Here is a 68,618-nt window from a genome sequence, read left to right as displayed (position 1 = left end):
ACCTCACACTAGTCAGAATGGCTATTATCAAAAAGTCTACAAATAATAAATGCAGGAAAGTGTGTAGAGAAAAGGGAACCCTCCTACGCTGTTGGTGGGAATGTAAATTGGTGCAGCCACTATGGAAAACAGTATGCAGGTTCCGTAAAAAACTAAAAATGGGCTTCCCTGGTGGCGCAGTGGTTGAGAGTCTGCCTGCCGATGCTAGGGGACATGGGTTCGTGCCCCAGTCCAGGAAGATCCCACATACCATGGAGCGGCTGGGCCCGTGAGCCATGCCACTGAGCCTGCGCGTCCGGAGCCTGTGCTCCACAATGGGAGAGGCCACAACAGTGAGAGGCCTGCGTACCACAAAAGAAAAAAAAAAACTAAAATAAAAATGGAGATATCATAAGATCCAGCAATCCCACTCCTGGGCATATATCTGGAAAAGACAAAACTTTTAATTCAAAAAGATACATGCACCCCAATGTTCATAGCAATACTATTTACAATAGCCAAGACATGGAAACAAACCAAGTGCCCATCAACAGATGACTGGCTTAAGAAGACATAGTACATATTTATAATGGAATATTACTCAGCCATAAAAAATAATGAAATATTGCCATTTGCAGCAACATGGATGGACCTAGAGAATATCATACTAAATGAAGTCAGACAGAGAAAGACAAATATTATATATCACTTATATGTGGAATGTAAAAAAATAATACAGATAAATTTATTGATGAAACAGAAACAGACTCACAAACACAGAAAACAAACTTATGGTTACCAAAGGGGAAAGGAAGAGAGGGATAAATTAGGAGTATGGGATTAACAGATACACACTACTATATATAAAATAGATAAACAACAAGGATTTACTGTATAGCACAGGGAACTATATTTAGTATCTTGTAATAACCTATAATAGAAAAGAATCTGAAAATATATACATATATATAACTTAATCACTTTGCTCTACAGCTAAAACCAACACAATATTGTAAATAAACTATACTTCAATTTTTAAAAACCTGCAAAATGTTGCTGAAAGAAATTAAAGACAGAAAGAAATGGAAAGACATCCTGTGTTCATGAATTGGAAGACTTAATATTGTTAAGATGGCAATACTGCCTGAAGTGACCTATAGATTCAAAGTAATTCCTATCAAAATCCCAATGGTATTTTTTGCAGAAATAGAAAAATCCATCCTAAAATTCATAATGGAATACCAAGGGACCCTGAAGAACCAAAACAATCTAGGAAAGGAATAACAAAGTTGGAGGTCTCAAACTCCCTGATTTCAAAGCTTACTACAAAACTACAATAATCAAAACAGTGTGGGAAATTCCCTGGCAGTCCAGTGGTTAGGACTCCATGCTTTCACTGCCAAGGGTGTGGGTTCAATCTCTGGTCCGGGAACTAAGATCCCACAAGCCGTGCAGCGCGGCCTAAAAAAAAAAAGTTTACAATAGAATATTATTCAGCCACAAAAAAAAGAAATATTGTCTTTTGCAACAACATGGATGGGCCTTGAGGGCATTATGCTAAGTAAAATAGGTCAGAGAAAGACAAACACTGTATGATCACACTTTTATATGGAATCTCAAAAAACCAAGCTCACAGTTATAAGGAACAGATTAGTGGTTGCCACAGGTGGTGGGTAGGAGGTGGGTGAAATGTGTGAAGGGAGTCAAAAGGTACAAACTTCCAGTTACAAAAAAAATTCTGTAACTATGTATGTTGACAGATGTTAACTAGACTTACTGTGGTGATCATTTCAAAATATATACAAATATCGAGTCATTACGTTGTACACTTGAAACTAAAATATAAAGTATGTTAATTATACCTCAGTAAAAACTCTTTCTTTGAGATTATTGTTTATCAAAAATGGGAGAACTACAGGGAAAATTTTTTCTTCAAAGGAAAATTATGTATAAAACCTTCTGGTTTATTTGATTCTCATTCTATGGGAGCTATTTATAACTGAGAGCTTTAGGCAACTTAGAGCAATGGAAATAACTCTTGTCTAGAAATATGCAAATAGACTTTGGCAAGACTGGGAAGGAAAGGCCATCCCCTCCTGGAGAAAAACCGCTGAAAAAAGAGGCCAGGAATTTTCAGTTGATCTGATTACCTGCAAACAATACCTGGAACAGTTTTGGTCTCAGAGCATTTTACAGATTTAAAAAATATGCAGTTTTAAATTTTTTATGTGGGTTATATCTGTCAACATCTACTGTATTAAATATTAACATGAAGAATTTTAATAGATTTATTTTTAATTCATTTAAAGCTTACAATAAAGTAACTATTACATCATATAAACTTAAATTATAAATTCTCACACAAAATGTATTTCCTAAAAGAGTCATGAGGAGATAGGAATTTTAAAAAATATATTTGAATACAACTCAATAACAATAAAACCCAACCAAAAAAATGGGCAGAAGACCTAAGTAGACATTTCTCCAGAGAAGACATACAGATGGCCAACAGGCACATAAAAAGATGCTCAACATCACTAATTATCAAAGAAATGCAAATCAAAACTACAATGAGGTATCACCTCACTCCAGTCAGAATGGCCATCAACAAAAAGTCTACAAATAATAAATGCTGGAGAGGGTGTGGAGAAAAGGGAACCCTCCTACACAGTTGGTGGGAATGTAAATTGGTGCAGCCACTATGGAAAACAGTATGGAAGTTCTTTAAAACAATAAAAATAGGGCTTCCCTGGTGGTGCAGTGGTTGAGAGTCCGCCTGCCAATGCAGGCGACACAGGTTCATGCCCCGGTCTGGGAAGATCTCACATGCCGCGGAGCAGCTGGGCCCGTGAGCCATGGCCGCTGAGCCTGTGCGTCCAGAGCCTCTGCTCTGCAATGGGAGAAGCCAAAGCAGTGAGAGGCCTGCATACCGCAAATAAATAAATAAATAAAAATAAAGTTACCATGTGATCCAGCAATCCCACTCCTCAGCATATAACTGGAGAAAACTCTAATGTGAAAAGATACATGCACCCCAATGTTCATAGCAGCACTATTTTACAATAGCCAAGACATGGAAGCAACCTAAATGCCCATTGACGCGAATGGATAAAGATGTGGAATACATACAATGGAATACTACTCAGCCATGAAAAAGAATAAAATAATGCCATTTACAGCAACTTGGATGGACCTAGAGATCATCATACTAAGTGAAGTAAGTCAAAGAAAGATGAATACCATATGATATCACTTATATGTGGAATCTAAAATATGATACAAATGTACTTGTTTACAAAACAAACAGACTCACAAACATAGAAAACACACTTATGGTTACCAAAGGGGAAAGGAGGGGGAAGGAGTAAATAAGAGTTTGGGATTAGCAGACACAAACTACTATGTATAAAACAGATAAACAACAAGGTCCTACTATATAGTACAGGGAACTATATTCAATATCTTGTAATAACTGTAATGAAAAAGAATATGAAAAAGATTATATATATGTATAACTGAATCACTTTGCTGTACACCAGAAACTAATACAACATTGTAAATCAACTATACTTCAATTTAAAAAAAGAAAAAGAAAATCTCCTTAATATCTGTTCTAATATGTCTGTTGAATTCTTATACATGTTCCTGCATTTAATTTGTTGTCATTATGGTACATAATGAATCTCTGGAAAATTTTGCCATACATTCATGAGAAAATGAGAGTGAAAAAGGTAAATAACTTTACCTTACAGACCCTGTGAAAGGTTGACCTAGAAAAATAAAAGAACTGACTCTTTAGTAAAGTGGTATAATGCAACATTATTGAACAAAACTCACTATTTCATTTTGAGCAAATTAGACCATAGGTATATTAAAATGTAGTTGATAATATTTAGTTCTTTGTAAAAAAGATGTTTAAAAATTAGCAGGATGCCACACTTTAAAAAATAAAGTAGATCAAACTTTATTAGAATACAGTTCTTATTAAGAAAACTGAGGTGGCTCTGAAAAGAGCCTTTGGTTTGCGATGCTCAGCTGGTCTGGAGGCAGCTCATTTGCGGGTGGTGTTTCTGATGACTACCTTGGTGGCCTCAGACACGACATGCTTTCCGATATTCCCAGGCAGCAGCAGGCACAAGGAGATGAGGATCTCTCTGGAGGTGATGATGGAGCACTTGGTGGAGCGGGCCAGGAGGGAGGCATAGTCTGAAATACTCCCAGTGATATTGTTAAGAAAATAATTCATGCTGTGCATGACATTTAATGAAATACCAATGTTAGAGTGGACCTGCTTCAGAGCCTTGTAGACAGGGGTGGAGTAATAGCTACTAGAGTATCTCTATCCATCTCCCCCTTCTCTGTTTTGGAAGTGGCTTTATTGAAGCCCTTCTTGGCAAAGATAGATTTAGAAGAATGCTCAGCCATGATGGACATAGTTTTCCAATACCTTAGAATGAAAGAGAAATGTGGTAGTGACCGCGAGCTATTTATATACCGTGTATGCAGATGAGGTATTGAGTACCGGCAACATCTGACTAGATGAAATGTAATGCAGCAAACCCTATCAATGAGCCCCCACGTGGTTAAATGTGATTGGGTAGTTCTACCTGGCAAAAGCCAATTAGAAGGCATCGAATAACCCGACTATCTAAAAGCTTTCTGTAGCCTCCACTGACAAACCGCTTTACAGGCGCCATCTACAGCACCTAAGTTGTAGAAAATTCAGCTTCAGGTCTTTGAGACTATGACTTCTGTAACCCAGGTACATAATGCCAGAGCAATGACGCTGGCCACGTTTGGGCCATTTGTCCACCAACCCAGAATCTGATATCCTGGGCTAAGCCACCCTGGCTTGAACAGGAACTCTCCAACTTAGGGGATGAGCTCCTGGAAAACAAGGGACCTGCCTGGAAAGCCACTGCTCCAATTCTGAACAAAAGTCTCAGTGAATTGCCAAAAAGGGAAAAATGGCAAAACCAGTCTCCAAATACAGAACACAAACAAAAATAAGTATATTTATGAAAAATGTAAAATATCCTTAAAAGTTAACCAAGATTAAAATTGTTTGTCTTTACTTTTTTTATTTTATTTATTTTTGGCTGCGTTGGGTCTTTTGCTGCATGCGGGCTTTCTCTAGTTGTGGCAAGCGGGGGCTACTCTTCGTTGCAGTGTGCGGGCTTCTTGTTGCAGTGGCTTCTCTGCTTGTGGAGCACAGGCTCTAGGTGCACGGGCTTCAGTAGTTGTAGCATGCAGGCTCAGTAGTTGCGACACACAGGCTCTAGAGCGCAGGCTCAGTAGTTGTGGCACACGAGATTAGTTGCTCTGCGGCATGTGGGATCTTCCTGGACCAGGGATAGAACTTATGTCCCCTGCATTAGCAGGCGGATTCTTAACCACTGCGCCACCAGGGATGTCCCAAAACTGTTTGTCTTGACAATACATAAATCCAAGAAAACCACCCTTAACCATATAGTTGGTGAATAAATATGAGAGCTGTTGCCTGGGGAAAAAAATAATAGATTACACATCTAAGTAACCTCCTTAGGGAAAAAAAGGAATAATATAGAAAATATTATTCTATGAAAAAGATAGCTCTTTCAAATATCTATGTGATACAATTGAAAATATTGATAAAATGTGTGGATTTGTGGAAAGTATAAATTACAGAAATTAAACCCCCCCCAAAAAAGACTTAAGGATTAAGAAAATGGAAGAAATTGGGGTCATCAAAGAGCTACCATCCCAAATGGCCAGGCTTCCAAAAGTACTTAATGTCAGACCATTAAGAAGAGGTATTTTTGTTGTTGTTGTTGTTAATGAAAACAATAGATTATGAAGAAAATTACATTTTTATTTAAAGGAAATATATGAAAGAGCATGCTAAAAAGAGTTGAGTGGTCATATTTATAAACAAGGATATAAAAATTCTATATAAATGATTAACAACTATATCTGGTATAGTAAAAGATGAACAAAAAAAGACATAGCAGACAAAATGTTTCAGATTGAGTAAAATACAAATATGTTTCACTTTATAATGTAAAGGGGAAAAAAACCTTCAATTAATCTCCATATATGCTTTAAATCCCTTTGCTAATATGATGTTTGTTTCATGGTGAAATAATAAAATTACCATCATTAGAGACAGGGTGCACAAAAGCTGAGCCTTCTCATCAGGACTATTATTTATCATTATCTGGTATATTAGAAAAATGTTATAAAAGGACTTGAAAAAGGATTTTATGGCAAAGACGTAGACAAACTATCACAAAATAACCTGCAAGTAAATCCCCTGTGGGGGAACAGAATGCCACATTATTGTCTTACACATCAAAATAAAATTTGGAGGTGGCGCAGTGGTTGGGAGTCCGCCTGCCGGCGCGGGGGACGCGGGTTCGTGCCCCGGTCCGGGAGGATCCCACGTGCTGCGGAGCGGCTGGGCCCGTGGGTCGTGGCCGCTGGGCCTGCGCGTCCGGGGCCTGTGCTCCGCGGCGGGAGAGGCCACGGCAGTGAGAGGCCCGCGTACCGCAAAAAATAAATAAATAAATAAAATTTGGGGAAAGCAAAGGTTCTTTTTAGAGTTGCGTGTTCAGAGAAAGCTGTGGACATGTTCAGAAAAAAAAAATTCACTAAGTCAATTATATCATGCTAATTGTTGTTGCTTCAAAACACCAGTGTTTGTCATTATACCATACAAATGTTTTTACCAAAGTTATTCTAGCACATTTGTCTCATACATATTGTATTGGAAGGCATTTTGATGTATTGAATCCATTAGGACAGTTGTGTGCTTTGGCTGTTTGGTACTTGTAAATTCAGAAAATAAACAGAAGGATTAATAAAAGAACATCTAAAATGCACCTATAGGACTTCCCTGTTGGCACAGAGGTTAAGAATCCGCCTGCCAATGCAGGGCACATGGGTTCGATCCCTGGTCCAGGAAGATCCCACATGCCATAGAGCAACAAAGTCCGTGCGCCACAAATACTGAAGCAGCCTGCGTGCCTAGAGCCTGTGCTCTGCAACAAGAGAAGCCACTGCAATGAGAAGCCCATGCACTGCAACCAAGAGTAGCCCCCTCTTGCTACTGCATGAAGACCCAATGCAGTCAAAAATAAAATAAAATAAAAATAAAAAATAAAATGCACTATAATTTGGCTGAGAGTGCAGGGGTGATTGAGACAGATGGATCTGGTAAGTAGAGAGAAAAACCTCGCTTGGTGTTAAAGACTAGAAGGGACAATGAGTACATCTGATTTTTTACCTGGTAGGCGAATGAGGAGAAATCATGCTCTAATGCTCTGTTTTTTGAAAAAGGCTAAATAAGGGAAATGGCTTTAAGTACAGTAAATAACATATTGTAAGCATGAATCAGGGAGAAAGAGTGTTAATAGAATAAAAATATCACAAACTTCTTTTGAATTGATTTTAATAAATAAAAGAAACAAACTAAAAGCCCAGAAGCAGATAAATGAAGGACCTGCCTCTTAATCATATTAAATGAACCATGGTATATATGACAAACCCACAGCCAACATCATCCTCAATGGTGAAAAACTGAAAGCATTTCCACTAAGATCAGGAACAAGACAAGGTTGCCCACTCTCACCACTATTATTCAACATAGTTTTGGAAGTTTTAGCCACAGCAATCAGAGAAGAAAAGGAAATTAAAGGAATCCAAATCGGAAAAGAAGAAGTAAAGCTGTCACTGTTTGCAGATGACGTGATACTATACATAGAGAATCCTAAAGATGATACCAGAAAACTACTAGAGCTAATCAATGAATTTGGTAAAGTTGCAGGATACAAAATTAATGCACAGAAATCTCTGGCATTCCTATACACTAATGATGAAAAATCTGAAAGTGAAATCAAGAAAACACTCCCATTTACCATTGCAACAAAAAGAATTAAATATCTAGGAATAAACCTACCTAAGGAGACAAAAGACCTGTATGCAGAAAATTATAAGACACTGATGAAAGAAATTAAAGATGATACAAATAGATGGAGAGATATACCATGTTCTTGGATTGGAAGAATCAACATTGTGAAAATGATTCTAACTACCCAAAGCAATCTACAGATTCAATGCAATCCCTATCAAACTACCAATGGCATTTTTCACAGAACTAGAATTTAAAATTTCTCAATTTGTATGGAAACACAAAAGACCCCGAATAGCCAAAGCAATCTTGAGAACGAAAAACGGAGCTGGAGGAATCAGGCTCCCTGACTTCAGGCTATACTACAAAGCTACAGTAATCAAGACAGTATGGTACTGGCACAAAAACAGAAAGATAGATCAATGGAACAGGATAGAAAGCCCAGAGATAAACCCACACACATATGGTCACCTTATCTTTGATAAAGGAGGCAGGAATGTACAGTGGAGAAAGGACAGCCTCTTCAATAAGTGGTGCTGGGAAAACTGGACAGGTACATGTAAAAGTATGAGATTAGAACACTCCCTAACAACATATACAAAAATAAGCTCAAAATGGATTAAAGACCTAAATGTAAGGCCAGAAACTATCAAACTCTTAGAGGAAAACATAGGCAGAACACTCTATGACATAAATCACAGCAAGATCCTTTTTGACCCACCTCCTAGAGAAATGGAAATAAAAACAAAAATGAACAAATGGGACCTAATGAAACTTCAAAGCTTTTGCACAGCAAAGGAAACCATAAACAAGACCAAAAGACAACCCTCAGAATGGGAGAAAGTATTTGCAAATGAAGCAACCGACAAAGGATTAATCTCCAAAATTTAAAAGCAGCTCATGCAGCTCATTATCAGAAAAACAAACAACCCACTCCAAAAATGGGCAGAAGACCTAAATAGACATTTCTCCAAAGATATACAGATTGCCAACAAACACGTGAAACAATGCTCAACATCATTAATCATTAGAGAAATGGAAATCAAAACTACAATGAGATATCATCTCACACCAGTCAGAATGGCCATCATCAAAAAATCTAGAAACCATAAATGCTGGAGAGGGTGTGGAGAAAAGGGAACACTCTTGCACTGCTGGTGGGAATGTGAATTGGTACAGCCACTATGGAGAACAGTATGGAGGTTCCTTAAAAAAATACAAATAGAATTACCATATGACCCAGCAATCGCACTACTGGGCATATACTCTGAGAAATCCATAATTCAAAAAGAGTCATGTACCAAAATGTTCATTGCAGCTCTATTTACAATAGCCAGGAGATGGAAACAACCTAAGTGTCCATCATTGGATGAATGGGTAAAGAAGATGTGGCACATATATACAATGGAATATTACTCAGCCATAAAAAGAAATGAAATTGAGTTATTTGTAGTGAGGTGGATAGACCTAGAGTCTGTCATACAGAGTGAAGTAAGTCAGAAAGAGAAAGACAAATACCGTGTGGTAACACATATATATGGAATCTAAGAAAAAAAATGTCATGAAGAACTTAGGAGTAAGACAGGAATATAGACACAGACCTACTAGAGAATGGACTTGAGGATATGGGGAGGGGGAAGGGTAAGCTGTGACAAAGTGAGAGAGTGGCATGGACATATATACACTACCAAACGTAAAATAGATAGCTAATGGGAAGCAGCCGCATAGCACAGGGAGATCAGCTGGGTGCTTTGTGACCACCTGTATGGGTGGGATAGGGAGAGTGGGACAGAGGGAGACGCAAGAGGGAGGAGATATGGGAACATATGTATATGTATAGCTGGTTCACTTTGTTATAAAGCAGAAACTAACACACCATTGTAAAGCAATTATACTCCAATAAAGATGTAAAAAAAAATGAACCATAGTAATAGATCAAGAGAAAACTGACTCTCCCCCACTATATTTTTCCTCAAGCTATCTGAATATTAAGTTGATTTTATTTTTTCACCTTCCAGCATATATGCCTGGCAAAATAAAACCCACCACATTAACTTGGCAGGATGAAAATCTCACTAAAATTTTCTCCAGGACAGGGGTCAACAAAATGGTGTTGGTCGTGATTCCTAACCCATCATTGCCCTCCTCCTCTTTGATTATGACTGGTTACTCCTGGATAAGAAGAGAATGGAATGAGTGTGGTGTTGGGGAGGAGGAAGTTTGAAAAAATGGCCATTTGTGCTTTCTCCTTAATATGAGGGAGTTTAAAAGCAAATCTAGGATTACTTGTGGGCATGAGTGGAGCGTGGGAGCTCTGTACTCCCCTCTAGCAGGTTGTCAGTCCAGTCCTTGCCATGTGTCCTAGCGTCCATCTGGGGGTTGTGACATGCTCAGTCCTGCCCCTCACTGATCTGCTGTTGCCCTAAAGTTCTTGTGAAATCCTGAAACCTGACCATGATGTCACTAAGTATTCCTTCAAAAGGTTCCTTATACAGAGGTACGTGTGAACAATGTCAGCTCTTGGGAGTTAAAGTTAGGTGGTGACCATATGACTTTGGGTGGACATGATGTTTGACCAGGTATTTTGTCGTACACCACTGGGAATTTTGTTTTAAGAAAGCGTAAGGTTCATAGTTATTGTTCTTGTTAAAATAATTGGACTGGCATAGTGAATTCTATCCCTTCTAGGAACACAGTGTCTTTTCCCAGATGGGATCTTCACAGAGAGGTGAAGGGCATTACCCAAGGTCACACAGCTATTGGGTCAGAACTGACACCAGGACCCAGGTGATCTCCTGAATCTCACTTTACTGTCTGGTCTATCAGACATGGTATTAGCCTTTGAGTGTTTGAACCTATTAGAAGTGTATAGAAACTGTGCTTCTCTGCATCAATCTGCTTGACAGGAAATACTTTAAAATAAAAGCTAATACAGTGTTAATTTGTTTGACCCATCTTAATCTCCATTTGGAGAATTAATTCAAATTAAAATTCATAAGCATAAAATGCATAATGTTTTTCCCTTAAACTCCAACAGCTGGGGATGTCAGACATCAGGTTGAGTTCTAGGGGCTGTTCTGCTTTTCCCTCTCCCTAAATTCTTTCTTGTGGCCTCAAATCTGCCCTCATTTGTGAGTCCACAGGTATGTATTTTTGTAGGGAGGAGAGAGATGGAGGGATTACAATGGAAGTATCAGTGTTATATTTGTGATATTTATCCCATGTTGTTGTTTGTGGTTGTAGTTTGTTCATTTTCATGTCTGTATTGTAATGCATTATAGGACTATAACACTCTTTTTCTGTTAATGGACATTTGCATTGCTTTAAGTTTTGAGCTTAATAATCAGTCTTGTTCATGTCTTTTGGTGTACACAAGGACATATTTCTGTTGAAATATACCAAGAGTGCAACTGCTGAGTCAAAACGTATTTGAGTGTTTGGCCTTAGTAGATATTGACAGTTTTCCAAAGTGGCTATCAATTTACACTTCCTAGAGTAGGTATGTGGGTTCCAGTTACTCTATATCCTTGCCAACACTCAATACTGTCAGTCTTTTGATAGTTATCCATTCTCCCGTTTCATAGATGGGCAAACCAACTGGGCCTAAAAGAGGTTAAATACTTTTTTTAAAGTGCAAAGTCTGAATTCTAGACTCTTTCCATTAGGCCATCAACTTTTACTTTATGGGTTTCCAGTACTCAAGAATTAGTTGTTTCAAAAATACACAGAATAATTTTTTGTAAGTTTAAAATTGTATTAAATAAAGTTACTCCCCTTAAAAGAATGAAATGTTACCTGTACCCTGATATGCATCTATATTAGTACTTACTCAGCATCATATCTTAATGATGATGGTTGTGGTGGTGGTGGAGGTTTAGTTGTTCCCTTTGGTCTAAGACATGGACTGACAAAATTTTCTGTAAAGGACCAGATAGTAAATATTTTACGCTATGTGCACTATCTATTATCATATTTGGTATTATCATATCCTTTCTTTAGGTTGTTCTGGTTACTATTCCTGCATAACAAATTACTCCAAAAATTAGCAGCTTAAAATGATCACTTATATTCAGGAAGTATTCAGCTGCTAGGTTCTTTATTATTATTATTATTACCACTATTTTCTTCCAGTTTTCTTGAGATATAATTGACATACAGCACTGTATAAATTTAAGGTGTACAGCATAATGATTTGATGATTTACATACATCATGAAATGATTATCACAATAAGTTTAGTGGACATCCATCATCTTATGTACATACAAAATTAAAGAAATAGAAAAAAAATTTTTTTGTGATGAGAACTGAGGATTTACTCTCTTTTTCATATATAACATACAGCAGTGTTAATTATATTTATGTTGTACATTACATCCCTAGTAATTATTTATCTTTTTTTAAAAATTATTTATCTTATATTTGGAACTTGTACCTTTTGTCTGCCTTCATCCAATTCCCCCCTCCCCCCACTCTAGCAACTACAAATCTGATCTCTTTTTCTATCAGTTTGCTTATTTGTTTTTGAAGTATAATTGACCTACAACACTAAGTTAGCTCCTGTTACACAACATAGTGATTTGGAATTTCTATACATTTCAAAATGATCACAACAATAAGTCAAGTCACAATATGTCACCATACCGATATATTATATCGCTATTGACTATATTCTGCACTGCACATTTCATACCTGTGACTCATTTATTTTGCAACAGGAAGTTTGTACCTCTTAATCTCTCTCATCTATTTCTTTCTTCCCCCCAACACCCTCCTCTCTGGCAACCACCTGTTTGTCCTCTGTATCTATAACTGTTTCTGTTTTGTTATATTTGTTTTGATTTTTAGAATCCACATATAAGTGAAATCATACAGTATTTGTCTTTGTCTGACATTTGATTTAGCATAATACCATCTAGGTTCATTCATGTTGTCATAAATGGCAATATTTCATTCTTTTTTATGGCTGAGTAGTATTCCATTATATATCACATCTTCTTTATCCATTCATCTATTGATGGGCACTTGGGTTGCTTCCATATCTGGGCTATTGTAAATAATGCTGCGGTGAACATAAGGGTACACATCTTTTGTAATTAGTGTTTTTGTTTTCTTCAGATGAATACCCAGGAGTGGAACTGCTGAATCATATGGTAGCTCTGTTTTTAGTTTTTTAAGGAAACTCCATACTGTTTTCCATAGTGGCTGCACCAATTTACATTCCCACCAACAGTGCATGAGGGCTCCCTTTTCTCCACATCCTCGCCAACACTTGTTATTTGTTGTCTTTTCAATAACAGCCATTCTGACAGGTGTGAGGTGATATCTCATTGTGGTTTTGATTTGCATTTCTCTGATGATTAGCGATGTTGAGCATTTTTTCATGTGCCTGTTGGCATGTATCAGCTCTTCATTCCATTTTTATTGAAAAATAGTATTCCATTATTATACCACACTTTATTTATCCATTCATCAGATGATGGACATTAGGGATATTTCCACTTTTTAATTATTATGAATAATGATGCCAAGGACTTTTGCATACAAGTTTTTGTGTGAACGTAGTTTTTCATTTCTCTTGGATCTTTACTTAGAAGTGAAATTGTCAAGTCACATGATAACTTAAGGTTTAACATTTTGAGAAACTGCCAGACAGCCTGTTTTCCACAGTGGCTGCATCATTTCCCATTCCCACCATCACTGTGTGATTGTTCTAATTTCTCTACATATTTGCAAACACTTGTTATTATCTGCCTTTTTTTATTATATCCATTCTAGTGGGTATGAAGTGGTATCTCAATGTGGTTTTAATTTGCATTTCCCTGACAGCTAATGATGTTGAACATCGTGCTTATAGGTCATTTGTATATTTCCTTTGCTGAAATATCTATTCAGATCCTTTGCCCATTTTTATTTTATTTATTTATTGGCCACACTGCTTGGCTTGCAGGATCTGAGTTCCCCGACCAGGGATTGAACCCACACCCTTGGCCGTGATGGGCAGAGTCCTAACCACTGGACTGCCAGGGAATTCCCTGCCCATTTTTAAATTGTTTATTTTTTTTATTGAGTTGTAAGTGCTCTTTGTATATTCTAGATATAAGTCCCTTATCAGACATATTACTTTCAAAAATTTTCTCCCTTTCTGTGAGTTGTCTTTTCACTTTCTTAATTGTGTTGTTTAAATGAAAAGTTTTACATTTTGGTGAAGTCCCATTTTTCTATATTTCTTTTATTGCTTAAGCTTTTAGTGTCATATCTAAGAAACCATTGCCTAATCCAAGATCATGAAGAATTACACCTTTATTTTCTTCTAAGAGTTTAATGGTTTTAGCTCTTATATTTAGGACTTTATTTTTTTTGAGTTAAGTTCTGTATGTGGTGTGATGTGGGAGTCCAAATTCATTTTTTGCATGTGGATATCTAGTTGTCTCACCATTATTTGTTGAAAAGACTCTTCTTTCACCACTAAATTTTCTTGGCACTCTGGTTGAAAACCAACTGACTGTAAATTTGAGGGTTTATTTCTGTACTCTCAATTCTATTCCATTGGTCTATATGTCCTTATGCCAGTACCACATTGTCTTTATTCCTGTAGCTATATAATAAGTTTTGAAATACGGAAGTATGAGATCTCAAACTTTATCCTTCCCTTTCAAGATTGTTTTTGTCTATTCTGAGTTCCTTGCATTTCCATATGAATTTTGGGATCAGCTTATCAAAATCTGCAAAGAAACCATCTCATATTTTGATAGAGGTTGTGTCGAGTCTGTAGATCAGCTTAGGAAGTATTGCCCATCTTAACAATATGAAGTCTTCCAATCTATGAACATAGGCTATCTTTCCATTTATTTAGGTATTCTTTAATTTTGTTCAACAATTCTTTATAGTTTTCAGTATACAAGTCTTGGATTTTCAAAATAAATTTATTTCTAAATGGTTTATCATTTTTGATGATTTTTTTTGAAATCTAAGCAAGTTTTTAAATTTTTATTTATTTATTTGGCTGCCCTGGGTCTTAGTTGCGGCACGTGGGATCTTCGTTGCTGTGTGCAGGATCTTTTAGTTGTAGTATGCAGACTCTTAGTTGCAGCATGTGGACTCTTAGTTGTGGCATGCATGTGGGATCTAGTTCCCTGAGCAGGGATTGAGCCCAGGCCCCCTGCATTGGGAGTGTGGAGTCTTAACCACTGGACACCAGGGAAGTCCCCTCTTTTTGATGATATTTTGAATGGAAATGTTTCCTTACTTTCCTCTTTGAATTGTTTTTTGCTAGCATATAGAAACACAGTTGATTTTCGTATGTTGATCTTGTATTCTACCACATTGCTGAACTCTTTCTTTCTCATAGTTCTTTAGTGGATTCCTTGGGATTTTCTATATGCATGATCATGTCATTTGCAAACAGAGATAGTTTTACTTCTTTCCTTCCATTCTGGATACCTTTTGTTTCATTTTTCAGATCCTTTGCCCATTTAAGTGTATGTCAGAAAATATGGCTCTTCATTTTCCTTTAACTATTAAAGTAATTATACAAGTTTAATTTCCATAATAACCTATATCTTACTACTGATCAGAAATGCTTCCTTATCATATACTAAAAACTTTTATACCTGGAGATGTTAGTGGGCTCTCTGTTTTATTCCTCTTTCTATCTTTATTCCAGTACTACAGTGAGTTAAGACTGTAGCTTTATAAATCATTCCGCTTCATTGAAGCATGAGTTCTTCAATCAGATATAAATGAAATCTACACCAGATAAGGTAGCTAGCATAATGCCTGGCAGATAGGTGGTATTCTCTAGAGGTCAAAACCACATCCTCTGGTTATCCTTTGTGTCCCACCATCCACAGTAATTTGGGGTTATGGATAGTTAATAATTAATTTTACTGCATATTGAGCACCCAACATAAAAGGATTATTTTTCTAACCAAATGTCCAAAGATAACTAGGGTAAACAAATGTACTAAGAAGATTATGTAACTAAATCTGTACCGATGGACAATTGTGATGCTCCATTTTTTTCCCTTTATAAACAAAGCCTACAGAATCACTACTGGAGCCCCAGTTCCAGCAAAGGATAAATGCATAACAAATAATTGTTATGGGAATTTAAAACCATAAAACGTTTTAAAACATAAGATTCTATTTTAGCACCTTACTAATTATCTCCATGGATAAATATTAGAGGTGGAATTGCTGGGCCAAAATATAAAATATTTTTATTTTTAAACAATTTACAAAGTTGCCCTTCAGAAAATTTTACCAGTACACTCAACAAGAGCAGGCAGGGTAGGGGGGTGGGAGAGGGTAGGAGCAGGAGTTTGGGATTAGCAGATGCAAACTGGTATTTATAGAATGGATAAACAACAATGTCCTACTGTAGAGCACAGGGAACTATATTCAATATGTTTTGATAAACCATAATGGAAAAGAATATGAAAAAGAATGTATATATATATATATGTGTGTATAACTGAGTCACTTTGCTGTACAGCAGTAATTAACACAACATTGTAATTCAAGTATATTTCAATAAAAAAAGAAAAACAAGAGCAGGGAGAAATGCATGTGTCCCAATCCCTTAACAAATCTGTTACACATTTTAATGTAATCAAATCCATCAACGCTGTTCTTAATTGTTTAACTTTCAGTTATTATATTTTTAAAGATCTTCTACACAGAAAGCTTATGTAAAAGCAGAGGCTAGTTATTCACAGCGTGTTATAACAAGGGAGTTAGCTCCCCTAACTTGTGTTTGGCAGAGACTTAAAGACAGGCAAGGGAATGGGAAAGCTTTAGAATGAAAAGAAGGAAGACCAGGTTTTCTCTAATTGGAAGTTTTTGTCAGGGAAAAGCTGGAAGCCAGGTAACTAGAAGCAGCGGCATTTTGTTACTGGTTTGGGGAGCATATTTGGTTTCTCTAATTGGGGCTGGGCAAAAATAGGGAGGCTGGCAGTCATTGATCAAGTCCTGAAGATTGCTGTAGAGGCTGTGATTTGGCTTGCGGGGCTGCTTGCTACAGAGGTTGTGGGTCACAATTCTATTGTCATATATGGTCTGGTCATCGTCCGTTGTGTATTCAGTCTCACTTAAAAAACTCATTCTTTCATTCTGCTTCAAATATAATTTCATTTTCAGATCTAAATATTTAATTCATTAGAAAATTTATGTTTGAGCATACCAGGAAAAAGGGACAGCTTCATTTTGACGGGAACATTTTTCTTAATTTTTTTCTAAAGTGCAATATTCTACCCTTCGTACAATATTAAAGTTCACATGCGTAAGATTTCATTGGTGAGTCTACGTTCTCTCAACGGAATTTAAGAGCAACGTTATAGACTCCTCCCCCGGACCGCCCAGCCCATTAATAAAAGCTTCTGTGTTTTTTATTAAAATTCTTTCTGTGACCAACTTCTCAAGAAGAGGAAAAGGACAAAAGGGCCGGGAGAGGTTGGCTGGGGGACCTGCCGGAGGGAGGCGGTGGGCGGCTTGCAGACTCCGGCTGGTGGGCGGGGTGCGAGGGCGGAGCTCGGGTGACGCAGCGCTCACGTGACCGCCGGGCTCCGAAGTGGGCACCGGTCCGGGTGCCAGCTCTCCCTCCCTGCTGTCGGACCCGGAGCCGTCTGGGCGCCCCTAATTGTTGCTCCAGGTTCTTTCAGGTCAGTGTGAGAGCTCTCGTCGCTGCCTGCGTGACATCGGAATGGGGGAGGAGGAACGGGCGCGGAAAGGAAAAAGGTTGGGGATGGGGTCCGGGTCGAGGGGAGCTGGCCAGAGTGTAGATAGAGATGGCGGTGGGAAAAACGGCTAAGGGGGAGCAAGCGGCCATTGGGCAGAGGGTGGGGAAGGCGGACACCCCAAGTACCCATTCGCCTTTCTGCACACTTCTTCTCTACCCTCCGTCCATTTTGGAGCCGGAGATGATGAGTTGGGGGGTGCCCCAGCAGTGAGACAGTGGAAATAAACCCCTTCTGGCACTCTGTGCGCAGAGTAAAAGTTGACCTCAAGGGTGGGGGGGCGAGTTTCCTCTGGGGGAGAAGGACGCAGAGATCCAAAATTAGTTTGGAAAACATCCTGGTCTGGCGCCGGAGGAGTGAACAGAAATGGCGGCTGGGGTGCTGTGGGGGCGGAGGAGGTGGGGGAGGGAAACGTTGGATGAGGAGGACCGGGATTCGGAAAAAGGACCCGAGTCCCTGTGCATCCACCGATGCCTCATTCCCTGTCTCCTGTCTGTCTTCAGGTGTACGTGTCTGTTGTTCCCAGTGCTCTACTGGGCTAGAGAAGGAGGAGGAACCTGTCCAGAATACCCGCAGGTCAGTGAAGGAGGAGGGCACTGGACAGGGACCCAGAGGGGTGGGGAGTGTGGAGGGCACGGCTCGGGCAGAATTGGGGGCCCCACTGCCCACTTCCCAACACATTTACACACACTCTGCCATGCTGAGCAAGCGTAGGGAAAAATGGCAGGGTCTGTCTGGGAAATGGTTGGCTCACGTGTGCACGAGGAATGGTGGGGTAAAGGGTGGGCAGAAGGCACACTAGGAAGGCCGGGCCAGGTCAGGGGACCCCTGACAAGGGGCGAGAAGCGACTGCTACTATCCGGACCTGCATTCCATCCCCAAGCCCTCAGTCTCCCTTGTTTCCTCTTTGTCTTCTCTTCCCCCTGCCCCATCCCCAGGACAGGAAAAGGAAGGGACACTCAACATGGAAAAACTCTGCAGTGAAAATGAAGGAAAGCCTGAGAACCAAGGCAAGATGGAAAACAAAGGACAGCCACCGGATGCGGGAAAGCCGGGAGTAGCTTGTACTGTGGAAGACAAGGAAAAGTTAGAAAACAAGGGAAGGATAGATCTCAAGGGAAAGACAGAAGATGAGGAAGTACTAAAGGATAAAGAAAAGCCAGACAGTGAGGCAAAGCCAAAAGAAGGAAAGCCAGTGAGTGAGGGAAAACCAAAAGAAGGAAAACCAGAGAGTGAGGGAAAGCCAGTGAGCGAGGGAAAGCCAAAAGAAGAAAAGCCAGCCAGCGAACCAAGGGCTGCAGGAAAGCGCCCAGCTGGGGATGATGTACCCAGGAAGGCCAAAAGAAAAACCAACAAGGGGCTGGCTCAGTGTCTCAAGGAATACAAGGAGGCCATACACGATATGCATTTGAGCAATGAAGAGATGATAAGAGAATTTGACGAGATGGCCAGGGTGGAGGATGAGGTGAAGAAAACCAGACAGAAATTGGGGGGGTTTATGTGGATGCAAAAAAGTTTACAGGACCCCTTCCACCCGAGGGGCCCAAGGGAACTCAGGGGTGGCTGCAGGGCCCCACAAAGGGGCTTTGAAGACATTCCTTTTGTGTAGTGCCCCTGGCAGGCATTTGCAAGGCCCTATGCTTTATTTAACCTTATGCTAATACTATGCTTTAGGTGTCACTCTCTTTATCCAACTGCAGCCCTGTGTGTTTCAGTAGCAGATTTTCATCCATTGCATGGAAAAATGTTTATGGTGCATTGTAAAATGTTTAAAAAACCAGTTTCCAGAACCATATATACGGCATCAGTCCATTTTTGTAAAACTACAAAGATACCTAGTGATTCATGTACAGAAAAAACTCGGAAAGCTGTGTCTACTAAAAGATTAACAGTGGTTATCTATGGGTGATTTTTTTCTGTTTTTTGTTCATCTGTTTATATTCTCTTTAAAAAACACATTACTTTTATCATAACAATAATGAAAGATAAAAAATATAGGAAAGCAATACCAAGCAATCAAAAGTACTGTTCGGCTTACGAAGGCAGTGGAGACACATAAAATTTCTGTTGTCAGGACATGAAATGATAAGTAAAAGTCACATTACCTCTGGGACTCAAAGCTGGAAGAGTCAACCTGGCAATTATTATAGATCCATTATTGTAAGGGAGAGTCTTAGCATCAGTGAATTGGGGATAAAACTTGCCTTCCAGGCCTGTGGAGAATATCCGATGAGATGTTGAGTGTGTGAACTGTGTTAGGCTGGCTCCTATCCTCTCTCCTGCACTAGCAGGACCAGAACCCCATGAAATGTTTGGGAGAGGGCTGAGGGAGCTCTCACATGTGTCCATAAATAAATCCAGACAGCTGAGAGGTGGGTGTCACTCTCCCCTGTGTAATGCCATGACTCTTGGGTGCTGTGCCTCTTCTAGTTTGTCCTGTACCCTCCTAAGGCCCCCACTGCTGCTGATGTGCTGGAGATCATGATGGACTAAAGAAACACAGTGTCACAACAGAAGGGTGGAGAATTCTCTACCTACAGTAGAGTTTCCCTAACTCCGGTGGGTAGCACCCAGTTGTCGCTTGGGCCTTGATATTTATGAAGGTCTTATAAAACACACCTTTCCAAGTTTTTTGTTGGTTTGTTTGTGTTTTTGCATACAGACCTCTCCACTGGATTTAGATACAGGAGATTGAGCCAGGAGAAAAATCTGAGTGACCAGATGCTGTGCTATTCTCACCTGTTAATCTCTTGTCTGCTGACATTTTCTTCTTAGAAGGAGCTGTCCCCTAGGAAATTCCTGTTAAGCCCTGGCTTATCATTTCAGCAGACCCATCTACCTATGTGATTTTTTTCCTCTGGCTCTTCATTAGCCTTTTATTTGCTTATAGTGTTTCTTTAAATAAACTTTTATTTTAGGACAGTTGTAAATTTACAGAATTATTGCAAAGATATATAGATTCCGTTTACCCCATACCTAATATCGCCTATTATTAACAGCTTACTTTAGTTTGAAGTGTTTGTCACAATGAACCAATGTTGATACATTATTATTTACCAAAGTACATTTTATTCATATTTCCTCAGTTTTTCCCTAATGTCCTTTTACTGTTCCAAGATCCTATCCAGGTTACCACCTTACATTTAGTCATTATGTCTCCTTAGGCTCCTCTTGGTTGTGACAGTTTCTCACACTTGCCCTGTTTCTTATGCCTTGACGTTCTTGAGAAGTACTGGTCAGGTACTTTGTATAATGTACCACAATATCAGTTTGCTTGATTTTTTTCTTGTGGTTAGACAGGTGTTAAGTGCTTCTGGGAAGAAGATCGCACAGGTAAAGTGGCATCATATAAAGGATATATGCTATCAATATTATTCCTGTTGATGTTAACGTTGATCACCTGGCTGAGGTAGTGTTTGTCAGGATTCTCCATGGTAAAGTTACCCTTTTATTTCTCCCTTTCCAGACTGTACTCTGGAAGAAAGTCACTCTGCACAGTCCACACTTAAAGAATGCGGTGTTATTTCAAAGTTACCTCATTTCCAAAGTTACCGCCTTGAGGATGGAGTATCTCCAACATTTATTTGGAATTCTGCATAGGATATTTGATTTCTCCCCCGTTAATTAATATATTCAATTTATTTATATAAGTATGGGCTCATTAATTTTATTCTTTGGACTATAATCTAATACTATTTTATATACTTTCATTGCTCAAATTGTTCCACTTTTGGCCATTGGAAGCTCTTTCAGTTGGCTCTTGGATCTATTTGACATACTTCCATCATTGTGTATGTGTGTGCTTTTTTAAAAAAACTCTTTCTGGCACTACAAGATGCTCTAGTCTTACCTTGCATATTTCCTGCCCAAGTCCTAGAATCAGCCATTTCTCCAAGGAACCCTGGTACCTTTGGTTGGAGAATGGTATTAAAAACCAAGATTTGGGTGTTAGGTGTACTCGTTACTATTGGGATATCATTGTTTATAGGCCCTCTCGGTAGACAAAGAAGATATATGGGTATATAATAACCCATGCATATATATGCATCTCTGTCTCTCCATATATATATATGTATGTATGTGTATATATATGTGTCTTTATATATTTTTAAATATATATAGAGAAAATTTTGTCTTTAGTCTTACAGACTCCACTCATTTCCAAAGTTACCTATGCCAGTGCCTAATTTTTCCATCCCTTTCAGTGAAGTTGTTTCATGCATTTGTGATACACTTAGAGTCTTTTGTCACATCCTGTGTTGTGGGAATGCTATTATAAATGGCACTTTTAAATAATCAAATTCCAATTGTTCATTACTGGTATATAAGAAAGCAAGTAACTTTTTTTTTTTTTTGCGGTACGTGGGCCTCTCACTGTTGTGGCCTCTCCCATTGCAGAGCACAGGCTCCGGACACGCAAGCTCAGTGGCCATGGCTCACGGGCCCAGCCGCTCCGCGGCATGTGGGATCTTCCCGGACCGGGGCACAAACCCGTGTCCCCTGCATCGGCAGGCGGACTCTCAACCACTGCGCCAGCAGGGAAGTCCCAGCAAGTAACTTTTATATATTAACTTACATCCTGCGATCTTGTGGCCAGGAGTTTGTCAATGCTTTGGCATTTTCTACATAGACCATCATGTCATCTGCAAATATAGTTTTATTTCCTCCATTCCAATCTGTATACTTTTTATTTCCTTTTTTGTCTTACTGCACTAGCTAGGACTTCCAGTATGATATTTAATAGGAACAATGAGAAAGGACACCCTTGGCCTGTTCCTGACCTTAGGGTTAAGTGTCTACTTTCTCACCACTAAGTATAATGTTAGTTTCTTGTATTCTTTATCAAATTGAGGAAGTTCCCCTCTAATCCTAGTTTGAGAGCTTTTATCATGATTGGGTGTTGGATTCTGTCAAATGCTTTTTCTGCATCAAATAATAAAGATCATATGATTTTTCTTCTTTAGTCTGTTAACATGTGGTGGATTATATTGATTGATTTTCAAATGTTGAGTCAGCCTTGAATACCTAGAATAAATTTCACTTGTTTGGTGCCTAACTTTTTATACGTTATTGGATTCAATTTCATAATATTTTGTTGAGGATTTTCTGTATGCGTTCATTAGAAATACTGGTCTTTAGTTTTGCTTTCTTGTAGTATATTTTATCTGGTTTTGGAATTAGGGTAATAATTGGTTTCACAGAATGAGTCAAGTGTTCTCCACTTCAGTTTTATGGAAGGGATTGTGGAGAATTGGTATTATTTCTAACTTAAATGTTTGGTAAAATTCACTGGTGATTTCTAAATGTTTACTGGTGATCCTTAAATGTTTGGTAGAATTTGGTCCTAGTGATTTCTATCTTTGGAAGGTTATTAATTATTGATTCAATTTCTTTAGTAGGTACAGAATTATTCAGGTTATCTTTTTCCCCTTGTGTGAGTTTTAGTAGTTTGTACCTTTTGAGTAATTAGTCCATTTCATCTAAGTTATCAAATTTGTAGGCATAGAGTTGTTAATAGTATTCCTTCATTAAGAAGATAATGTCCATGGAATTAGGAGTGATAACCCCACTTTCACTTCTGATATTTTAATATGAGCCTTCTTTCTTTTTTTCTTGGTTACCCTGGTAAGAGATTTAACAGTTTTATTTATCTTTTCAAAGAACCAGCTTTTGGTTTTGTTGATTTCCTCTGTTGTTTTCCTGTTTTCACTTTCCTTGATTTTGTCTCTAATATTTCTTTTTTCCTGTTTGCTCTAGGCTTAAATTACTCTTCTTTCTTTAGTCTCCTGAAGAGAAAGTGTAGGTTACTGGTGTTAGAACCTTCTTCTTTTCCATATATGCATTTAAGCTAGAAATTTCCCTTTAAGCACTACTGTTGATTCATCCCAAAGATTTTGATATGTTGTATTTTCATTTAGTTCAAAACATTTTTACATTTTTCTTGAGAATTCTTCTTGGATTCATGTGTTATTTAGAAGTGTGTTGTTTAATTTCCAAATATTTGGGTTTTCCATCTATCCTGTTATTGATTTCTAGTTTAATTCTACTGAGAGCATACGTTTATGATTTCTATTCTTTCAAATTTGTTAAGGTGTGTTTTATGACCTAGAATAGGACTCTCTTAGTGAATGTTCTATATGAGCTTGAAAATAAATATGTTCTGATGTTGGATGGAATGTTCTATAAATGTCAATTAAATCAAGTTGCTTGATAATACTGTTCGACTATATCCTTATTGATATTCTGCCTGCTTAATCTGTCAATTAGTGGATGGCGGCATTGAAGTCTTCAACTCTAATAATGGATTTGTCAGTTTCTCCTTTCAGTTCTATCAGTTTTTACCTCATATATTATGACACTTTTGTTAGGTGCATATACACGTTTAGGATTATTATGTGTTTTTCTCAGAATTGATCCCTTTATCATTATGTAGTGCCTCTTCTGATCTCTGATAATTTTCCTTGTTCTGCTGTCTGAATGTATGTAACTACCCCAGCTTTCTTTTTTTGTCCAGGTTTCTTCTGATTAGTGAAGATCTTTCTCTGTTGCTTTACTTTTAACCTCTCACTCTTTAAATTTAAAGTGGGCTTCTTGTACACAATATATAGTTGGGTTTTTTTAATACACTCTGATAATTTCTATCTTTAATTGGTGTATTTAGACCATTCACATTTAAAATGATTCTTGATATATTTGGATTTAATATCAACCATGTTTATAACTGTTTTCTATTTGTTGCCAGAGGCTTCTTCTGCCTTCTCTAGTTTTTTTTTTAATACATTTATTTATTTTTTTTATTTTTATTTTTGACTGCATTGAGTCTTCATTGCTGCACGTGGGCTTTCTCTAGTTGCGGTGAGTCGGGGCTACTCTTCATTGCGGTGCATGGGCTTCTCATTGCAGTGGCTTCTCTTGTTGAGGAGCACGGGCTCTAGGTGCATGGGCTTCAATAGCTGTGGCTTGCAGGCTCTAGAGGTCAGGCACAGTAGTTGTGGCGCATGGGCTTAGTTGCTCTGCGGCATGTGGGATCTTCCGGACCAGGGCTCAAACCCATGGCCCCTGAATTGGTAGGCGGATTCTCAACCATTACGCCACCAGTGAAGCCCCCCTGCCTTCTCTAGTTTTAATTGAGTATTTTACATGATTCCACTTGTCTTATTAGTGTATCAGTTATATGTCTTTAAAAGAATTTTCAATGATTTTCCTCGAGTTTACATTTTTAACTAAGATCACTTTCAAATAACACTCCTTTGCTTCACTTATATGTAGTACAGATACCTTATTACAGAATGTTCATTCATTTCATTCATCCATTTGTTACAGTCACTTAATACATTATTACTTTAGATAAAGAGTTATTTTTATATCAATTAAGAATAAGACAAGGGCTTCCCTGGTGGCGCAGTGGTTGAGAGTCCGCCTGCCGATGCAGGGGACACGGGTTTGTGCCCTGGTCCGGGAAGATCCCACATGCTGCGGAGCGGCTGGGCCCGTGGGCCGTGGCCGCTGAACCTGCACGTCCGGAGCCTGTGCTCCGCAACGGGAGAGGCCACAACAGTGAGAGGCCCGCCTACCGCAAAAAAAAAAAAAAGAGAGAAAAAAGAAAAAAAAATTCATTTTACTTTCATTTATTGCGTTTCCATAGCTCTTCCTTTATGTAGATCTGAGTTGTTGGCCTGTATCATTTTTCTGCTGCCTGAAGAAAATCTTTTAACATTTCCTGAAGGAAAGGTTTGCTGATGCTGAATCCCATCACTTTTTGTTGTCTGAGAAAGTATTTTATTTCTCCTCCACATTTGAAGGATTATTTCACTGGGTATAGAATTTTAAGTTAGTGTTTTTTTCTTTCAACACTTTATTTACACAGGTAGATAGGAGTGTTAACACTGAAATGGAGGATTTATTTATTCTCCTGTATTTCTGTTAAATTTTATTTTATTTATTTTGAGGTCAATTTAATAAATGCATACAAATTTTAAATATCATGAGGTGACACTCCTTACCTATTTTGTTATTAATTTAACTATAATGTCTTTCTTTTGGTTAGTGTTTTCATGGTTTTTTTCCCCTGTACTTTTACTTTCAGTCCTTATGTATCTTTATATTTCAGATAGTCTTTTGTAAATAGTACATAGTTGGGTTTTTTCCAGTCTGAAAATCTTGTTTTTTAATTGTTTCAAGTACACCATTTACATTTAATATACTTACTGATATTAATACTGGATATAACCATTGTACCAAGTTCTGTCTCTATGTCCCACCTGATTTATGTTAGTTTTTTCTTCTTTAGGATTGGTTATTTTCTTATTTTTACCCCTCTATTAGCTTAGAAGTTTTACACTCTTACTCTTCCTTAATAGTTATCTGGCAATTATAGCATACAGTCTTGACTTATTAAAGTCTTGACCAATATTAATTTATACTTCTACACACTCCCTAGATAATGCCCAAACTTTAAATACTTTAGCTCTCTTGACTCTTATGTTGTCAATATAAATTAACAAGATAATATTATTTTATATAATATTGACTTAAATTTATATAGATATTTAGCCTTTTAATTGCTTTTTATTCCTTTCTTCATCCCCAGTCTTCCATCTGAGATCATTTTCCTGTTATCTGAAAAATGCCCTGTAGAATTCAGTACTTACTTTGGTTTATGCCTGCTGCTGGAAACTCTCTCTGTTTTTATTTGTAAAGCTTTTATTTCACCTTCATTTTTGAAGGGTATTTTTGCTGGTTATTAATTTCTTGGTTGGCATTGATTTTCTTTCAAGATACTAAAGATGTCATTTCACCGTATTCATGCTTTCATCATTGCTGTTGCAAAGCTAGTAATTAGCCTAACTTGTTCCTTTTGAGGCATACTCTATTTTTTTTTGGCTACCTTTTTGATTTTTCTCTTTGTCTTGAATTCTCTGCAAGTTCACTATTATGCATTCTATATGTGGGTTTCTTTTTATTTATGCTGTTTGGGATTTGTTGGACTCCTTGGATCCTATGGATCAATGTCTTTCATCAATTTTGAATAATCCTCAGCCATTAATTCTTTAGATTGCCTCTGAACAATTCCATTTCTCTTCTCCTTCTGGAACTCCAATTAAACATGCATCAGACCTTATCATACCCTCTTGTCTGTATTTTCCATCTTTTTGACTACCCATGCAGCCTTATGGATAATTTCATCTGAATAGAATTTCTAGTTCTTTAATTCTCTCTTGGGCTGCATCTAATATGCTGTTAAGGGCATCCACTGAGTTTCTAATTTCAGCTTAGTTACTTTTTAGTTTTGGAGGGTTTTTTCCCCCTACTTTTTCTGATTTCTTGTTCCCTGTTGAAATTTTCAAGATTGGATTTTATTTATCTGAATACAGTAAGCATTGTGGTTTAGTAGTCTGTACCTGATAACTCAAATAATTCAAAGCTAATGGATCTGTTTGTGTTGTCTATTCTCTCTGGTGCTTTTTACCTATGATGGGTTTTATCTTCGTGTTGCTGCTTATCTTTGTGTATGGGCATTGTATTTAAACAACTGTTTGTTGAAATAATTTGAGGCCTAGGATGATGGAATCTTCCTCCAGAGATTTTGTTTGCATTGGTCAGGTCTGTAAGGATGCTTCCTGTCTAAAACCACCCCAATCTATACTCAAAACTTAAACTTTACTAGTCCACCTAGATGTTGCAAAGCCAAGCGAAAAAACTTTGTGAGGGCTAGTTTATTTTCAGTTTACAGTTACCCTTAAAGTGAAACATTTGAAGTTCCTAAGAAACCCCTCCCCTTTTAATAAGCCTTGGGCTTTGATTTTTGTTACTCTAGTGCTTTGAGTCTGCTGAATATTCAACTCACTTTGACACTGGTTTATTCCTTAACCTTTATTCCTTAACCACAGATGACCTCGAGACAAATACAGCTAACCTTATGAGTATTAAAAGAAGACATGGTGAATTCTTCTTTCACCTCATATAGGAAAAGCGTTCTTAACTATGAATCAAAATCTAGATGCAATAAAAGAAAAGTCTAATAAATGTGACTACTTTTTTTAATGCATGGCAGAAATACATCATAAAGTCAAAAGGCAACTAACAAACTGGAAGTAAATATTTGCAACTTATATAACAGATAAAGGCCTAATATAGTTAATGTGTAAAGAACACTTGAAAAGTGTGAAGGACCAACAACCCAATAGAAAAATGTGGAAAAGACATGAACAGACAATTCACAATGATATTTAAACTGTTGTTAAACAGGAATGCCATCGATATAATACTTCTCACCTATCATATTAGTGAAAAGTAGAAAGTATGTCACACGCTATGTTGAAAAGTGTGTGGGGAAATAAGCACTCTCCTATATTGCTGGTGGGAAAGCAAAATGGGTCTGAGACTCAAGGGAGGGAATAACCTGGATATGTAGATTAGGAAATCATCTGTGTTTAGAGGGAAATGAACAGAGATCAGCCAGGGAGCGAGGACACATGGACTGAGGAGAGCAGAGGCTCTGGACATAGCTGCTACTCAAGGAGGCAGCGCAGCTACTGGCGGGCACCACCACCAGGGCTCTGGAGTCAGACGGAGCTGGTCTTGAAAACGGGTTGTGAGGCTCCGTGTGGAGCGCTCCTGGAGAAGTCGGGTACCCTCCCTGTGATCAGCTGTCACAACTGGGGATAAAGGGCATCTCAGAGGGATGCTGAGCGAGGACCTGAGAGGCACCAGGTAAAGCACCTGCAGTCAGGAAGCCTCCCCCCACCTGCTCTGTTGGTAACTCCCCCTTTTCCACACACACCACCCCGCAGCCCGTCCGCAGCTGTCCGGTCCCTGTGGGATGTAGGTGAGGGGGCGGGGCGGGGGGAAACCGGGCTCGGGTGACGCGGCGCTCACGTGACCGGCAGGGCGCCAACGTGGGCAGCAGCCCCCGCGTCCCACCCCCCCAGCCCCGAGGTCTGGTCCTGTCGACCGCGCGGAACCAGCTCCCGGAGCTGCCCGCGTGGCGAGCGAGGGGCAAGCGGGCTTAGGCGAGCCAGAGGAGGCGCAGGCCCGGCCCGGGCGCTGCAGGTCAGTGTGAAGGTGGGCGCTGCTGGCGGCCCGGGTGGGGGTGGAAGCGGATGGGACTAGGATCCGGGAGCAGCGGGGAGAGGGGAAGGGGTTCCGAGATGGGTGAGGAGGGGCACGGGGCGTGGTGTGGGCAGGTGGGGAGGGAGGACCCTGCAACGGGCCCTGCCGCCTCTTCGACGCCCCTCCTCTGCGCCCTCCATCCATTTTCTAGCCTGAAATGGGGGGGGAGTGCGCCCCCGCAGTGCGACAGTGAAACGTAGACAAATTCTGAAAATAACTCCCTTTCACCCTCTCCACCCAGGAGGAAATATTGACCTCAGCGTAAAGGGTTGGGGGTGGGGCAGGTTGCTTGCACGGGAGGAAGACCCAGAGATCCAAAATAGTTTGGAAAGCATCCTGGTCTGGTGCCTGAGGCCTGAAAAGTAATGGCGGCTTGGATGCAGGGGAGGTGGGGGAGGAAACGTTGGATGAGGAGGGCCCAAATTCAGGAAAGGGACTTCAGTCCACTGACCGTGCAGCCCCTCTCTGTCTCCTGTCTGCAGGTCTGCGTGTCTGTTCTCAGCACTCTGCAAGGCTAGAAAAGGAGGAGGAACCTTTCCAGAATCCCTGCAGGTCAGCGGAAGGAGGGAGAGGCACTGGACAGGCACAGAGCTGGGGGCTGGGTGTGGAGGGCACAGCTTGGGCAGAATTTGAGGGCCCCACTGCCCATCCCCCCCATATATAATATACACACTTTCTGCCACGCTGAAGGATGGTACAAGGTGGCAGGGCCTGCCAGGGAAATGGTTGGCTCTCAGTGCAGGCGGAATGGTGGGGTAAAGGGTGGCCAGAAGGCACACTAGGCTGGGCCAGGTCAGGGGAACGCTGACAAGGGTGAGATGCCAGTACTATCCGGACCTGCATTCCACCCCCAAGGCCTCAGTCTCCCTTGTTTCCTCTTGTCTCTCTCCCCCTACCCCACCACATCCCATCCCCCAGGACAGGAAAACGAGGGGACATCTCAACATGGAAAAACTCTGCAATGAAAATGAAGGAAAGCTGGAAAGCGAAGGAAAGCCAGAAAATGAAGTAAAGCCTGAAAATCAAGGAAAGTCAGATGAGGAAGAAAAGCCAGAAGTGGAGGGGAAGTCAGAACACGAGGGAGAGCTCCAGAATGAGGGACGGCCAGAAGACCAGGGACAACCAGAAGATGAGAGGAAGAGAGAAAAGCAGGACAAGTCCGAAGCTGAGGGAAAACCACACGGTGAGGGCAAGCTGGAATCCCAGGCAAAGCCAGAGAGTCAGCCGCGGGCTGCCGAAAAGTGCACCTCTGAAGACTATGTGCCCCGGAAAGCAAAAAGAAAAACGGACAGGGGGACGGACGATTCCCCCAAGGACTATCAGAACAACTTACAGGAAAGGCATCTGGGCAGTGAGGAGATGATGACAGAATGTGCAGATATGTCAAGGGCTCAGGAAGAGCTAAGGAAAAGACAGAAAATGGGTGACTTTCATTGGATGCAAAGAGATGTACAGGATCCATTCACCCCAAGGGGCCAACGGGGTGTCAGGGGAATGAGGGGCGGAGGTAGGGGCCAGAGGCGCTTACATGATATCCCATATCTTTAATGCCTTTGGCCTTCAATTCTGACTCCTCTGATGAGAATATCGCTGACCCTGCTTTCCCTGGCAGGCATTTGCCAGGCTATGTGCTTTAACCTTAAGCTGATTCTTTGCTTTAGGTGTCACTCTCATTACCAGCAGCCTTTTGATCCAACTACAGTGCTCTCTGTGTTTCAGTAGGGGATTTTCACCCACATGCATGGAGGAGATGTTCATGGTATACTGTAAAACAACAATAAAGAAAAAACAGTTTTCAGAACCGAATATATAGTATCAGCCCAATTTTGTAAAAATATAAACATTTGCACAATACATTTGTGCACAGAGAAAACTCTGAAAATGTTTGCACTAAAAAGGAGGCAACGTTTTTTTCCTGCATGGTAGCCAGAAAATAGGTCTCACCTGCACTCAAAAATGAATCCAATCGCCTGATGGTACCTCCATGCCGTTCGCCTGAAGGTGTGCCCGTCCCCTGTCTTTCCCTAGTTGTAACCATGTCAGTGGGCGCTGCTACACCTTCTCCTGGGTCCTCTACCGTCCTATGGCTCCCAACATGTATGATTCTTTTTTTCTTTGCTCACTCATCTCCACTTTTTCTTAAATGATATGGATTATGTTTGTCATAATAAAAAATCTAGAAATCAACACATGATAAACAATTGAAATGTTCAGTAAGCTTATGAGGGCAATGAAGACACTTAAAATTCCTGTTGTCAGAATGTAAAATGATAAGTAAAACATTGCCTCTGGGACTCAGCTAGAGGAATCAACCTGACAGTTGTAACAGATCCAGTGCTCTAAAGGTCAGTCTTGTCATCTGTGAAATGGGAATAAAACTTGCCTGTGTTGGGTGGGCTCCTTTGTAGCAGTAGGACCCTGGACCTTGTCAGACACTCAGGGGAGGGCTGAGAGTAGGTCTCATCTATGCCCAGGAACAAGTCCAAGTAGCTGAGAAGAGACTGCCACTCTTATCTGGATACTACCGTATCTGTTGGGCACTCCTGTTGTGCCCTGTACCCTCTGCTGACAGCTACTGATATGATGGAGTCCTCATGGTGACAAAGCCCCTCTGATTCCCTATAGTTCCCAAAGGGCCAAAGCCCCTATTTGACTCCTATAGGAATGTAGGTTAACCCCCTCTTCCAGCTTCAGAGTTGTACCTACCCTGGTGGTAGTGCCCCAGGGCTGTTTGGGCTCCACTATATTGCATAGTTCTTAAAGTAGTCATTAATATTTTTAGTTCATTTTATATTTGCTTACAGTAGTTTCTTATCTCTTGACTCATATATTTTGGGTCCACCAGGGGTTGTATCCTGAGACAAATCTGTGGACGAGACAGTGGATGATTATTTGAACTACACACCACAGTACCTCAGGGAAGCCACATGTAAATTTACATACCTTTCTTAGTGTGAGTTTTCGCTCTAAAAAGTCTCCTGGTTGGCTTCCTACACAAAATCAAAGGACTTGTAATCAGAGAGGGTTACACAAGTGAGTTTCAAGCTGAAAATATCCCTTCCCATTCCAAACCAATTCCAACTGAGAAGTGTAACAGTGCTCTTAAAAATATTAAAAACTCTCAGTGTTAGGCATTTTTATTTAACCCACTAGTATGTTGCTTTTTCCAAAGACTTTTTTTTTTTGCGGTATGTGGGCCTCTCACTGTTGTGGCCTCTCCCATTTGCAGAGCACCGGCTCCGGACGCGCAGGCTCAGCAGCCATGGCCCACGGGCCCAGCCGCTCCGCGGCATGTGGGATCCTCCCGGACCGGGGCACGAACCCGTGTCCCCCACATCGGCAGGCGGACTCTCAACCACTGCGCCACCAGGGAAGCCCCCAAAGACTTTTTTATTCATCCTAACATCCCTTACACTGTACTTGACACATATACTTAATAAATTTTGATTGAATCAGGAGCCCTGAGTTAAAAAAGATACAGTGTTCATGGATCAGAAGACTCAATGTGTTAATATGGTAATTCTCTCCAAAAGTGATCTATAAATTCAATGCCATCCCATTAGAAATCTCAGCAAACTGCGATTCTAAAGGTTTTATGGAAAAGCAAAGGAACAAAGTTAGAGGACTCACTACCTGATTTCAGGGCTAACTATAAAGCTACATTAATCAAGACTATGTAGTATTTGCATAAGGACAAACATATAGATTGATGGAATAAAACACAGTCCAAAAGTAGACCCACATATATATGGTCAATTCATTTTTTAAAAAGGACCCAAAGGAATTCAGTGGAGACTTTTCAAGAGATGATGCTGGAACAATTGAATGTTGTCTTGGTCAGTTTGGGCTGCTATAACAAAAATACCACAAACTGGAATTTCTCATAGTTCTGGAGTCTGGGAAGCCCACGATCAGGATGCTGGCAGATCTGGTGTCTAGTGAGGGTCAGATTCCTGGTTCATAACCAGATGTCTTCACATGGCAGAAGGGGCAAGGAAGCTCTCTGGGCCTCTTTTATAATGAAACTAATCCCATTCATGAGGGCTCCACCTTCATGGCCTAATTGCCAATTACCATCCAATTATTTGGTAATTCCAAATACCATCCAATTGGATGAATTTCAGGGTTACACAAACATTCAGTCTATAGCAGACATCAATATACAAAAAAAGTACCCTTACCTCACACCAAATACAAAACATGAATTCAAAATGGCTTACAGAACAAAATGTGAAACCCAAAATTATAAAAACTTCATTTAGCGAATTCCCTGGTGGTCCAGTGGTTAGAACTCTGTGTTCTCCTGCCAAGGGCCCAGGTTTGATCCCTGGTCAGGGGAACTAAAATCCCATAAGCCATGTGGTGTGGCCAGAAAAATAAAATAAAATAAAAATAAAAACTTCATTTAAAAATAGGAAAAATAGGGCTTCCCTGGTGGCGCAGTGGTTGGGAGTCCGCCTGCCGATGCAGGGGACGTGGGTTCATGCCCCAGTCTGGGAGGATCCCGCATGCCGCGGATCGGCTGGGCCCGTGAGCCACGGCCGCTGGGCCTGCGCGTCCGGAGCCTGTGCTCCACAGCAGGAGAGGCCGCAACCGTGAGAGGCCCGCGTACCGCAAAAAAAAAAAAAAAAAAAGGAAAAATATGGAATAGTTTGTAGGTTCAGAGTAAAATATTATTGCTTATTAATTCTGAAGTGGTTTAAAGATTTTTTGAAATTAACTTTCTGCCACTATCTACTTAATAGGCTCCAGAGGTTTCTCCTACTAAGAAAGGGGAAAAGGCAAATGCTAATGATAAAACATTTACATGTGGACAATAAAATTTAAGATATCATTAAAAAATTAGGGAAAAAAGGGTAATCCTGGATTAGTATATGACATGAATCTGTGCCATATGACAATTTAAGATAATAACGGGACAATGAGGGTATTGACAAATTTCTGTGAACTTCAAACAAGTCTGGAATATCTATACTAATAACATATAACCATACATATATAATCTAAGATGGTTTAATACTTATTTGACAATGTTTTCCATGTAATTTAACATACCAAATAAACCTAATTGTTTTAATATCTCTTTTATAAGGTGAGAGACTATTTTTTTTAGATTTTCTAAGTACCCACTGGGAAATCTCAAAAATAGTTTGAGGTCAAAAAGACTCCATTTAGAATCTGATTTTGGGAAGTTGTCAAAAATTCCAAAAGTTTGGGGCTTCCCTGGTGGCGCAGTGGTTGAGAGTCCGCCTGCCGATGCAGGGGATGCGAGTTCATGCCCCGGTCCGGGAAGATCCCACATGCCGCGGATTGGCTGGGCCCGTGAGCCATGGCCGCTGAGCCTGCGTGTCCGGAGCCTGTGCTCCGCAACGGGAGAGGCCACAACAGTGAGAGGCCCCAACAGTGAGAGGCCCGCGTAGCAAAAAAAAAAAAAAATTCCAAAAGTTTGAACATTTGATTAAACAGTATCACAGATCAATATGAAACAATACTTAATTATCTATTTAACCATTTAACCAAAGTGACAATAAAAGATTTTTAAGGTAAATACAGAAGGTTACAAAACCGTGAAAAAATATAGCTCTTTTCACATTGAGAAGACTCAATTCTCCCATGTAATCAAAGACCTGATAAAGATAATATGAAACACAAAAAATTATTTTGGTAAGACAAAATCGTTGCTTTCCAGGCAGATTACCCAAAAGGTAAAGAGAAGCATTTCACAATCTCTTATCAAGAGAAGACCAATAGTCCAAACACTTTTTCTTTTTAACAGAGAGAAAACCAAACTCTAATTTTGCACCAGTGTCCTTTTTTTTTTTTCCTTTTTGGCTGCACTGCGTGGCGTGTGCGATCTTAATTCCCCAACCAGGGATCGAACCTGTGCCCCCTGCAGTGGAAGTGCGGAGTCTTAACCACTGGACCTCCAGGGAAGTCCCTGCACAAGTGTACTTTTGATATTAAGGCTCATTCTTTAAAAATTTACAAATAAATTCATTCTAATCTTAGACAGCTTGACCACACATAAAATCCCTTTCCCAAGATTCCTTTTCCTCAAACGTTCTACCCACTCAGGTTTTCTTCCCTGTATTTTCCTCTTTCTCATTCTGGAACACCCAGTAATTCTACTTTAGAACAAAATTACTCTTTTTCCCTTAACAAAAACATGTCTTTCATACCTCTTCTTATCCAAAACACACATCCTATTTTCCTTACCTACTTTTCGTACACAGTTGTTTCCTTTCACCCTCATTATTTCTAGTATTTTTAATTACATATATTGATTAGCTTTCTTAACCCTTAGAAACCTTAATTTCTAGTGAAACTAAAAAGTAAGCAATTGTGGACTGCCTGTTACACAATCATCCTACAGATCGGTAAAGTTAAAAATATATTTCATAATTTCTAAAAGTATATCCTTCCTGATAGTAAAATTTCCAGTATGGCACAACACATGTTTGCTGATAGACAGAAATATCTTCAGCTCCTTTATAAGAAGATGCCAAAGTAGATAAACCTATGCTCAGTAGTTTCAGTATTATTTTATTTGAAAATGATCTAGATATTCAATGCATATCCATCATTAGTTAGTGTAACTTAAAGGTTTCGAGTTATCAAAAAGATTTTTGAAACTATTTTTAAGTAGACATACCATAAAATATAATTACTGTTGAAAAATTCACATATAAACTTTTAATTACAGCTATGTAATTCATCTGTTTAGGTTACTCATGAAAATTTCATGAGGCATTAAACAGCTAACCATCAACTTAAGTTATTTTTCTTGCTAACAAATCCTGTAACAGAAATAACATGACTTTTAGTAAACCTGGCTAGAATAAAAGCTGTATGTCTGCATTATATTTAAGGCTGATAACTCTGAAGACATGCCTGTTTTAATTAAACCAACAAAGTTAAACTAGCTTTTATTTACCAAAGATTACCCTAGACCACATGAACTTGAAAAACTTTGGGGCTAGTTTCTATATTTCTGAGAGAATCCTTTTTTTTTTTTTTATTTTTTTTTACTGGATCAACAGCTCAACAGCTCAACTTTTAATTATCCAAATTCCTATATTAAGATTCAGGGGATTCTGAATTCCATGATTACAGCCACCTGGCATAAACAAGAGTAAATTTTCTCTGCAACAAGTTTACATCATCCTAAGTCTACAGTCAATTTGATCAACAGTCTGTCTACACAGTAGAAGGTAGACAGGTACAAAATGAGCCCAAATAACATGAAAAAAAAAAACTCAGCAGAAACAACACACAACAAATACAGATCTATAGGAGTTCCAGACACTGGAATTATAAGACTCAATTTAAAAATAAATTTTCTGGGACTTCCCTGGCAGTCCAGAGGTTAACACTCAACACTTCCACTGCAGGGGGTGCAGGTTCCATCCCTGGTTGGGGAACTAAGATCCCACATGCTCTGCGGAACAGCCAAACAAAAAAATTAAATAATAATAATAATAATTTTTCTTACTAAATAGGAGATAAAAGACATGATTGAAAATTTCAGCAGGTAACTGGAAATTATAAAAAACATGAAATAGAAATTCTATAACTAAATTTTTAAAATTTATTTTGTATTGAAGTATAGTTGAGTTACAATGTGTTAATGACTGCTGTACAGCACAGTGACTCAGTTATACATATATATACATTCTTTTTCATATTCTTTTCCATTATGGTTTATCACAGGATACTGAATATAGTTCCCTCTGCTATACAGTAAGACCTTGTTGTTTATCCATTCTATATATACCAGTTTGTATCTGCTAATCCCAAATTCCCAATCCAACCCTCTCCCACCCCCCTCCCCCTTGGCAACCACCAGTCTATTCTCTATGTCCTTGATTCTGTTTCTTTTTCATAGATAGGTTCATTTGTGTCATATTTTAGATTCCACATATAAGTGATATCACATGGTATTTGTCTTTCTCTTTCTGACTTGTTTCACTTAGTATGATAATCTCTAGTTGCTGTACCACCCTGCCTTGATTACTGTCGTTTTGTAGTAAGTTTTGAAATTAAGAAGTACAGGATATCCTATTTTATTCTTTCTATACTAAGATTGTTTTCTCTATTCTGGATCCTTTGATTTTGAAATCACCTTGTCATTTTCTACATAAAAGCCAGATGTGATTTTAATAGGGATTGCATTGAATCTGTACATCAATTAGGTAATATTTACCATTAGAACAATACTGTCTTTCAATCCATGAACATGGGATTTATTTCCATTTATTTAGGTCTTCTTTAATTTCTTTTCAACAACATTCTGTATTTTCAATTTATAAGCCTGGACTTTCTTTTGTTAAACATATCCCTAAAAATATTTTTCTTTTTGATGTCATCATAAATGGAATCATTTTCTTCAGTTCATTTTCAGATTGTTAATTTCTATTATAAAGAAATACAATTGATTTTTGTATATTGATACTGTATCCTGCCACAATGTTCCACTCATGTATTAGTTCTCATAGTTTTATAATGGATTCCTTAGGATTTGCTATGTACAAGGTTATGTTATCTTCAAATTGAAATCATTTTACTTCTTCCTTTGTTAACTGGATGCCTATTTATTTATTTATTTTTGCCTAATTACCTTGGCCAGAACCTCTAGTACAACCTCTAGAAATGGCAATAGAAGACATCCTTGTCTTGTTTCAGTTCTTAGAAGGAAATTTTTTAGTGTTTCACCCTTATGTATGATGTCAGTTGCATGTTTTTGTAGGTTTCCTCTATCAAGTTGAGGAAGTTCCTTGTATTCCTAGTTTGTTGAATATTTTTATCATGAAAAAGTGCTGATTCTTGTCAAATGTTTCTTCTGTATCTGTTGAGATGCTCATGTGGTTTGGGGCCTTCATTATGTTAATATGGTGGTTTATATTGACTGATTTTGTGTTATACCAAACTTGCATTCATGGGATAAATTCTACTTGGTCATTGTGTATAATCCTTTTTATATATTGCTGGATTCAACTTGATGGTAATTTATTGAGGATTGCATTTATATTCATGAAAAAATATTGGTCTGTATTTTTGTTGTTGTTGTACCTAGTCTTGTTATGATATCAGAGTGATACTGCTTTCATAGAATCAATTGGGAAGTTTTCCTCATCTATACTGTTATGGTAATGAAACAAGACCATTAAGCTGAGGTGGCTCTAATGACTTGGTAGTCTATGTAAGCAAATAAAAACCTAAGGCAGGGTCAGTTTCTATAAGTTTCTCAAGGTTAAGAAGAACACAGATGTAGAGAACAAACATGGACACCAAGCGGGAAGCGGCGGAGTGGTGGTGGTGGTGGTGTGATGAATTAGGTGATTGGGATTGACATGTATACACTGATGTGTATAAAACTGATGACTAATAAGAACCTGCTGTGTAAAAAAATAAATAAAATAAAATTCAAAAATTAAAATAAAATAAAATAAGAACTAATCACAAGCAGCCAACTAGGCTTTCCCAAGTAATGAAACCACTTAAGCTATAGCAAATTAGATAACTTTTTTGCTTTGCTTCTGTGTCTTCTCTATAAAATCCTTGCCCCTAGGTCCTGTTGGTGGAGTGCTTTTAACAACTTCTGGTTGTTTATAGCCCAATTTGAATCAATGTTTGCTCAGATAAACTCTTAAATTTTTAATATTCTTCAGATCTTTTAATTGTCCTGGTGTCAGAAGTGGGATCCAAAATAGATCACCAATGGCCCTAAGGAGAAATGAGCAAGAGTAGATACCTGCTGATCCCATTGTGCTCACTGCTTTCTTTCTGTGTCTGGAGGTCGTGAATAAATCCCTCATGGATATCCAAGCTCTACAGCTTTTGCATCATGAGGATCTGACTTTACTTGAGCATTTATTTTTCCAGACTGGGTCTGCAGTTGGACTGGTCTGACTTAAACTGGACTGGGCCAGTGTGAGGCCTCAGGTAAATAAATTTTGTTTTAAGAGGAAAAAAGAAAAAATTGGTTCATTCGAGTCCAAGGAGTCAGGGACTACTCCATCTGGGATTCCAGCTAACTATATGTATAAACATTATGGGCCCAGAACTTGTGTTTGTCTGAAAAAATGGTTTAACCTTACCAAAGATAATCTTTAATTACAGTGGCCACAGTGAGAAACTTTTAACCTAGATGAGCTCATCCATTTACAAGGTGTCCTAAAGAAAAAGGATTCTCAGCCAAGTACTCAGAAGAGTAGAGAGAAAATTATTTTTCCTCCCCTACAATTTCTGATAACACAGATGGGACCCTCTGGGACACCTCACTTGCTCTGGAGCCTATAGATGGGACCGCAGGAAAACTGACAGAAGCCAGTGAAAGGTAAGAATTCTGACCAAAGTCAGCTCTCCTGGATCTCAGTCTGTAGTGTCCAGGTAAGAGAGGAAGGTAAAATTTCATGGTGTCCCTTTTTTTCTAAATTTGGACTCCTGTGAGTTTGGTTTTGGGGTACCCATTTGTTATCAATCCTTTCCATCCCAGGAACAACTATTACTTTCCTGTCTGTCTCTCATTTTGTGTACTGAGGACTTGGCTTGGCTTTCTTCCTGTTAGGGTACACAAGTCATTGCTTACATGTACAGGCAGCTCAACCGTCAGGTTTGGGCCCCGAAGAATATGACCAGACAGAAATGTGGGTTGCACTCTATTTATGGCTAGTGTCCTACTGACTGTTGCCAGCTCTCAGGGGACTTGTCCAAGTCTTTCTTTCTTTTGGTTATCTTTGCAAGTGGGCCTGGACCATGGGAGAACTATACCTTTTCACCATCTTTGGGGAAGCTTCATGTGTCCACAGTTAAGCCATAAAAGGCTTACTGATTTTGGTTGGAAGTAACTAGATAGGAATACACTTGGCTTAAAGGTATAAGGAAAAAATAAATTTAAAAAGAGTTCAATACTGCCAGGAATATTTACTGTTTCTAAAAACCTTACACGATATTTGAGAAAATTTTTCTTTAAAAGGAACTCTGGTCAGAAGTTTGCCAAATTGGAAGCTGATATTCATAGCCTGACAGGAACATTTTTAGGCCTTCTCCCCTAAGCTAAAATGGAACTATGTACCCAGAGTGGAAAAAACAAAATGAAACATTCTGAAGTCTTTGTGGAAAGATTTACTAAAACAGACAGATTTAGTAAAAGATTTATTAAAACACCAGGACTTCCCTTCCACCCACCAATGTAGGGGACATGGGTTCGAGCCCTGGTCTGGGAAGATCCCACATTCTGCAGAGCAACTAAGCCCATGCGCCACAACGGCTGAGCCTGCGCTCTAGAGCCTGCAAACAACAACTACTGAGCCTGCATGCTGCAACTACTGAAGCCCGCATGCCTAGAGCCCATGCTTCGCAACAAGAGAAGCCACCACAATGAGAAGCCTGCGTACTGCAACAAAGAGTAGCCCCTGCTCGCCACAACTATAGAAAGCCTGTGTGCAGCACCGAAGACACAATGCAGCCAAAAATAAATAAATAAATAAAAGAATCCTCCTGCCAATGCAGGGGACATGTGGGTTCGAGCCCTGGTTGTCCAGGAAGATCCCACATGCAGTGGAGCAACTAAGCCCATGTGCCACAACTACTGAAGCCCATGCACCTAGAGCCTGTGCTCCACAACAAGAGAAGCCACTGCAATGAGAAGCCCACGTGCCGCAACGAAGAGCAGCCCCCACTCGCCACAACTAGAGAAAGCCCATGCACAGCAGCAAAGACCCAGTGCAGCCAAAAACAAAATATAAATAAATAAATAAATTTATTTATTTAAAAAAAAATTCCAAAGATACACAGCTCTAAATCTAGGACATAGAACTCTTTTGATTTCCGTCTTAGTTGGATATCTTCTCCCTGATATAAAGAAGCAAATTGTATTGTAGTTGGATTGGTGGGTTAACCTCTTGATATCACTCAGGTTTCAACCCAATTCTCTGACAAATTAATAACAATTGTACTTGTCTTACAGACTGAGTCTTTCAGAGAACAGAAATGTGACTCTAGAAGCAATTTAAAGTTCACCTATCCTTTTTACCAAATCCTAAACCTGCTCTATTCATCTCAAAAATGCTTACAGATATTGTAAAAGATCAAGACATTGGAAACAAAACTATAATTCAAAAAGATACATGCACCCCTATGTTCATAGCAGCACTATTCACAATAGCCAAGACATGGAAACAACCTAAATGTCCACTGACAGATGAATGGATAAAGAAGATGTGGCACATATATACAATGGAATACTACTCGACCATAAAAAGGAATGAAATAATGCCATTTGCAGCAACATGGATGCAACTAGAGATTATCATACTAAGCAAAGTAAGTCAGAAAGAGAAAGACAATACCATATGATATCACTTATATGTGGAATCTAAAATATGACACAAATGAACCTATCTGTGAAAAAGAAATAGAATCAGGGACATAGAGAATAGACTGGTGGTTGCCAATGGGGAGGGGGGTGGGAGAGGGTTGGATTGGGAGTTTGGGATTAGCAGATGTAAACTGGTATATATAGAATGGATAAACAACAAGGTCTTACTGTATAGCAGAGGGAACTATATTCAGTATCCTGTGATAAACCATAACAGAAAAGAATATGAAAAAGAATATATTTATATATGTATAACTGAGTCACTGTGCTGTACAGCAGTAATTAACACAACACTGTAATTCAACTATACTTCAATAAAAAATAAATTAAAAAAAGACAGGGTGGTACTGCCATAAGGATAGATATATAGATCAATGGAAAAGAATTAAGAGTCCAAAAGTAAACCCTCACATTTAGGGTCAATGAATTTTTGACAAATGTAACAAGACAATTCAAAGGGGGAAAGAGTTGTTTTAAAACTAATAGTGACAGAACAATTGGATATCCAGATGCCAAAGATTTCATTTAGACCACTACATCATACCATACAACAAAATTAGCTCAACATGGATTATAAGTATTAATGCAAGAGCTAAAATTATAAAAACTCTTAGAAGAAAACATAGGAGTAAATCTTCCTGACCTTAGGTTTCACAATGTTTTCTTAGATATGACAACAAAAGCATATGTGACAAAAGGTAAGATATATCAGAAGTTATCAAAATAAAAAAATTTTGTGCATCAAATGATACCACTGGTGGCACAGTGGTTAGGAATCTGCCTGCCAGTGCAGGAGACATGGGTTCAATTCCTTGTCCAGGAAGATCCCACATGCCGCAGAGCAACTAAGCCTGTGAGCCACAACTACTGAGCCTGTGTGCTGCAACTACTGAAGCCCACGTGCCTAGAACCTGTGCTCCACAACAAGAGAAGCCACCGCAATGAGAAGCCCGCACACTGCAATGAAGAGTAGCCCCCACCACTTGCTGCAACTAGAGAAAGCCCGCATGCAGCAATGAAGACCCAACACAGCCAAAATAAAGAAAGAAAGAAAGAAAAGAAAGTGAAAAGACAACCCACAGAGTGGGAAAAAATACTTGTGAATCGTTTATTCAATAAGGAACTAATTTCCAGAATATATAAAGAACTCTGGAAATTCAACTATAAAAAGACAAATAGCCCAATTAAAAATGGGCAAATGATTTGAATAGGTATTTATGAAAGACATATAGATAACCAATAGACACATGAAAAGAAGCTCAACATCATTAGTTGTTGGGGAAATGCAAATCAGAACCAAAAGGAGAAAACTCTTCATATACAGTATGATGGTTAAAATGAAAAGGATGGAAAATAACACGTTTTGGTGAGGATAATGAGAAACTGGAGCCCTCAAACATTACTGGTGGGAATCTAAAATGTTGAACCCAACTTGGAAAATAGATTGGCAGTACTTCAAAATGTTAAACAGACTTCTCATATGACCCAGCAATTCCATTCCTTGGTATATACCTGAGGGAAAATGTCATAGCAGCATTGTTTATAATAGCCAATAAAGAAGTGGAAGAAAACCCCAAATGTCTATCAACCAAATAAATAATATGTGGTATATCACATAATAGAATATATTTGGCAATAAAAAGGAAGAAGTACTGATAATATGCTAGAACATGGATGAACCTTGAAAGCAATATGCTAAGTGAAAGAAGTCACAAAAGACTCCATATTTTATTACTTAATTTACAAGATATTGTCATATCAGGAAAGCTATAGAGACAGAAATTTGATTAGTGGTTGCTTGGGGCTGGCAGCAGGGTGGGTATGATTGGTAATGGATACCAGGTTTCTTTTCGGGATTATGAAAAATGTTCTAAAATTAGATTGTGTGATGGTTGCCCAACCCTATAAATATACTAAAAACCATTGATTTGTACACTGTACATGGGTGAATTTTATGGAATATAAATTATAACTCAATAACACTGTTGAAGAGAAATTATTATATAATAAATATAATAATGCACTGTGGGTTTATAACACATGTAGAAGTAAAATGTAAGACAACAATAGAAAAAAGGATCAGAAGGGGGATACACAGGTGTAAAGTTCTTCCATTATCCACAAAGTCATATAATATTATTTGAAGATACCATGTGATAATGTTACTGAGTCCAAGCTCGGTCTGCTCGCCACACGACAGGCCAATAAATCGGGAGACTAGGTGTTGAGGCAACGAATATGACTTTATTTGGAAAGCCGGGTATCCAAGAAGATGGTGGACTAGTGTCCTTATCGGGGGTTGGATGCTAGTTTCTTTTATAGAATAGAGATGGGGAGGAGGTGAGGAAGTTAAGTAAAAAGGCCATAAGTCTTGCAAAATATTTCCTGGTTTTGGCCAGTCTCAGGGAGGGGATGTGTTAGTTTGTTCTTTTCTGCAGCCATTCACAGGTGGGCAGGGTTAGGCTGTTTCCCTGTAAGCTGAACAAAGGTACTTTAGTTTAACATTCAGGCAGAGGGGCAGGGTTCCCCGAGGCAGGCCATCATGTATGCCTATAGCTATAGACAGAACAAAAGCAATGGAAAGCTAAGGTCAAAGTAAAAGAAACAGGTCCAACATGGAGTCAGATTTTGTTCTTCCCTGTTACAATAATATAAAATAAATACTGCAAACTCCAGAGGCATGGCTCAGATATTTTACCTGGAGGGAGAAGCAGACTGTAAAACAGAGAGCTCTAAATCTCATCCCAAAGGAAATGACTTCATTTAACAGTGTGAAGAAGATCAAGCCTAAAGGAGCTCTTGAAAACAGTGGAGGCTGTATTGTGTGGTATAATAAAAATATACATTGGGTCTTGTATAGAGATCCTGGCATAGAGCTCCTAAAACTCTTGGGATTCCCTAACTTATAGGAGTGTCTTTTTTTATTCATTATGAGCCCCTTTTAATTACATCTGAGTTTATACTAATGAGGTGACTCATGGTGGGGCCCCAGATAGTTTCAGGATGGGGGCTGGCCACCACAAAGACCAAATAAATTATTAGAGGGGTGTGTGGACAGAAAACAAGTTTCTTGCCATTCTGGTAAACAAGATGTTGCCCACTATCAAGCCATCAGCCACTGCAGCCACCCCCAACAGTGCACCCTGAGGGGAATTCAGGATGAAGAAAAACAGGACATTGGCCCTAGGTAGTTAAGATTCATATCAAAGGAAAAATTTCAATGAGCCAAGACTCTTGCATCTTCCCATATATAGAAAAGCACTAAAATCATTAACTTGAGATGTCTGTTTTTGTGATTAGCAATAACTTTTTGACGCTCGAGTACATGGGTTTATTTTTGTTTTTTTTCAGCAAAAACTCCTAGATATCCTGCCTCCTCCCTTATCTCTTTGGAACAGTTCCTCAGAGCTATCTGAGAGGCTGTATCCCGGGCTATAGACCTCCGTAAGGCCACTGAATAAAACACAATTCTCAGCTTTTAGGTTGTGCATTGTTTTTCAATCAACAGCTAAAACGTTCAGTCCTAACACCCTGCCCCTCTTCCCTGACCTCTGGAGAGGGAAGAAAGGCTGGAGATTGAGTTCAATCACCGTTGGTCAATGATTTAATCAATCATTCCTATGTAATGAAACGTCCATAAACCACCCTAAATGACAGGGTTTGGGGAGCTTCTGGGTTGGAGAACACATGAATGTGCTGGGAAAGTGGTGTGCCTAAAGAGGACAAGGAAACCCTGCACTTCTACTTCCCCCCAATACCTTGCCCTATGCCTCTCTTCCATTTAGCTGTTCCTGAGTTGTATTATTTAAAATAAACCAATACTAGTAACTAAAGCATTTTCCCAAGTTTTGTGAGTTGTTCCGGTAAATTATTGAAACTGAGGAGGAGGTCATGGGAACCCCCAAATTTGTAATCAGCTAGGCAGAAGTGTAGGTAGCCAGGGCGCCCCATTTGTGGCTGGTGTATGAAGTGGGGATATTCTTGTAGGACTGAGCCTTTAACCTGTGATGAATTAGTGTCAGAATTGAATTGAATTGCAGGACACCCAGTTGAAGAATCAGAAAATTGGTTGGTGTTGAAAAACACACTGCCTTTGGTAACAGAAATGGTGTCAGACAACACCACGCATGGTGAAAAGCAATTGAGAGGACATTGGTAGATTCATTGGAGGTACAGACTAAACTGTAGGTCAGCTCATTTAACAGAGAGAAACTGGGAAAGAGAGAGCTAGCAGGAGACCTGGGGGCAGAATTAATCTCAGTCTGCAGAACAATTTATGCCTCAGGGCCTTGTTGAAAACAAGAGAGCAGTCAGCAGGCAATTAGTGGCGTTTTACAGCTGTGTATGGTCAGGGACGTAGAGAGCCCTGTCAAAACCACTGTCATCCCAAGGTGACTGTGGGCATACCTAAAGCTGTGCCCACTGAGGAGTAACACAAGAGGTTTCACACCTCATGCATGTGGGCCCAGGCATTATTTATTTAGAAACCAGCTGGATCATCAAAAATAAATTCTCTAAAATTATCTAGCTAGTCACTAAACAAATAAACATGAAAATAACAATAACAAGCCCCAGATGGGGAGGGGGAGTTGCTACAATATATTACCTAAAATGTCCGGTTTCCAACAAAATATTATGAGACATGCAAAGAAACAGGAAAGTATGACATATATCAGAGTAAAAGCAGGCAACAGAAATTGCCTATGAGAATGAACAGATGTCAGATTTAACAAAGACTTCAAAGTAGCTGCTATACATGTAATCACAGAACTAAAAGGAACCATGATTAAAGAGGTAAAGGAAGATATGATGACAATGTGAAACCAATAAAGAGAAATTATTTTTTTAAAAAAGAACAAATGGAGGGCTTCCCTGGTGGCGCAGTGGTTGAGAGTCCGCCTGCCGATGCAGGGGACACGGGTTCGTTCCCCGGTCCGCGAAGATTCCGCATGCCGCAGAGCGGCTGGGCCCGTGAGCCGTGGCCGCTGAGCCTGCACGTCCGGAGCCTGTGCTCCACAATGGGAGAGGCCACAACAGTGAGAGGCCCGCGTAACGAAAAAAAAAAGAACAAATGGAAATTCAGGAATTGAAAAGTACAGTAACTGAAATGAGAAATTCAACAGTGGATTTAAACTGGCAGACTAATTAGTGAACTTGAAAATAAACTGATAGATATTAATCAATCTGAACAACAGAGAGAAAGAAGGCTGAAGAAAAATGTACAGAGCCTCAGAGAAATGTGCGACACTATTAAGTGCTATATTGGTTAAGGAAATGACTCCCAATGGTAATTCGAATCCAGAGGAGCCAAATGAAGAGATCCAGAAATTATTACAGCAGGCAAGTAGCTAGGTATGAGCAGAGAAATGGGGGCAGGTGCCAGGTGGCAGGAAATCATGCACCTTGTAAACAGTGGGGGTCCATAGGCAGACAAAGGAAAGCAGGAACCTCCACACTGACAGGAAACCACACATTTCAGGTGATAAGTGTCCGGGTAGCAGACAAAGAAAGGTGAGGAAAGAAGGGAATCTCCTACATCAGAATGTAACCTGTTGCTCATTATGCTCTCATTACAATAAAATTAGCCTTACAGTTAAGAAGTACCCATCATGCACCGACGCCATGACGCTCCTGATCTAAGCTAAATAAGTACAATAATCCCTCCTCCCCTCGGGAAGATGGAGCTGGGATGAAAAATCAGGGAATACAACCTCCAAACTCCTCCTCCTCCAGTGAATATTCCACCCCTTCATTTGTATGCCCCTCATAACTGGCTTGCCAAAGAAATCCAGGGCAGCAGCTCCTTACCTGTCTGCCCACTCTCCCTCTGAGGGCCTATCCTTGCTTAAATAAACTCTCACTTTACTTTCTTTTTTTTTTTCTTGCGGTACACGGGCCCCTCACTGTTGTGGCCTCTCCCGCTGCGGAGCACAGGCTCCGGACGGGCTCAGCGGCCATGGCTCACGGGCCCAACCACTCCACGGCATGTGGGATCCCCCCGGACCGGGGCATGAACCCGCGTCCCCCGCATCGGCAGGCGGACTCTCAACCACTGCGCCACCAGGGAAGCCCTCACTTTACTTTCTTAACCTCTCTGCTTCATCTCTGAATTCTTTCGTGATGAAGAAAGAACCTTAAATTCACTGGGAACAAAATGATACATTAGAAGGTTAATATAACAAAAGCTATGAACATATACTAGCTTTCCTTTCTTCTCTCCAAAGTTACATAAAGTAATAATTATAACAGTGTATTGTTGGGTTTGAAGATGTATGGGTGTCATATATATATATATATATATATATATATATATATATATATATATATATATATATATATATAGGGTTGGCCCAAAAGTTTTGTTCGGGTCTTTCCATAACATCTTATGGAAAAACCCAAACAAACTTTTGGGCCAACCCACTATAACAATAAGATCACAGAAAGGGGGAAAGGGAATAGAGTTACACAGGAGTAATTTTTCTGTATCTCATTAGAATTAAGTTAGTTATAAATCTGAAGCTGACTCTGGTAAGTTAATATGTATATGGTAACTAAAAATATAGCAAAAACATTAATGAAATTAGAATGCAACATTAGAAAATATTCACTTAATGCAAAAGAATAGAGGAACAAAAAATATATGAGACATAGAAAACAAAAAGTAAAATGGCAGAAGTAAATCCAACTGTATCAGTATTAACAGAAAGTGTGAATGGATTAAACTATCCAATAAAAGGCAGAGTTGTAAAGTCTAGTAATATGCTATCTACAAGAGACACACTTCAAATTCAAAGATACAAATATATTTAAAGTAAGAGGATAAAAAAGATATACAAACAGCAACCACAAGAAAGTTGAAGTGGCTATAGTAATATCAGACAAAGTAGACTTTAAAACAAAAATGTTAGTAAAGACAGACATTTTATAATGATAAAAGGGTCAATCTATCAGGAAGATATAACAGTTATAAACATATATGCACCTACTAATAAAGCATCAAAATACATGAAGAAAAATTGACAAAAATAAAGGGAAAAGTAGACAATTCAACAACAATAGTTGGAGATTTTCAATATTTAATAATGGATAGAACAACTAAGCAGAAGATCAACAAGAAAATAGAAGACTTGGGGCTTCCCTGATGGCACAGTGGTTGAGAGTCCGCCTGCCGATGCAGGGGACACGGGTTCGTGCCCCGGTCTGGGAAGATCCCACATGCCGTGAAGTGGCTAGGCCCGTGAGCCATGGCTGCTGAGTCTGCGCATCCGGAGCCTGTGCTCCGCAACAGGACAGGCCACAACAGTGAGAGGCCCACGTACCGCAAAAAAAAAAAAAAAAGAAAGAATAAAAGAAAATAGAAGACTTGAACAACACTATAAACCAACTAGACCTAATAGACATCTATAGAATACTCCACCCAATAATAACAGGATTATTCTCAAGTACACATGGAACATTCTCCAGGATAGACCATATGCTAGGTAATAAAACAAACCATGATAAATTTGAAAGATTAGAAATAATATTAAGTATGTTTTCCGATAATATGGAATGAAAGTAGAGAACAAAAACAGAAAGAAATTTGGGAAAATCACAAATACATGGAAATTAAACAACATGCTCCTAAATAACCAATAGATCAAAGAAGAAATCAAAAGGGAAATTAAACTATATTGAGATGAATGAAATTGAAGATACAACATACCAAAACTTATGAGAGGCAGCTAAAGCAAGGCTTAGAAGGACATGTATTGCTGTAAATACCTATATTAAAAAAGAAGAAAGATCTCAAATCAATAACCTAACCTTTTAACATAAGACCTCAGAAAACAGAGCAAACTAAACCTAAAGCAAACAGAAGGAAGGAAGTAATAAAGACTAGACAGCAGCTAATGAAACAAAGAATAGAAAAACAACAAAGAAAATAAAGCTAAAAGCTGATTCTCTGTAAATATCAATAAAATCGACAAACCTATAGATTGAAAAGAAAGAAAACTTAAACTACTAGAGCCAGAAATGAAACAGAGGACATTACAACTGACTTCACAGAAATAAAAGAATTATGAAGGAATACTAAGAATAATTGTATGCCAATACATTAGATAACTTAGATGAAATGAACAAATTCCTAGAAAGACACAAACTACCAAAACTGACTCCAGACAAAATGGCAAATATGAACATACCTATAATAAGAGAATTAATTAGTAAACAAAAAGCTACCAAGAAGGAAAAGTCCAGGCCCAGATGGCTTCACTGGTGAAATCTGCCAAACATATAAAGAAGAATTAATACTACTTCTTCACAAATTTTTCTAAAAAGTACAAGAGGAGAGAATACTTCCTCACTCATCCTATAAGGTCAGTATTATCCTGTTACCAAAACCATACAAAGACATCATATGAAAAGAAAACTACAGATTAATATCTTGTATAAATATGGATGCAAAAACCCATCACAAAAATACTAAAAACTGAATCCAGCAACATATAAAAAGAATTATACACCAGGAGCAAGTGGGATTTATTCCAGGAGTGTGAGGTTGGTTTAACATCCAAAATTCAATCAATGTAAAACACCATATCAATAGAATAAAACACAAAAACCACGTGACAATCTGAAAAGGTGCAGAAAAAGCATTTTAAAAAATCGAACACCTTTTCATGATAAAAACACACAACACACTATAAATAGAAGACAACTTCCTCAACCTGGCAAATGACATCTAGGAAAAATGCACAGCTAACATACTTAATGGTGAAAGACTGGATGTTTTCCCCTTAAGATTAGGAACAATACAAGGATGTTTGCTCTTTCCATTTCTATTCATCATTGTGCTAGAGGTTCTAGCCACGGCAGTTAGGCAAGAAAAAGAAAGAAAAGGCATCCAGATTGGAAAGGATAGAAGTAAAATTATGTTTATTCAGAGATGACATGATTTTATATGGAAAATCCTGAAGGATCCACTAAAAAACTATTACAACTAATACATGTGTCCAGCAAGGTGGCAGGATAAAATTTCAATATACAAAAATCAATTGTATTTCTATATACTTGCAATGAACAATCCAAAAAATGAAATCCAAAAAAAAAGAAAGCGATTCCATTTACAATAGCATCAACAAAATAAAATACTTGGTGATCAATTTAACAAAAGAAGTGTAAGAATTGTACATTAAAAAATTAAGAATGTTGTTGAAAGAAATTAAAGATCTAAAAAAGGAAAAACATCTTATGTCCATGGATCAGAAGACTTAATATTGTTAAAATGACAATAATCCCAAACTGATCTACAGATTAAATGCAATCCCTATCAGAATCTATTTGAACATCTCTGTAGAAACTGACAGGATCACACTAAATATTCGAAATAGAGCTACCATAGGACATAGTAATTCCACGCCTAGTTATATACCCAAGAGAAACAAAAACATATGTCCACACAAAAACTTGAATATGAATGTTTATAGCAGAATTATTCATAATAGCTAAAAGGTGAAACAATCCAAATGTCCATTAACTGATGAATGGATTTTAAAATATGGTATATCTAGATGATGGAATATTATTTGGCTATAAAAAAATAAAGTACTGATACATGCTGCAACATTTATGGACCTTGAAAACATTTTGCTGAGTGAAAGAAGTCAATCACAAAAGACACATATTACATGATTCTATTTATATGAAAAGTCTACAATAGGCAAATCCATAGAAACAGGAAGTAGAAGAGTGGTTTCCCTGGGTTGGGGAGAATGAGGGGGGATGATGGGTGATAGCTAAAGGGTATGGGCTTTTGTTCTGAGATGATGAAAAAGTTCTAATATTGACTGTGGTGATGGTTGCACATATTTGAGGATATACTACGAAACACTGAAATGTACACTTTCAATGGGTAAACTGTATGATATGTGAACAACATCTCAATAAAACTGTTTAAAAAGAGAATGAAAGAAGCCATCATTATAGATACTCCAAACATTTAAAGGATAGTAATGGGAATATTATGAGTAACGTTATATCAATAAACTCAATAACATAGATAAAATTGTCAAATTCTCTGAAAGATACAAATTGCCAAACTCACTCAAAAAATAAATCGAAAACCTGAACAGAAGAATGGTTTTTAACCATCATGTCTCTAGAAGAAAATAAGGACCCTAATTCGTAAGCATATCTAACTTCCATGGTGTAAACCATGGCCAATTTCAAGCTATCGAAGCGACATCACTGAATGAAGATTTGTTAAGAGATGAAAACAATCAGCTCTCATTAGCTGGTACAAGCCAGCTCCAGCATGACACTGTCTGTTATCTATAAAAGAAAATTAATTTGTTATTAAAAACCTTCCAGGAAAACCCCAGGCCCAGATGTCTTCACTAGTGAATTCTATCGAACATTCAAGGATGAAATAATACCAATTTTAAATAGACTCTTTCAGAAAGTAGAGGAACAGGTCTCCTCTTATATAATGAGGCCAGAATTACTCTGATACTAAACAAAAACATTACAAGAAATCTAAGACCAATATACTTCATGAACATAAAAGCAAAAATTCTCTTAAAAATTTTGGGAAATTGAATCCATCTATATGTAAGAAGTATAATAAATATATCATGACCAAGTGAGGTTTATCCTAGGAATGAAGTTGGTTGAGCACTCAAGAGTCAATGTAATAGATAGCTATTGGGAAGCAGCCGCATAGCCCAGGGAGATCAGCTCGGTGGCTTGTGACCACCTAGAGGGGTGGGAGGGAGGGAGACGCAAGAGGGAAGAGATATGCCAACATATGTATATGTATAACTGATTCACTTTGTTATAAAGCAGAAACTAACACACAATTGTAAAGCAAATTATACTCCAATAAAAATGTTAAAAAAAGTCAATGTAATTCATCATACTAACATGATAAAGGAGAAAAATTATAACCATTTAAATAGATACATAAAAGGCATTTGATAAAAGACAATACCTACTTATGATAAAATTTCTTAGGAAATTATGAATAGAAAGGAGGTTCCTCAGCCTGAAATAAGGCATCTATGAAAAAACTACAGCTGACATCATACTTAATAGTGAAAGACTGAACACTTTCCTCCTATGAAAGGAACAATTCAAGGATGTCTGTTCTCACCACTGCTATCCAACAATGTACTGGAAATCTTAATTAGTGCAGTAAGGCAAGGGGAAAAAAAGTGTGCAGATGGGAAAAGAAGTAAAACTATCTTTATTTGCAGGAATATTACAAGCATGTACATAGAATGCCCTAAGAATCTATACAAAGTTATTAGAACTGATAAGTGAATTTAGCATGCTCTCAGGATAAAATGTCACTATACAAAAACCAAGTATATGGGGGCTTCCCTAGTGGTGCAGTGGTTGGGAGTCCGCCTGCCAGTGCGGGGGACATGGGTTCGGGCCCTGGTCCGGGGGATCCCACGTGCCGCGGAGCGGCTGAGCCCGTGCGCCATGGCTGCTGGGGGCTGCGCTCTGGAGCCCGCGAGCCACAAATGCTGAGTCCACGTGCCACAACTACTGAGGCCCGCGTGCCTGAAGCCTGTGCTCCACAACAGGAGAAGCCACCGCAGTGAGAAACCTGTGCACCGCAACGAAGAGTAGCCCCTACTCGCCGCAACAAAGAGTAGCCCCTGCTCGCCGCAACTAGAGAAAGCCCGTGAGCAGCTGTGAAGACACAATGCAGCCAAAAATAAAATAAATAAATTTATTAAAAAAATCAAGTATATGATACAGCCACTATGGAGAACATTATGGAGGTTCCTTAAAAAACTAAAAATAGAACTACCATACAACACAGCAATCCCACTACTGGGCATATACCCTGAGAAAACCATAATTCAAAAAGTCATGTACCACAATGTTCATTGCTGCTCTATTTACAATAGCCAGGACATGGAAGCAACCTAAGTGTCCATCGACAGATGAATGGATAAAGAAGATGTGGGGGCTTCCCTGGTGGCACAGTGGTTAAGAGTCTGCCTGCTGATGCAGGGGACACAGGTTCATGCCCTGGTCCGGGAGGATCCCACATGCCTCGAAGCGGCTGGTTCCGTGGGCCATGGCCGCTGGGCCTGTGTGTCTGGAGCCTGTGCTCTGCAACGGGAGGGGCCACAGTGGTAAGAGGCCCACGTACCGCAAAAAAAAGAAGATGTGGCACATATGTACAATGGAATATTACTCAGCCATAAAAAGAAACAAAATTGAGTTATTTGTAGTGAGGTGGATGGACCTAGAGACTGTCATACAGAGTGAAGTAAGTCAGAAAGAGAAAAATAAATACCGTATACTAACACATATATATGGAATCTAAAAAAAAAAGGTTCTGAAGAACCTAGGGGCAGGACAGGAATAAAGATGCAAACTAGAGAATGGACTTGAGGACACGGGGAGGGGGAAGGGTAATCTGGGAAAAAGTGAGAGAGTGGCATGGACTACCAAATGTAAAATCGATAGCTAGTGGGAAGCAGCTGCATAGCACAGGGAGATCAGCTCCGTGCTTTGTGACCACTTAGAGGGGTGGGATAGGGAGCTGGGAGGGAGGGAGATACAAGAGGGAAGAGATATGGGGATATATGTAATCAGCTATATATGTATAGCTGATTCACTTTGTTATAAAGCAGAAACTAACACACCATTGTAAAGCAATTATACTCCAAGAAAGATGTTAAAAAACAAAACAACAAAAACACAAAAAACAAAAATCAAGTATATATCTTATGTACTGGAAATAAACAATTAGAAAATGAAAAATTTAAATGCCATTTGCAATGGCATCAAAATGAGTGAAGTAAATAGGGGTAAATTATAGGAAATACCTGAAGACTTATACACTGAAAACTAACAGTATTTTGCTGTGAGTAATCATGGAAGACCTGAAAAATTACAAAGTATACCATGTTCATGTATCAGAGGACTCAATACTGTCAAAGTGGCAATTCTCCCCAGATCTGAATACTCAGTATAATTCCAATTAAGATCCCAGCTGGCTTTTATTTGTGTATGAAAATCTACAGGCTGATCCTAAAATCTGTAAGGAAATGCACAGAATCTGTAGCAGTCAAAACAATCTTTAAAAAGAGTATCAGAGGACTGACAATAACTGACTTTGAGCCTTCCTATAAAGCTGTAGTAACCAAGACAGCATAGCATTGGCAAAAGGATGGGAGTGAAGATACACGGTATGTGTGCCTGCCATTTTTGTTGTCCGGTTTGCATGTTGCATTTCCCGTGCCCCATGAGCACCAAATTCAAGTGGACCCTTGATGAATGGGTGCTTAGCAAGACTCAAAGCAAGAAAATGGCAATGTCCTTACGTCTATGATTGCTGATAGCCAGGAGAGGCCACCTTTTTGGTTCCACTCAGAACTTACTTCCAGGGACTTCCCTGGTGGTCCAGTGGTTGAGAATCTGCCTTCCAATGAAGGGGACACAAATTCAATCCCTGGTGGGGAACTAAGATCCCACATGCCACAGGGCAACTAAGCCTGTGCACCACAACTACTGAGCACGCAGGCCACAAGTGGAGAACCCACGTGCCACAGCTACAGAGCCCACATGCTCTGGAGCCTGCACGCCACAACTACTGAGCCCGCATGCCACAGCTAGAGAGAAGCCCGTGCACTGCAAAGAAGATCCCGCGTGCCGCAACTGAGACCCAACACAGTCAAAAATAAATATTAAAAAAAACCTTACTTCCAACACATAGTCATATTCCAAGAACCCCAAATGACCAAGAAACCCAATCATATCCTTATTGACATGTATTACTTCCTTGAATTTGCCAACCACTTACTGTTGAAAATGATGACAAAGAAGAAAAGATAGAACAACCCACAGTTCCAGTTCCATTCTATGCGTGCATAATGTGCATGTGTGCACGTACCAAGAAGTAAAATAAAAACAGTTGAGTCAGTTTTGTGCAGCATTCCACTGTTCTGGTAAGAAGTGAATACATACACAAAATATGAATTATGCAACTTTGGTGCTTCTGCACATGAGTCAAATGCTCTTATATGCATTTAAAACTGACATTGTACAATATAAAGATGGACTATATCATTTATGCTAATAGTTAAAATTTTCAACTGTCCTTTACTTAGAACAACATTAAATAATAAATAGAAAGCACCATGTCAAGGTCAACATCAGTGGTCATAAATCACATTGATAGCATGCAGCCGTGATATGATGTGATGAAATTGCACTTTATCCTGTGATCTTCCTCCCCCACACCCATAACCCCAGTTTAACAAAGAGAAAAACATCAGACAAATCTCAGTGGACAGGCATTCTACAAATACCTGCCTAGTACTCATAATTATAAAGATCATCAAAATCAGTAAAAGTCTGAGAAACTGTCACAGCCAAGAGGAGCCTAAGGAGAAATGACAACTAAAAATATGTGGTATTCTGGATAGGATCCAGGAGTAGAAAAAGGGCATTACGTAAAAAAAAGGAAATTTGAATAAAGTAGACTTTAGTTAATGACAATGTGTCAATACTGGTTCATTACCTACAACAAATGTACCATACTAATAAGATGCTCCGGGGTACAGAGTATATGGGAATCCTCTATAATACCTTCTCAGTTTCTTTGTAAATCAAAAACTGTTCTAAAAAATGAAGTCGACTAAAAGAAAAAGTCAAAAGGGAGACCACAGAAAAAAGAAAAGCTTTATATGTTAGTACCTTTAATAGCACTTTTTTCCTTGCTTTTTGAACAAAGGGCTTTGCATTGTCATTTTACACTGGGCCCCGCAAATTATGTAGCCTACCCTGCCTCTGTCCCTACCTCTGTCACCCAGACTTCAGACTAGTGTTGTTTTGGACCCTTTTGAGAGTCCCTGAGGCCAAGAGTGAGTAAGGCTCTGAGTATGCTGGGGCCCAGGAGGGAAGAGTTCTGTGCTCTGAACTCATCTGGATTCTGGGAAAGGCAGCAGCAGCCAGTCTGGAGAGGCCCCCACTCAGGCCAAATGGTGTTCCTAAGAGAAGCCCTTTCTCACCTCACCGCGGTGGGCAGTGTGGATTCAGAGCATCCTAGAGCTGCAAGGGACCTCGTTCACCACAGCCCCTGACCCCATCTTTTAGGGCGAAGGAGGAGGACACAAAGAGAGGCATGGAGAGGGGTAGAAGGCTCCCAGCCTCCAGAGCCCTCCAGCCAGTGACAGCCTGAGTCCTGCCCAGCCCAGAGCCAGGTACTGCCTCCCTTCAGCCCAGGTCTGGACCAGCCTTCCCTGTCCCTGAGTGTTTCCCAGAAGCCTGAGTTGCCACCCCACCTTTCTTCAGAGTCCCTTGCTTGTTTCTCTGGGCATATGCAGGATGTGTGTGTATTTGTGTGTGTGTGTGTGTGTGTGTGTGTGTGTGTGTGTGTGTGTGTGTGTCTGTCTGTCTGTCTGTCTGTCTAGGCTCAGTTAGGATGAGGCCAGAAGCAGAAAAGAGGGGCTCTTGTCATTGCATTTCCCACTTGGCTATTTCCCCCAGGGTGGGGTTGGGGGAGGTGAGCCTGAGAGCCCCAGGCTGGACAGAGCCTGCTGCAGTCCCAGGCAGCAAGTCTTGAGACCAAAGTACTGCCATGGGTGTCATTAGGAAGGAATGCAGAGGCAGTAGCAGCAGGGGCAACCTCTGGGCTGGAGAGGGCAGAACTCCGCAACTCCAAGTCCAGACAGACGGGCCCTGCAAAGGGAAACCAGACCTCCATGGGGTCTGGGGGGCGGTGCTGGAGAGGCGCTCAGAGGGAAGGGGGACTCTGTATCTGCCACAGAAGTACAGCCTCACCAGGGAGCAGGAATCCCTGAACCAGAAACCCACCCTGGGCTTCCTCAGATCCCCCAGAGAAAGGCCACACCCCTGAAGACTGTTGTCATGGCAGCAGCTGCCAGGGCTGACTGCCTTCCCCTTTTCCTGTATGGCTGCCCTGCCTGCCTTCTGGGACCTTCGGCTCCTGTTCCCTGACATTCCCTTTGTACCAAATGGTTGTCACCGTGGCAGAACCCCCTTCACCTTATGCTCTCTGGAGAGCCCTTTCTCTCAAGGGAATCTCAAATCAGCTATTGTCAGGCAGAGACTTAGAGCCAATACGAAGATATTGCCTTCATTCCTTCTTTCAGGTTCTAGTTCCTCATACCTCCCTTGTCTGACCCCCATGTTTACCAAGTGCTCATTGAGGGTTAATTTGGGAGCTTTCAGAGGCAACTATGTCTTCTATCAGCAGCAGCAGAAGGTAATTCCACCCTGAGAAAGGAAAGGAGGGGAGCTGGCCTGGCAGAGCGTACTCCTGGCTGCCACACCCAAAGGGAAAAGGAATTTTTTCATTTGGAGTCAGAGCTCTTTGCTGAAGATCTCCTCTAGATCTTTCCTGAGCTTGCTGAATTTATCATCCCATTTAGTACTAATGGTGTGATGTAAATTAATATTTTGTAGCTAATGTACTGAATGACAGAATCTGAATACAAAGAATGAGGGAGTGAATCTAACTGACAACATTTAACCCAGAAAAATACAAGCTTCTGCACTTGGGTTAAAAGTAAACTGATATACAGAAGTGCATTAACAGGGGTTTGGGGATCTCAGTTGACTGCAACTTAAAGTGGATTCAACTGTGTTATATGGCATCCACAAAATCTACTAAGATCTTAGGATGCATCTGTAGATGTATCGTGGCTATTCTAGAATGAAGGGTGTAGTAAGATCACTCCATGCTACACCAGGAAGAATATCCAGTATTTTCAGACATTTACAAATTCAGGAGCATGTAGGATGGTGAGTGACTTTGAACAAATATATCACGTCAGAAGGAGCTGAAACAACTGGGGAGGTTAAACCTAAAAAAAACAGTCTTGGTGAGAACATAACTGTTGAAGGATTAAATGAGATAGTATATGAGATAGTGCTTAGTGCAATGCCTGGCACACGGGCTCAATTAATGTTAATAATAAAAGAATGATAATTAGTAGTATTATCAGTACTGTCATACTATTATTATTGTTACTAGCGCTACTCCAGGTCCTTTACACATACTGACTCATTTATTCTTTTTACCAATCCTATGAGGTAGGTACTATTTTGTCTCCAATTTTGCAGATGGGAAGTAGAGTCACAGAAAGGTCAAGTATATTGCCCAGTGTATCTCACAGGTGGGCAGGGGAAAGAACAAGAACATTAACTTTGGCAGTGTCAGGTTGTCAAGGCTAAAAGGCACTTTTGTTATTTTAAACTTGTTTTGTAACACTCCAGAGGGCAGAACCAGGACCAATGTGCATAAACTACAGGGAGGCAGATTTCAGCTCAAAGGGGGAAAAAAAAACACTGAATGATTAGAACTGTCTGAAATTTCCCTGGAGTATCTCTTAAGGTAGTGAGTCCTCCATCACAGGATGTGAGGAAAAAAAGGATAAAAATGAAGAATGAATAAAGGGGGCTCCTCTCGGAAAGAAACCATACAAATGATGAAGCCAACCCTTGGTGAAAAGAATAAAGAAGGTAGAGTGAAACTTGGTTTAAAAGACACATATCATTGAAAAATTGAAAGGTAAAACAGTTATGGAAAATATATAAAGGTGAACTAATATCTATCTGTCTTGCTGCTATCTCAACACAAAGTAAACTAGATGTTGGAGAAAAGTGACAAAAAGCTCTTAAAATGGGAAATTCCACGTATGAATTTCTGTTTGGAAACTTACTAGACAGGCCAGGATCCTCACAGATCTGATGGTCACCTACCCTGAAAGTGTAAATTATAAGGAAAGGTATAGTCTGCTCTCTGGAAGAAAGGCCATCTGCATGATAAAGTAGCATCCAGGCTGATGTGAGATGCAGGCATGAAGTCGAAGATCATAAAACACCATTAGATCCAAAAGTACATGCTTGTAATAACAACTGTGTTAGCATGATTTTAATCCTGCTACTTTGTGTGTGCTCCCAAGAATTATTACATAGTTTAATATGAATGTCCTCTGTGCTGAATCTATCTTTTTGGGTATAGCAGTCCCAGGACCCAAATATTTGCACATTTAATGAATTGATATAAATTTCGTCAACCAGCAACACCAGTAGGTTGCTGGTTAAAGATTTAGACCCACAGCAAAATCTATTTCTTCTATTATAAATAATAATTACTCAATAGCATATATATAGTACATATGTAATATAAATACATACATACATATATATATATAATAATGCCATGCTCTTCACCAAAAGTGCTCCCATTTCAGATAGTAAATAAGTTTTCAAACTATTTGTACATAGATGCACAAATGTGTATTTTGATTTATGAAAATCAAAGTACTCAGTCTTTTTAGATTTATGTATTGATACTTCACAAACTTTACTCTTTCTAGAGCTCTAGAACTGAATGATTACCAATTTAGACTGGAGCTTCTACTTGTGATTTAGGTCTGGAGACTCAAGAAAAAATCCTTAAGTCATGGAAAAGTGAAAGTTTATCTCCGATGAAAGTGACAAGAGATGAAAACCATGTTGATAGAGCCTAAACGGACATGATGGAGTTATGGATGTGGATTAAACCTGGAAGAAGTGGCATATGATAGTGACTCATTAAGGAGAAACAGTCAAATTTCAGTACAGGATCTGAACTGTAGGGGAAATAATGGGCCTTGGTAGCTGATGACAGGAGAATGAGGGAGAGAGGTGTTATCAGGTGAAGAGGCAATAACCCTCAAGACTGGATGCTGACCGCCTCTAGTAACCAGGAAAAGGCAAATATAAACAGAGAGGTGAGTGACGACGATGTATGGTGTGTTAGGGGGTCAGGAAATATCGGCTGGTTGCGGCAGCACCGCCGCCGGTCAAAGTGGTAACTGGGGATCTGAGCTTGGCGGTGACGCGCGGCCATCACGTGACCAGAGCCTGTGTCTGCCCAAGTCCCTCTCGTCGTGGTCCTTTTTCCCTGTCCAGACACCATCTTCCTATTGCCCTTTGGTCGAGGGGAAAAACAGAAGGAAGTAAGTCCCCTCCGCCCTCTTAAATCGGTGTAAGTGTCGGTGCTGCCCAGTAACCCCTGGGATTGGGATGGCACAGAGTTCAGGCCTTCCCCTGTGCCCAGCCCAGCCCCGCCCCCGCGCCCATATTTCGGTGCAGAAAATGGTGGTCTAGGGGGTGGGGTGGGGAGGTGAGTGGGCCCCCCCCCACGGGAAGGAAACACGGACACTTAGAAACAGCTTCTAAGTAGTCCTTCGCTTTCACTTCCCGCCTGGAAACAAATGGCGAGCATTGCGGGGTTGGCGGGGGTCAGGGGGAGAACGAAGCTTTGAGATGGGGCGAGGGGGAGGGGAACACGGGGTGAGGCAGCTGGTGCCTGTAAAAGGGACGTGTGAGTCAGTCCCTCCCTCATCCCCTCTCCCCGCCCCTACCCTGTCTTGTCGGTCCGCAGCTCCGCAGGTCACAGCGGGGCACCTGGAGGAGAGGATGCCTAGGAGCCAGCCGCCGGGAGAGGTCCAGGTCGGGGTAGGGTTGGGCAGCGGGCCGGGATGGGGTGAGAGGGAGGGCGCTTGAGGGAGCCGGGTCCGCGGCACTGCCAGCCCGCCCCGCCCCGGCCCCAGCGGGAGAGGCCTCTGTGGCAAGGCCTGCCGGGAAAATGGTGGGCTTTCGGAAGGAGGGGGTGACAAGGTGTGGGGAGGCCGGGGGGGAACGACCAGACGCAGCGGGGTCCCGGGGGCCGAAGAGACCCTCGGCCAGCGTAGGTTGGAGTACCCGGGCCCAGACTCGGGAAGAGGCAGGTACTGGAACCCATGGGCGGGGTTTTGGTCCAGACAGCGAGTAGTCTGACTCGCCTTTGCCTTTCCTGTCTCCTGTGAATAACCGTGCTTAAAAAAGACCATCCTGAACATGGAAAAAGCCTGCCAAGAGCCTGAGGACCAGCCACAGAGCTCGCCCAAGGCGGAGGAGGAGCGGCCTCCTGTGGAACACTCTCCCGAAAAGTCGTCTCCGGAGGAGCCGTCTTCGGAGGAGCAATCCTCGGAGGAGGAGTTCTTTCCTGAGGAACTCCTTCCTGAGCTCCTTCCTGAGATGCTCGTGTCCGAGGAGCGCCCTCCTCAGGAACGCCTGTCTAGGAAGGACCTTTTTGAGGAGCGCCCTCCCATGGAGCAGCCTCCTTGCGGAGTGGGCAAACATAAGCTAGAAGAGGGAAGCTTTAAAGAGAGGCTGGCTCGCTCCCGCCCGCAATTTAGAGGGGACATACACGGCAGAAATTTAAGCAATGAGGAGATGATAAAGGTAGCAGAGGAGATGGAAGAGATGAAGCGAGTACGAAACAAATTGATGATCATGCATTGGAAGGCAAGGCGGAACCGTCCTTATCCTATTTAATGTGTTCGGCCTTTAATTCTGTTTTGCCTGGTATGAGTATTATCACCTGACCTTTGTTTGCTTTTTCACATATACCTTACCCCGTCTTCCTAATCTTAACTTTGCGTGGCTTTATTTGAGGTGTTTTGCTTGTAACTGGCATAAAATTGCCCCCCCATCTGCAAGTCCCCCTCTTTCAATCATAAGTCTTCTCCATTTGCATGGAAAAGATGTACATTATATATTATGAAGTGAAAAAAGCAATTTTCAGAAAGTGTATGTAGTATCCCCTTTTTGTAAAAAAGTATATTTATATATTAATATGAAATGAAAAAACTGAAAGTATATACTTCAAAGGCTTAACAGTGGCTATCTGTGGTAAGATAACAGGTGACTTGTTTGTTTTTCATTTTTGCTGCATCTGAATTTCTCATTTTTTCAAGATGAACACATTTTACATGTGTTGCAAAAAAAACCCAATATAATAGAAAAATTGTAAAGCAATTTAAAAATAATGTCAATCAGCTTATAAAGATAATGTGGCACTTAATAAATACTTGACAGAACTTAAATCCCATGTTTTTTTCTGAATCTCTTAGGCAGAGATGTAAACCAGGTACTGTACTCATATTTGTTTAAGGGTCATTCTTTTCCCATTTAAATAGGAATAGGAGAATTTACAGGGCTGCTGCAGAACCAAATGAGGTAAAGGTCATGTGAGCTGTACTTTTTCCCCCTACTTGCACATGCTGGACCCCATCCCCTATAGATTCCCTTCAGATACTGGGGATAGTACCCAAAGGAGGTCTCCTTTGCACTCACAAATCCTGTGCGATTCCAGGTGAGTGCCACATTCCATTCCTGTCCTGCTATTCTCTTCCCTTAGATACCACCATGTCTGCTGGGTACCGCTGCCCCTTCTCCTGGGTCCTGCTCCTTTCATGGCCCCCATCACAGCTGAGGTGCCAGAGTCCTCAAGGTGCAAAGCTTTACTGATTGCTCTGGAGTCCCTGCTGGGCCAAAGCTGAACTGTGTCTCTTAACAGATATATGAAGGATGCTCCTCCTCTAGCTTTAATATTACACCTGTCCAGGTGGATACCATCCCAGTGCTGCTTAGACCTCTATGTCTTAAAGAATTCTTAGCAGAATAGTCTTTCCTATTTATTTTTTTCCCAAAAGCCTCCCCTTTTCTCCATTGAGCGCAAACATGAGTTCACTGGGACCTGGGCTCGGAGATAAATATGTGAGCCAGACACAATGCTTTGTGCTCAGAATTGGAACCCCCTCCCAAATAATCTCCAAGGATAACTATGGTTTTAATTGCCCAACATTTGCTTAGGGTGAGTTCTCTCCCAGGGGCTTTTGGCAGGCTTGCCTTACCAATTCATCTGACTTACTCAATATGTATAAGTTAAAGAGGAAATTAAGACCTAAGCTCAGGGACTTCCCTGGTGGTCCGCTGGGTAAGACCCCTTGCTCCCAATGCAGGGGGCCTGGGTTTGAACCCTGGTTGGGGAACTAGATCCCGCACACATGCCAAAACTAAAGATCCCGCGTGCGGCACCTAACACCTGGCGCAGCCAAAATAAACAAATATTTTAAAAAAAGACAAGCTCAAACTAAGACATTTCCCTTCTGCCCCACCCCACATCAACAAGAAACATGCAAAAGTCATTAAAGCGCTATGTGTGTGTGTGTGTGTGTGTGTGTGTGTGTGTGTGTGTGTGTGTGTGTCTGTATCAGGTGTTATGATTTCTGTTAAACTCCTTTTTAAAAATCTAAGATTTGTAAGTAATTAAAGTACTAATATATATGCATATACATATATATGTGTCTGTATCAGATATTATGATTTCTAAGATTTTGTTTTATTGATCATGTTAATTCTAGAAACATAGATAGTGGCTAATAATTTTTGAATTATGACCCAGTCCTGAACCCAGTCTGTCTGATGGACTATGTTAGCTTCAGTGTGTTCACATCTCTAGAAAGCATGAATTGCAATTCCAAAGGGATCACGTTAGGGGTGAATTTCCCCAAATTCAACATTAAAATTATTCAAATATTTCAGTTATCAGTGTTTCTCCTATAAAGTAAGCGGAGACCTGGGCTCTACCCCAGACCCACTAAATCTGCTTTTCTGTATATGAGCACACAAGGTGGAGAGACACTGCTATCTATATACAATATACTCCTGGTTTTAGTAAGAATAAACTATGACATAAATAGAAGAAAGTACAGATGATTATATCAGAATTAGAGAGGTGAAAGGCTTGTCCAACCATATATTTAAATAAGGAATTAGAAACAACCTCATCAACTTTACTACATAAAATTTAGATTTTTTTTGCAACAAAGCAAGACCATACACAGAATAAAAACCTAAGAGATGACAAAACAGCAAGATGTATTTTCTATGGTTGACATTATGTAATGCCTTGCATTACTTCCTTACAATATGAGTAAGGTACATCTGAACTAAATAAATTCAAAGTTCTCCTTTGGTAATCAGATCTCAAAGTGGTAAGCCAGTCCTGTGCCCTTAATTTTGCTTTTGCTTTAATTTTTTCACTGTGTGATGCCATTAGGGGGGATCTTCATGTCTCCAGACCATTCCTCAAGGTTATGGTAGCCTGATGGATGCTGATTGGGTTGGATTCTGGCTGGAGTGAGTTGAGGGGCCAGCAACTCACTTGCCAGCTTTATAGGATGGAATGAATCCAGCCCCCTGACACTGAGGGGTGGTGCTGGGGCAGGATGTGGAAAGGCTCCGCCAAGCCATACTCCTCTCCAGGGTGGTCTGACTTTGGTTTCTCTGCACCAGCTTGCAGCAGGCACAGACTCTTCTAGGCTAAAGGCCAGGCTGTCCTGGACATACACACCAGGAGGACAACGACTGTCCCATTGCAAGTCAGAGCACTTTGCCTCTCTTTCCTTTTCCCTGTCTCTTATGGGGAACCTTTTATAGGGGAGGAGATAAAGCCCAAGGATTCCCAAGTGGAAACATTGGTCTGAACAGTCTGAGCAAACAGATGTCTGACCTGGCTGGGCCTGACCAGGTAACTTGGGGCTGAAGCAGAAGGGGCTGGCCCTTCTGTCAGAGTCCAGTGAAGTAGCCCCCCTGAAATGGGGTTAGACCTCAGACACGACCTCACCCATCCCTCTCCCACTCACATTGCTCAGATTCCCAGAAGGGCCTCAGATGTGCCCTGGCCTGTTTGGGTGGTTCTGTGGTGACTTTAGGTCTGTGTGTGCCTGGTGCGGCGTTTCTGATGTCTGCGTCAGCCCAGGCCCAGAGGCACGGGAGCCCCCAGGTAAAGGGAGCTTCAAAGGCATGTGGTCTCACAGCTCAGGAGAAACGGGGTGGCACCTCCTGTGTGAACACCCCTATGCACTGCAGGCCTAGCCCATGACTTGGAGGTCAGGGTAGTCAGACTGTGGATTGGTGTGAAGATGTTTTGGAGGCGTTGATGTTGGAGGGTCAGCAACATCCAGAGCCTGGTTCTCTGGCCCCCTCACCACTTCCCTGCCCGCACAGAAGGCTGATATCCCCATCACGTGTCCAAGAAGCTACTTGCCTGGCCAACTCCAGAGCAGAAAGCGTTGAGGGTCCAGGACCCTGGAGAGAGCTGTCTGCTAAGCAGGATGCCCAAGCCCTTGGGAGACAGTGCCTGGGAGTGGGAGCCCCTCTGGTGAGGCAGGGTAGAGGGATTGGGTCCAGGGTCCTTGCAAAATGCCCAGAGACTCCTCCCTCTCCCCTTCAGAAATATAAACTCAATTATTTTTACAAATGAGGAAGATTATACAGATAAATAAGAAGTAGGCCCTGTGTTCTAACTCAGATTTGTCTGAATAAAGTTCTGTGTTCTGCCCACTTTGCCACACTGCCTCCAATTTAGATTGTAGCTTTCTGGGGCTTAGGGAATAATTGATTTAGACTTACTAAGTATGGTATCCTTGTTGGTTTGTGCATTTGGGTGAGCTTCCACACTATTATCTTTTTCCAGGTGGAACCGTCCAGTAGGCAGTTAGATACGTGTCTAGAATTCGGAAAAGAGATTGGCATGGAAATACGGGTTTTGGTTGGTGGTATCTGGTGCATAGTAAGCAAGAATCCAATTGTATATCCTTCTGTCCTTTCCTATAAATATATATTTTTCAAACAGAAGTGCGATTCTACTGAATTCACTGAATCATAGTCTGTGTGTAGAAAATGAACTTTTTCTTTAGACCTCTGCCAAGATAATACGTTTTGAAGAGTATTTAGAAACTAGAGGTAAGCGCGCCATCTGGTGGCCTTAGCCGGACTGCGAGCAGAAAACAGCTAACGAGAGACAGGAGAGAAACTATTGGGTGATAGGGGAGAAGACCTCAATCCTGACTCACACTGGACTGACACAGTATCAGCCTCTTCCTGGGAGTGAGGTGGCACAAGAAGCAACCTATAGTTAGATGGTTTTTCTCTGTCTCAAGTCAAGATAAGTGTGTTTGTGCAAGTATGTGTGTTTAAACTGAGTGATCTTACACTATTTTCACTTTTTCTCTGATTGTGGAAGTTACATGTTTCTACTAGAAAATATCTACAAATGTAGACAAGTATAAAAGAAGATATGAATTACTTATAGTTTCTCTACCCAGAGAAAATAATTAATATTAACATGCATGTACTTACACTGTGTGTATATATATATCCTTTTATATACTCATCAATTTACTTTTTATATAGTATATATGTATATTACTTTATATATTTATATATTATACATTTAAATACTTTTATGTATTCATATGTATATTTGTACTTATATCTTATATAGCGTATATTTTTTTAGTCCTTTATTTTTCCTTGTACACGTGCCATGACATTCATATGGGTATTCATTCTATCAACCACACTGCTTGGTGAAGAAGATGATCTTACCTTGTGTAGTTAAGCTGGCTAAAATTGAATGAATTTATTATAAGGGTTTTAAAAAAATAAGCTTTAATATCAATAGTGTACTTATGTAAAACTGAAACTTAATTTTCTTTTTCTCTGGTATAAGGAAAAAGTTTTATGGACCATTAGTCTGCTCATGATAAGAGATTGTGAAAGGTTTTTCTTTACCTTTTAAATAATCTGCCTAGAAAGCAAAGATTTTGTGTCTTACCAAGGTAGTTTCCTATGCTTCATATTGTCTTTATCATCAGGTCTTTGATTACTTAAAACCAAGTCTTCTCAATATTTCCTTTAAAATCTTTTTTCACTTTGGTTAGATGGAAATTAAGTAGCTTCATAATGATCTGTGATCCTTTTTAGTCAAGTGTCCACGTTCTTATTTTTGACTAACTTCCCAAAATCAAATTCTAAATGAAGTCTTTTTGACCTCAAACTAATTTTGGAATTTTCTAAAGGGGCCCTGGAAAATCTCAAAAGATTTGTTCTCTCTCCTTTAAAAAAAATGAGATATTAAACTAATTAGGCTTATTTGATATTTTAAACTTTCTTTGGGTTATATTTGTATACGTTATTAATATAAGTGTTCCAGAAATTGCATGAAAATTCTAGACTTCTGATATGTCCGGGTATAATGTTATAAGTCATAATGCTAGTTATTATCTTAAAATATTGTGCCACAGAAATAACCGAATTTCCTTATCAATTGAATTATAATGTACTCTCATCAGATGTTTAACGATGGCCTTTTTTTTTTTTTTTGTGGTACGCGGGCCTCTCACTGTTGTGGCCTCTCTCGTTGCGGAGCACAGGCTCCGGACGCGCAGGCTCAGCGGCTACGGCTCACGGGCCCAGCCGCTCCGCGGCATGTGGGATCCTCCCGGACCGGGGCACGAACCCATGTCCCCTGCATCGGCAGGCGGACTCTCAACCACTGCGCCACCAGGGAAGCCCAACGATGGCCATTTTTAAGCCTCTTGTCATTTATAGATAGTTACTGTTTTATTCTGATGATTTTGCAAAAGTGCTTCAACTTCAAGGAGATTCTTGAAAAGGACTCTGAGAAGTACAGATTTCTGATAACTTTCACATCATACCACTGAACTGGGTAAGAATCTATAGAACTCTAATGAAAAAACTGGATTCATTGTCAATATTATGACCTAGTATGAGTGTGTTTTGTGTTTGGTAACTGCAGTCATTGTTGCTTTTGTTGTGGTCATCCATTTACAATGCTTGGTGTCAGTTTATTTATCTCTTGTAAAAATAAAATACAGTGTGTGTGTGTGAAAAAAAAACAACTGGATTCATAAGACTGCTAACAAAAGATCAAGATCAACAAGAGTTAATTTACGTGGGATTGAATCAACTAACGAGGATGATTATAATTTTTTATGACTTTGAAACATCTTGGTTCTCTAACGTTTTGTTTGCCAAAGTTAAGGAAACCTCTTTTTATTTTCTCTTAAGCTATCTATGATTTACAGCTAGTTGGTAAAGTATACCCTTATTAACAAAGGTGAAACAGTTACTTTTTCTCCCTGTCTGATCCCTCCAGAGTTCGGAAACTTACTGGGTAGTTTTTTTGTTTGTTTGTTTGTTTGTTTGTTTTACTGGGTAGCTTTCATGGCAATGTAGTTGTTCGCATTGGTTCAATAAGAATCCGTTCTTGTAACAGGACACAGTTAGAAACATTGGTTATATTAACAAGACTTTAACTGTGTAGGGGAAGAAAAATAATTCACTCTACCCTTCTAAGGCCTTGGCTGAGATCTGCTGTTAATAAAAGACAGATTAACAGGAGAAAAACAAGCAGAAGTTTAATACCATGTATACCTCCTGTATAAATAGGAGATACCCAGGAAAACTGAGTAGCTCCCCAAAATGGCCCAAGCCATCACCTTAAATACTATCTTCAGCTAAAGACAAAAGATGTTGGTGGGGGTGGGGGCAGTCTCGGGCAGTTACTGTTACTGAACCGGGTTCGTTTGCCTGATGTTCAGAAAGCCAAATGATGAGATGCTGAGGTTTTATAGCAGAGGACAGGATTATTCACAAGGCAGCCATGTGAGGAGACAGGAGAACAAGTCTCAGATCTACCTTCCCAATGTCGAGGGGCTTGAGATATTTATGGGATAAAGAAGAAGGGTGGTCTTAGGCATGGGGAAAGGTGATTGGAGGTAGGGAAAATGTTAGGTAATTAGTGTTCTGTGCAGGCATATCTGAGTTATGTGCTTCTTCATGGGATGTATGTTAAAAAATGG

At 39.9% G+C, this 68,618-nt stretch overlaps 3 protein-coding genes and 1 long non-coding RNA gene across 14 annotated transcripts; 3 read left to right on the top strand and 1 right to left on the bottom strand.

The window, feature by feature from the left end:
* The first annotated feature begins 17,388 nt into the window (after nt 1-17,388).
* TCEAL4 (transcription elongation factor A like 4) lies at nt 17,389-19,501 on the top strand. 2 transcript variants are annotated; one of them, XM_060137560.1, is made up of 3 exons: nt 17,389-17,528; nt 18,107-18,179; nt 18,547-19,501. In XM_060137560.1, exon 3 carries the CDS (start codon nt 18,568-18,570, stop codon nt 19,210-19,212), a length of 645 nt encoding a protein of 214 aa, XP_059993543.1. In that variant the 5' UTR covers nt 17,389-17,528; nt 18,107-18,179; nt 18,547-18,567; the 3' UTR covers nt 19,213-19,501. The 2 variants fall into 2 exon arrangements, with proteins under 2 accessions (XP_059993543.1, XP_059993542.1); XM_060137559.1 differs by having other exon boundaries at nt 17,390-17,528; nt 18,542-19,501.
* An 8,170-nt stretch (nt 19,502-27,671) lies between these two features.
* Nucleotides 27,672-30,612, top strand: TCEAL3 (transcription elongation factor A like 3). Its single transcript, XM_060137561.1, is given in 3 exon segments — nt 27,672-28,316; nt 29,639-30,182; nt 30,184-30,612. Coding segments are annotated over 3 exon segments (603 nt in total). The 5' UTR covers nt 27,672-28,287; the 3' UTR covers nt 30,214-30,612.
* Nucleotides 27,714-60,651, bottom strand: LOC132513331 (uncharacterized). Of its 3 annotated transcripts, none has more exons than XR_009538442.1 (7): nt 60,483-60,651; nt 31,659-31,705; nt 31,518-31,581; nt 30,660-30,891; nt 30,244-30,479; nt 30,049-30,116; nt 27,714-29,229 (listed from the first exon to the last, which is right to left on the bottom strand). It is a non-coding gene; the product is annotated as an uncharacterized LOC132513331 (long non-coding RNA). The 3 variants fall into 3 exon arrangements; XR_009538443.1 differs by lacking the exon at nt 30,660-30,891 and having other exon boundaries at nt 27,714-28,261; nt 29,167-29,229; XR_009538441.1 differs by lacking the exon at nt 30,660-30,891.
* Nucleotides 59,736-61,988, top strand: TCEAL1 (transcription elongation factor A like 1). 8 transcript variants are annotated; one of them, XM_060137558.1, is made up of 3 exons: nt 59,736-59,846; nt 60,503-60,570; nt 60,946-61,988. In XM_060137558.1, exons 2-3 carry the CDS (start codon nt 60,538-60,540, stop codon nt 61,435-61,437), a joined length of 525 nt encoding a protein of 174 aa, XP_059993541.1. In that variant the 5' UTR covers nt 59,736-59,846; nt 60,503-60,537; the 3' UTR covers nt 61,438-61,988. The 8 variants fall into 8 exon arrangements, with proteins under 8 accessions (XP_059993541.1, XP_059993538.1, XP_059993539.1 ...); XM_060137555.1 differs by having other exon boundaries at nt 60,503-60,576; XM_060137556.1 differs by lacking the exon at nt 59,736-59,846 and adding an exon at nt 59,950-60,074.
* Nucleotides 61,989-68,618: the final 6,630 nt, after the last annotated feature.

This window comes from Lagenorhynchus albirostris, chromosome X, assembly GCF_949774975.1.
Source record: "Lagenorhynchus albirostris chromosome X, mLagAlb1.1, whole genome shotgun sequence".
NCBI classification, from domain to species: Eukaryota; Metazoa; Chordata; class Mammalia; order Artiodactyla; family Delphinidae; genus Lagenorhynchus; species Lagenorhynchus albirostris.
Note: the sequence above shows the minus strand (reverse complement) of the source record. Positions and strands in the feature narration are given on the sequence as shown.

Excerpts from the sequence above, each read along its gene's own strand:
- TCEAL4 (XM_060137560.1), top strand. The coding sequence starts at position 18,568 with ATGGAAAAACTCTGCAGTGAAAATGAAGGAAAGCCTGAGAACCAAGGC.
- TCEAL1 (XM_060137550.1), top strand. The coding sequence starts at position 60,385 with ATGGGGCGAGGGGGAGGGGAACACGGGGTGAGGCAGCTGGTGCCTGTA. Across the intron at positions 60,577-60,945 it reads CGGGAGAGGTCCAGGTCGGG|ACCATCCTGAACATGGAAAA; the intron begins GTAGGGTTGGGC and ends TGCTTAAAAAAG.